The 60948-nt window shown below is 63.3% G+C and overlaps 1 protein-coding gene across 1 annotated transcript; it reads right to left on the bottom strand.

Moving 5' to 3' along the window:
- Window positions 1–718: 718 nt before the first annotated feature.
- ZNF469 (zinc finger protein 469) lies at window positions 719–46796 on the bottom strand. The gene is made up of 3 exons (XM_057492971.1): window positions 46575–46796; window positions 15921–15981; window positions 719–13454 (listed from the first exon to the last, which is right to left on the bottom strand). The coding sequence occupies exon 3, from the start codon at window positions 13326–13328 to the stop codon at window positions 1869–1871; it is 11460 nt and encodes a 3819-aa protein (XP_057348954.1). The 5' UTR covers window positions 13329–13454; window positions 15921–15981; window positions 46575–46796; the 3' UTR covers window positions 719–1868.
- Window positions 46797–60948: the final 14152 nt, after the last annotated feature.

Below are 60948 nucleotides of genomic sequence, written 5' to 3'. Positions count from 1 at the left end.
CATGGGCGGGGGTGGGCTGAGATCTAGCAAGGGCGTGTCTGGCCTGAGGAAGGTGAGGGGGCGGGCAGGGGAGTGTGCAGGTGGGCAGGGGCCCTGTGGGCTTGGGCAGGAGTCATGGAGCCCAGTTGTGGCTTCACAGGTGGGCCCCCCCGTGGAAAGGGCATGGTGACGAGGCTTCTACTCCTCCTCAGCGCTGATTGTTGGGCACCTGCTTTGAGCTGCCTCCCTTGTTCCCAGGCCCCGCAGGTGCTTGTCCTGGACTCTGGGGTCTTTGAGGGTGTCTTTGGGACGTGGTAGGCTCAGGGGTCTGAGTGTCCCCTAGGTTGACCCCCCCATGCTGCCTTTGCTGCCTTCCTGGGTCCCCTAAACTGAGCTGTGCTAATTATCTACCGACACATTGATCTCCTGCCCTGCCCCCAAGGGCCCCTAGCCCAGTGCCGGGAAGCTCGGAAACCACCGTGGCATTGTCTGCGCCCATGTTCACGAGCCCGGTGGGGCTGGTGGGACTGCTTTGCTGCTTATGGGCCGCTTTTCAGGGCCAGGGAGCCCCAGTGACAGGACAGAGGTGGCAGGTAAGCCAGTGCTTTATGAGCTAGGTCCTGGGCTATGGTGGGGCAGGCAGAGCGGTGCTGGCGGGGGGACAGAGGCCACACCTGAGGTTTTCTGTGGAAACAGTGGGATGTTATTGCCAGATGAGCACACTGTGGTTTGTACAATGTCAGAGTTCCCCATGTTTTATTCATCAGCACTAAAGAGGCAATCTGAATGGCACCCACGCCTTCCAGAATGGCGATTTGGGCCCCATTTGGTCTCTTCTGAAAAATCAAAATAAAAACCTTTGGCTTACACATTGCACCCAAGGTAAAAAAGCAAGAAACAGAACGAAACAACCACGAACCTCAGAGAAACCAAAGGAGACCTCCCACCCTCCTCCCCCTTCGAAAACATGGACAGGCCCAGACCCCTGGGCCATCAGGACGAGAGGCCTCCCTGACCAGGCGGCAGTGCCACACCTGAGTGTGCCATGGGGCTGCTCCACGGTGGCTGGGGACCCAGTGAGAGCCCTAGGCCGGCTGCTGGTGCCCATGGGCCTCCCGACCCCATCTGCCCACCCAGTCTCCTAGGTAAATCAAACCAGGGCAGCCTGTATTCACATTACAACATGAAAATAGCACCAGAAACTTCAGAGTGTAATTGCGGATACTTGCAGCTGAGGGCTCCGTGTAGGAGGAAGGCTCCAGAAAGGTTAACTGCAGAGGTGTGTGTGTGGGGGAGACTGGGTCCCCAGGGGTCAAGGTGCACTGCAGACTGGTGTTTCTGTCAGTGGCACGGAAAGTGGCCCTGTGGTCAGAGAAGGGGGGCCAGGCATCTCCCAAACAGCTGCCCCTGATTTGGCGTCTAAGGTCATTTTGGGGTTCCAGCAACAGCAGCGACAACACAGAGAGGGAGCCCACTGCCGTCCATCCAGCAGCTGCCTCACCTTACTTTCCTGCCAATGACGTGGAGGGCGACCCTGTGCAAACCTTCAGATGAGGGGCTCTGTGCCAATGGGGCACATGGGCGGCGGTCGTGCTGAGCTGTTCTCTCCTAAGTTCTCAGTACAGACGAAACACCCACCTGCCCTCAAAAGGGCTGCGGTTGGCTTTCCCCTCCCCCTCCCCTTCCAGCTAGAAGGGGATGGCGTCCCCTCCAGGCCCTGCTCAGGGCACTAGGCTCAGCTCCAGCACCAAAGTCTGAGCATTGGCATAAGTCAGGTGGCCACAAGGCACATACTCCTGGAGGGCTGAGCCCTGCCAGTGTGGACAGGAGCCCCCGGTTTCTGGGTCATCCTCCAGCCCTGCTCCCAGATACTTGCCTGCTCCTATAAATTACTCAGGGGGATCTTTCTTTAAAGGGATCTTGAAGCTGGTCAGTCTCTGCCCGAAGAGCTGGCTGAGGAGGTCACTCTGGGACGCGGCAGTGCGGCAGGTGCGTGGGTTGGCAGGCTCAGCACCGTGGACAGCTCTGCCCCTCTTGGGGGGTTTGTGGGGGTGTCTTGCCTGGGGTACGGCTTTGCCCAGCCCCTCCCTACTGTGTTTGAAGTCCCCGTGGGTGTGGCTGGGCTCCGCCCTCTGCTGCTCCGAGGGCTGGGGTGGCAATGGGCTGGTCTGTCTACTGGGCCTGGGCCTGGCTGGGGGCACGCGGCTGGGAGTCGCCTGCTTTCGGGGGAGCCGGGGGGGCTTCTCAGGGACCAGGTGGGCTCTCCCCAAGCTCCTCACACTTTCGCTCCTGGTCGGCCCTGGGGCTCGGCCCTTTTTCTTCTTCTGACCCACCTCTCCATCATCCTGGGGGCCTAGGCTTCCCCGGGGCCCCTGGCCACCAGCGTTCCTTGGCCCCTTGGGGTGGCCCTTGGCTGGGGCAGAGCCCCGGCCTGGGCAGGTGGGCTTGGCTGGGGTGGTGGCTGTCTCGCTTTGCAGCTGCCCACCAGCCGGCCCAGGGTGGCTGCCACCTGCTGTCTTGGTGCTGTGCGGGGGGCCTCCACTGCCACGGGAGCTGGGGCCTGGCTTGGCTCTGGGGGTGGTGGGCTTCGGCCTGTCCTCGATGCCGTGGGCTAGCTCTCTAGCGGTGGGGTTGGCCACAGCCTTCTTTGGTTGCACAGGGAACTTGGGTGCTTTGCTGGGGGTGGACAAGGCTGACCTGTCCTTTGATGAACTCTGGCACCCCCCTGGCTTGGTAGCACTGCCCTTGTGGGAGGGGCCCCCCTTGCCCGCCTCAGGTGCTACGTGGCACATGGGCGCCTGCTTCTCCTTCCGCAGCGGGGAGGGGGCTTCTGCGGGATGGCCAGGGGCACTCGGGGTTCTGCGTTTCCCTGAGAATGGGCCAGCGGCCCTCCTTTCCTCTTCATCCTGGTGTCTGGCCCCTGGCCGGGGCAGAGACCCCCCGAGTGGGAGAATCTGTTGGAGAAGAGGCCCAGGTCTGCCCGGGGAAGCCTCACCCCCGGAGCCCTCCAGGGTGTCCCTGTCCGGCTTCTGGACATCTCTCCCATCAGCCAAGGCTGCGGGGAAAGGAGACAGAGACAGGGGCAGGAGGTCCAGGAGGTCAGAGGGCGGACTCTCCCCCGAGACTGGGTGGCCCACAGGACCTACTGGCCTCTCTGGGGTCCTGGGAGCTGCCTCCGGGCAGGGCTGCAGCTGGGATGAGGGGGATCCTTGGCTGCCTGGGGCCGGGGGCCTGTTCATGTCGGGCCCTGCGGCACTGCTGGGCACGGCCACCCTGCGCCGCTTGCTGGGCATCGTGCCCTCTCGGGACAGCGCCTTCTGCCCGGGGGTGCCCGGCCTCCGCACGCCGCGGAACGCGAAGGGCTGCTGACCCCTCCTCAGGTGCTTGTCCATGTGCCGGTCGAACTGTGCCTTCTTGGCGAACGTGTAGTTGCAGGAGCTGCAGGCGAAGGACCGCCGGCTGGTGAGCGTGACGTCGGCGCAGAGCTCGCAGGCGTACAGCGGCGTGTGCTGCAGCTCCCGCTCCTCGCGCCTCCCGTGCGCCCCCGCCAGGTGCGCGCGCAGCTCCTGGTGCTCAGGGTACACCCGCGGGCACTGGGGGCACAGGTAGACGCGCTGAGGGCTGTGCACCGCCAGGTGGCGCTGCAGCTTGAAGGGCTTGGGGAACCGCTTCCCGCAGTGGTGGCAGTCGCGGGAGGGGTCCCTGCAGTCCCCGTGCACGCGCGCGGCTCGGAGCAGGGTCTCGCCGTCGACCTGGGGCCCGGGACCCGGGCCGGGGGGCGTCTCGGCAGAGCCGGAGAGAGGGGCAGAGCTGTCCGGCGGCGTGGGGCTGGCGCAGGCCGCAGGGCTGCCGTGGGGCAGCGCACCGTCGGGGCTCCGGGCACCATCTCGGTCTGAGCCCCTGGCCCGGGCCTTGGGCCTCGCCCTCTGGCTGGGGACTGCTCTGCCCGCCTCCGTCTCCTGCCCCGGCGCGTCTGTGGCGCCGGCGTTGGCCCTGCCCTCCGAGAGCTTGCCCCTGTGGGGCGTGGACGCCCACCCCGAGGGGCCGCCCAGGCAGTCTGTGCCCCTGCCGTCCGCCTCCCAGCACCCAGGCAGGCCCTCCAGGGGCCTCCGTGCCTGGCCCCTGCGGGCGAACCGCAGGGCGTGCTCTCGAAGGTGCTCGTTGTGCACCCACACGTCCGAGGCCTCCCTCAGGCACATGCCGCAGGCCCAGCGCCCCGTCTTGCTCTGCGCGTGCTTCTCCTGCAGGTGCTCCCGCAGCAGCTCCCGCGAGCCGAACCTGCGCTCCACGCACATGTAGCAGGTGGGGGGCGGCGAGGGGCTGTGGGCCAGCCTGTGCAGGTCCAGCTCGCCCGGGCCGCGGAAGCGCTGGAAGCACGCCCTGCACTTGTAGGGCCCCCCTCCGGCCTTGGCGTGCCTGGCCCGGCCTGTACCCCGGCCTGCCCTGGCCCTGTCCTCTGTCCTTCTGCTCTGGGGGCCCTGAGAGCCCCCTGTGACCCCGGGGTCGAAGAAGCTCGTGCCGGGGCCTCCCACAGGGTCTTCGCAGGGTCCCAGGAAGCACAGACCTTGAGGGTCAGGCTCGGTGCTGAGCATCTCGGGCTCTGCGGTGCGCCCGGGGAGGCTTTCATCATAGTGCTCTCGCTGCAGGTCGGGGGGCTCGGGGCTCACAGCCCCGAGGGAAGAGCTGCTGTCAGCGGTGGGGGCCTGCAGCTCCAGGCCTCGCCAAGCTGCCGGGACCATGTGCAGCTCGGGGATGTTCTCCGACTGGGGGTCTGAGGCTCGGGAGGGCACCTCCTTGGCACAGTCTAACCCCGGGTCGGGCTCTAGGGCCCACAGGCTGGGGCCAGGGGCCCAGAGGTCAATGCCAGGCACCTTGCTGCTGAGAAAGCCCTCCAGCAGGAAGGACTCGGGCAGATCTGTGGCCTGGTCCCCCCACGGGTCCTCGTGGGACAGGCAGAGCGAGCCCGAGTCGCTGAGGTCTGTGGGCAGGCGGATGGAGGCCAGCACAGCGCTGCCCCCAGCCTCCTCCAGGGGCTCCCACTGCGGTGGGCTCTTTGGCTTTTTACAGCGCTTCCCGTAGACACGGGGGTTCTTGACCCGGGTAAAGTGGTTGCCCAGCGGGAAGAGCCGGGAGAAAGAGGCCTCGTCGTCAAGCAAGCTCAGAGGGTCTCCGAGATCCGGGCTGGGGGCTCCGGGGGTGGCGTCCTCCTGCTCCTGGATCCCGGCCTGGGCTTCTGGGGTTCGCGGGGGTTCCTGGGGGAAGCCACTGACAGCACCGTCTGCTTCTGAAGCACAAGTCTCTGGAGGGCCTGGGGGGCCTGAGGGGGCCTGGGGCTCCTCCCAAACGCCCTGCCTTGACCCACTCTCAGCTGCTCTGCTGTCCTCCTCAGGCTTAGCCTGGGCTGCCTGCGATGCCTCTTTGCAGGCGCCCGCTGTCAAGGTCTCTGGGGGCCCCCAGCGCCCCCTGGCCAAGGCAGGCTTCTGCACTTCCGTCCCTTCCCCAGGGGGTGGCCCCCCATTCCTCCCCGGACAGGCCGTCCAATCCCTGGGTGACGTTGGTGCCATCATTGCCTCTGGGACCACGCCTGCTGTGCCCTCTGTCCCCTCCGGCCCCGGTGGGGCCACTCCAGGCAGCTGTGGGACATCTGTCTCCTGCTCTGCCTCTGGTGAGGGGCAGCGGCTCATCGGGGCTGGGTAATTGGCAATTGCAGTCGACAGATTCCAGCCACTTCTATCTGAAATCACATCGCAAGGCCCGCTCTCCTCCCAGAGCCCTCTGGCGCTCCGCTTTCTCTCTCTGTCTCTGTCATTTGATGTCCCCTCTGACTCCCTGGGGGAGTCCCAGGGGGCTCTGCCCCGCCTCTGGCCGCCTCTCTCTGCCTGTTGGGGTTGGGGCTTGCCCCTCTCTAGCAGGCCCTGTTTCCTGGACTCTGCAGGCCTCATGTCCACCCCTGGCTCGGCCAGGCCCAGAGGCTGTGGTTCCTGGCTGGGGGGATCTCCTGGTGTTGCCAGGATGCCAAAACCCTGCGTAAGCCCCGTGCATGTCTCAGAACCTGGGGTGTCCTCAGGAGCTGGGGAGCTGAGGACGGGAGGCAGCCCCACAGCATGGTGCGGGCCGATTAGCACAGACCTGGGTTTCTCCTTCTGAGGCGCCCTGCGGCTTTTCTTCCCGGGGAGCCGGCACACCTGGGCTTGGGGCTCCTGGGCCTGGGGAACGGGAGGGGCCGGTGCGCTGGGCTGGGAGGCAGCAGCCTTGTGCAGCCCGTGCTGCCCGGCTCTGTGGTGGCTCAGGCCTGGCCCTGAGTGGAAGGAAGCCGAGCACACCTCACAGGTCACGGGCTGCCTGCTAGCGGCTTGATCCTTCCAGTGGCCATTTTCTGTGGCCATAGGCTTCTTTTTAAAGCCATGAGGCTCCTGTTTGGGGTCCCGGGGACTGAGGGGGGCCCTCTGGGGTGTGTGGTGGAGAGCATTGCCAAGGCCTTGTGGAAAGCTGGGTCTGGAGCCACTGGTCGCACCGCTCAGAGACGTGGCTCTGTCCGGCCAGAGCTCCGAGGTGGGGCAGGCGGCCACTGGGGCCCTGATGCCAGCTTCGGACACTTCTGTGAGGCTGGGGTGCCTGGCCCCAGGTGTCCCCAGGTCTTCTTGACCTGGGAAGCTGGTCCCTGCCTCACCTTGCTGGCAGACATGGGGATCTGGCCCTGCAGCCCCCTGCAGTGTGGACGGGTCAGTGGGCACAGTGCTGACACCCTGGCCTGCCCTGTTGCCTGGGGGTTCTGAGGATGGGTGCTCGGATGTCCTCTTGGGGCAGGTGTTGGGTAGGGCTTCCTGGTAGTTGGGGCCTGGATCCCCTGCCTTGGGCCCTCTGACTGCCCCCATGCCCTCTGTGCCGGGGGTGCAGGGCAGGGCAGCGGCCTTGATGGTCACTCTTGCAGAGACGGCTCTCCCTGTGGGTGGAAGGCTGTCATGGGCAGGAGATACCCTTGGCCTCTCTTTTCTGGCATCCTCCAGGGCTCTTCGCACGTGGCCTCCAGGGTGGTCCCCGCTGTGGGTGGCAGTGAGGACACTGGGGAAGCTGAGCTGTCCCTTGGGAGGGTCTTCCAGGGGGCAGTGGTCCCTCAGGAGGGGGCGGCGGGCCAGGCTGTCCTCAAGGCCACAGGCGCTTGTCCTCAAAGATGGGGGTGCTGCTGGGTGTCTCCCAACCTCACCATCTGTGGGGGCTGGGGTGCCATGGTTCTTTTTTGGAGGTGTCTGGGCAGGAGAATGGGCTGGCAGAGGCCGTGGGCTGGTTGGGTCCCTACAGCGTGGAGGTGCTGGGAGCCGCGCCCTCAGCTCACCTGAAGGGGCTGTGGGATTATCTTCCCCCGGTAGGTGCTGGAGGCTGTGGGGAACTGGGCAAGTGGGAGAGGGGGCACGGCCAGCCAGCTCCCCGAGAGGAGGTTCTGGGCTCTCCCCAGTGAGCCGCAGATGCTTCTCAAGGCCTGGGCTGGTCACTGCCTCTGGGGTCCAGTCCTTAGGCCCATTCTGGGCTCGAGCTGCTGCCCAAGCCGGGACCAAAGATTCCACTTCAGAGGAGATAGGGCTTGGGGTGACGCGTGCTCCTTCCTGAGGGCTGGAGACCACCCTGCCTCCCTGGAGCAGTTCTGGCGGCTGGTCCTCCCCCCTGGCCAGCCTGGCCAGGGCAGTTCCAGGCTTGGCATGGACTGCGGTGAGGCCCCCTGGCACCCCTGGGCCCTCCCTATTATCAGGCTTCTCTGTCTGGCCCAGTGAGCCAGCGTGTCCATCTGCCTCTGGACCCAGCTGCCGAATGGTCTCGGCAGGGACAACTGCCATCTGCACAGCCCCCAGGCAGCCCCAGGCTCTGTTCCCACCTCTCACACCATTCCCTTCCAAGTCTGAGGGTTTGCTGTGCCGAGGGCTCTGGGTGTCACCTGGGGGCCCCTGTAAGCCCCGGGTATCTTCTTCCCTCTCAGCTGCTCTGGCCACCAGGAGCTGGAGCTGCTGTAGGGGGCTCGTGCCTGGGTCTGGGGGCCTCCTGCCAGGACTGGCGTGGGGCGTGCAGGCAGGACTTGAGGAGGCCCCTATGGGTGCAAACGCCTCACTGCCCTCAGGGTCAGCGCCCCCCGCCACAGGGTGGAGGAATCCTGCTCTCTCTGGCCCCCCTGCTCTGCTCACAGGGTGTCCCTTGGAGGTGTCGCTGTGACTGACACCAGAGGGTGGGGTGGCACCCCGGAATGCCAGGTCAGGTGCCAAGTGGGCAGCAGTGCTGCCCAGCACTTCCAGCTCAGGGGGATCTTGGCAGGGCCCGGGCTCCTTGGGGGACCCTGGGGAAAGCCCTCCTCTCCGAGGACAGGGAGGCTGCCGCATGCGGGCTGCGCGGGGATGTATTCTGGCAGCCACGTTATTTTTAGGAAGTACAGGCTCATGGTTTGGGCTGCACTTTGCCAAACTCCCTATGTCCCACGGGGGCTTGAGTGGCTCCCTGGGGCCGGGCACGCAGGCTTCCGGGCAGACCCCACAGTCTCCTTCTGCCTCGGGGGGCTCCGTTCCAGAGACTCTGGCTTTCTGCACTGGCTGGAAACTGAAGCTCGCCCCAGTGGGGTCAAAGGGGGCCCCAGGAACCATGTCTGCATGGGCACGGGGGAGAAGGGCTGCTTCCCCTTGGAGGGATGAGGACCAGTCCTGCCGGGGGGGCCCCGGGGCCCCGTCTGCGGTGACCTCGGCTTTGTCCGCCCCTTCCAGATGCAGACTTAGTTCCCTGAGACTGGTGAGGCTGGCTGTGGCGGACGCGTCCTTCTGGGGCGAGGCAGCCTGGGGGGCATGCGGTGGGACGGCCGTGCCCAAGTGCATCCTGCCCGTGTGCCCAGCTCTGCACAGCAACCCCGAGGCCTCGTGTGCACTTTTGCTTTGCAGCTGACTTTCTAATTCGGTGACCAGTCTTTTGATCTCTAATTCATCCTCAGACAGGTTGCTCATGAAAGGGATGCTACCTTCACTGACCTTGCCAGGCAAAGAGGGGGTGCTGGAGGTCGCAGTGCCTCCACTGGGGCACGTCTCAGTGAATGCCTTTTCCCCCGAGGGGTCAGGGAAATGGCCCATATGGCGGGGAAGTATCGAGGACACTTCCTCCAGGAGGGACCAACCCTTCTCAGGCAGAAACGAAGGGAATAGTGGGTCCGACCCAGGCTTCCTTGGGGGAGGGTCAGCATGCACACACGATGAATGTGTGTCCCCGCCTGCAGATGGGCTGTGGTAGATGGGCAGGTTGAACCTGTCCATGGGCAGCCCCGAGAAGAGGGGTGTGGTCTCTAAGGTCAGTGGTGATTCGGCTCTTCCCGGGTCCGAGTCGATTGTGCAGGGCAGGTTCCTGGGCAGTTTTGGCTCCGGGGAACTGGCATCCACACCGTCCTGGCAAAGGTGTGCACTGCTGGCTGGCAGAGTGTCGGGAACGAAGGGCTTAGAGCACGGGTCTTTGTGTAGACAGCCAACCAGGTCTTTGGGTACAAGAAACACTTCACTGGGGGAGTGTCTGTAGGGTTGGGATCCCCTCTTGGCAGCTGAAACCCCCAAGGAGTGTCCATTAAAAAGAACAGGATCACAACCAAGATCAGGAGGCTTCAGAAACAGGACGTTGGGTTTGGGCCTGGCAGCATCAGCTGCATCAGCGACGGGCACCGGCGGCTTTCCCAGCGGGGGCGCAGGGGTCTCCTCTTTGTCCTGGGAGGTGGGGGGCTCCATGTACTGGGGGGCTCCCAGGTGACTGTCTGCGCACGGTGCTGGTGAGCCCCTGCGAGGCGGCACGGCGTCCTCTCTTCCGGGCTGCGGCTGCTCCGGGCTGGGAGGGCAGGGGCTTCCTTCCGCACGGGTGGCTGGAGAAGGGCTGGAATCCTCTCTGAGTAGTTCTGTGGTGCCAGGCGGGGGCTCCTCAGCAGTTTCAGGGTTCCTGGTCTCTGGGAGGAAGTCCAATGCTGGATGGTTATCTGGGGTCCTGGTGCTGGTGGGAACCGGCAGGAGGCGCTCGGGTCTCCTCTCCCTGGGGCGTGGGCACGGCCTGCCCAGCTCCTCTGGGTCTGGGGAGCCCCTGTCCTCTGCCGCTCTCTGCCTCCCGGCCTTCCTTGGTTTCTGTGGCCTTTGGTCCTCCCTGGGCCCCGGGGTCAGAGCCGCTTCCCTGCCCTTGGTGCTGCGTGGCCTCCGGCAGCCGAGGCGGGGCTGCCCTCTGCAGCGGGAGCCCCGGGGCTGCGCGCCACCCTCGTCCTCGGACTCGGAGGCGCAGTCCTGGGGCTGGGTGTCTGCGGCGCTGGGTCCCTGGCCCTGGAGGCGCTTGTTCTTCTGCTGCACGATCTTGTGGATAAGCTCCTTGCTCCAGGTGCCCCGGGCCCGCCGCCGGCGGGAGTCCTTCCTGGGGCACAGCCGGAGGCGCTTGGCGCTCCTGGTCTCCACTGGGAGGGCCCTTCCGTGGGGATCTGCTGGGCTCTCGGGCACCTGGGTTCTGAGGTCCCGGGGGCGGGACAGGGGTGCCTCAGCCCCGCCTGCTTTCCTCCTGGGCCTTAGGCGGGCAGCTCTGGCGCCCCTGCCCGGCCTCTTGACGGCGTTGGCTGCATCCAGCTCTTTCTGCAGCACCTTAAACCGCTTCCCTCTCCTCTGCTGGCTGGCCAGGCCAGCCCCGTCCGGCCCCACAGACGCTGGGCCCAGGGAGCGGGTTTTGGGCCTGCCGTGGGTGGGGTCGTGGCCATCCCCAGGGCGGGGGGCCTGGGGCCTCGGTGGGGCTGCCACGGGTGGGAGTGGGGGGTGGGCTTTGTTCTCTGGCGTTGTCCCCGCCCTGGTTTTGGGGGGCTGCCCGTTGCTGGGACCTCTGGGGCCGGAAGGCTCCTCGTCGACGAAGACGTCAATGAAGCTGCTGTCGATCTCAGGGCTGTCTGACTGGTACCCCAGGCCGTTGAGCGCCTCCGTGATGAGGCTGTCCAGCTTGGCGTCGTCCTCCAGGTCCGGGTCGGAGGCGGGCAGTGGGAAGGGGGTGGTGGCCAGGCTGGGCAGGACGCTTGCCCTCAAGGGGTCGTCTCCGCCCTCAGTGGGGACATCCCCGCCCAGCAGGAAGGGGTTCCCCTTGGCGAGGCTGAGCAGGCGCGGGTCCCCACTGGCCGGTGCTGCGGGGGTGGCTGGCGCGGGGTGGGCAGCTGGGGACACGGGGAGCCCCGGGGGCTGCTGAGTGCCGTCCCTGGCCCCAGCCAGGAGCAGGCCGCAGAACTGCCTGTGCTGCAGGAAAGCGGCCAGGCTGCTGTAGTTGCGGTCACACTGCCTGCAGGTGAGCAGCACATCCAGCTGGTCCAGGCTGGCGCTGCTCAGGGGGAAGTGGTGCGCAGAGTAGGGGGGTGGCTCCTGGGGGAAGCCCTCCAGCCCCCCGCTGCCCAGCTCAGGGCCTGTGCTGGGGAACGGGGCCTCCCCGAGGCCGGGGAAGGCGCCCTCGGCCCCCAGCTCACCTGCAGGAAAAGGGAAGGCCTTGGCCGGCTCTTGTTGGCAGCGGATGGGGACGGCGTGCGAGGGCTCGGGGGATGGGAAGGGGCTGCCGCTCTCCTGTGGGGGCGGGGGCGCGTGGAAGAAGATGGGGGTCCCCAGTGGGCAAGGGAGCTGGCTCTCCTCCGAGCTGGGGTTGGCCGGGCTGCTGGACAGCGGCGACAGTGACGAGCAGGAGCTGCTGCCCGCAGTGTTGGTTACGGGTGAGGGCAGCGGGGACTCACTGGGCGAGGCCCCCACCACCCTGGGTGGGGGCAGGCCAGGGGTGCCCCGGGGTGAGACCTGGGGCTGGGCCACCCCAAAGAACAGGGACTGGGCTCCAGGGTCCTTCAGTCCGTTGTAGGGGAACAGTCCGGGGGAGCCACCGCCGGGCTGGCCTGGGCTCTTTCTCAGGACTGCCAGCTTCTCCCCATGCCCAGGAGTCTTGCCAGCAGCACCCAGGCCTCCCTGGCTGACCCCCTGCCACTCCGGGGCCCCAGGGGGGAGAGGCGGCTGGCTCAGCATCTCCATTCGGTGGGGACTGGGCCCCGCGGCAGGGAGTGCCTGGGGCCAGGGGAGTGGGGGACTGTGGGGGAGGCCACGCCGCTGGCCTGGGCTGGGCTGGCCCTCAAAGAACGCACTCCTGGTAGCGGCTGGGGGGACCAGGGGAGGCGTGGGGTAAGGGGCTGCAGCTGGGTCCCACAGCTGGGGCAGTCTGGCAGGCAGGGGCCCTGGGGTGGCCAGCTCTGTGTCCAGAGACCCTGGGCTGGTGCCCACCCCACTGGCTCCAGGGCTTCCGTATGCCTGCTGGGGTAAGTGCCTCTGAGGCAGAGAGTTGGGGGGCCCCCTGGGGCTCCCCAGCCCATCATGGGCCGAAGGGGGCCTCTCAGGGAAGGGGCTGGGGGCTGAGGGGGCAGCACCAGGGGGATGGGGAGCATGGGTGAGGTCAGTGGGGGGGTTGGGGCCACCGGGCCGGCCTGGGTAGCAGGGTTGGGGCAGAGCAGCAGGCTGGGTGGGCGCGGGATAGCCTGTGTCCGCGCCCACCACCTCCTCTGGCCAAGCTCCGCGAGGCCGGGGGAAGGCGAACGCCAGCGCGCGCTCTGCATACTTGGGCCCGGCAGCGTCCTCAGGGAACGCTTTCAGGCCAGCACCGTGCAGAGCTGAGAAGGGGTACTGAAAGGAGGCCCCCCCGGGGCTGCCGCCTTCAGGGAAGGGCTCCGGCTCGGTGGGGAGGACCCCAAAACTAGCACCTGGGAAGCTGTTCTCAGCAGTGGGAGGCCAGAATTCCGAGTAGGAGGCTGGCCGGCAGGGGCTGGCCCCGCTGCTCTGCGGAGCTCTGCGGGACGGGGGCCTGGGGGTGGTGCTCGGTGAGGTATAGTTGGTGGAGGTGAAGCTGGAGGGGGTCTCCTGGAAGCACCTTTGGCAGCTGAGCTCTTCTGGGGTAGCTGGGGCCTCCACCTCTGGAGGCCCAGGGGCCTTGTGCTGTGGGCCCTCAGGGTTCTTGTCCAGGGTGGGTCTGGTCCTTGAGCCGGCGATGCCCAGACCAAAGAGCTGCTGGGGTGGGCTGCCATCCGCCCTGCCGGCCCTCCGCATGTGGGCCTGTGCGAGGCTCCTCCGTGCTGGGGCCGGGGGGCTGCCGCGGGGATGCGTTCTCAGGGGAGGAGCCTTGGGCTGCCGTGGCTGGGGCTCAGGGGGCTCCACGGCCTGCGCCCGGCTGCCTGTGGTCTTGGCGGTCCTGCTGGCTGGGGCACTGTCCTCGCGGAGAGGCTGGGAGGGGCCCCCTGTGCCGCTGGCTACTTGGCAGGGTGGCAGGTCCCTGGTCATGGCTGGGGGTGGGGCTCTGTGGCGCTGCTCCCCGGGCATGGCCCCTCTGTCTGGGTGCTAGAAGGGTGCAGTGGTCCAAGCAGGGTTGCAGGGAGTGGGCTGGGTGGCCATCCTCACTCCGTGGGGGGCCCTGGAGAAGCGTGTCCTCATGGTCCCGAGTGGAGCCTGCAGGGAGAGGACAGGAGTGAGAATGCCCCGTGGGGCTTGGTGGCTGCTGTGGTGGCCGTGGCAGGATGGGGGCTGAAGAGGGGCTCATCTCAGGTGCTTCCTGGCTGGAGGGGGACAGGGAATGTTGTTTGGGGGCGTCTTTGGAGCAGCCCTGCTGGCATGGGCTGGGCTGTGAATGGGAAGGCTCTGTGTGGCACACAGGCTCCCACGCCTGCAGAGCCCTGTGGCAGGGATGACAGCAGCTGGGGGCCACCTGTGTGTCCTGAGGTACAACCCAGGCAGGACTGGGGAGAGTCCCGGAGGGACAGGGGCCACCTTTGCCTGATGGAGCTGCAGGAATAAGGTGGGACTGGGTGCACCCGAGCCAGGCCTGAGGCTCACACCTGGTCCAGGGGCCTTGCACCCTCTCCTGCTGTCTGCACACAGCCTGGGGTCTGACCTGGCACCCTGTGGCACCCATGGCTGAGGGAAGGTAGGACCACATGCCCTGGACATAGGCATGATATGGTGCCTCCCTCACTGGGGTGTCCATCCTGAGGCTCAACAATCTATGCAACCTCACAAGGTACCAGGCACACAGGGGACACTCTCGGAATGCCAAGTGCCCCCTAGGCCTCAGTTTCCCCATCAGCTCATGGGGCTGCTGAGCTGTTTCTCCCGGGGCATTGCTTGAAGCCAGGTAAGCGTTGGGGTCTGTCAGCCCCTCCAGGCTGCAGGGCCACCTGCGTCATTCTGTGTGGGTTTTTAAGGAGGAGCAGAAGCTTCCGACCCCACGGTGCCACCTGCCTTTGGAGGCACCTGCAGTCCCCAGGCCTGCTCGTCACTCTGAACATCAGCAGCCCTGAGCTCTGCCCAGAAAGCTCCCTGTTGGGGCTCAAGGCAGGCAGATGGCGCTTCACTCAAGATTCCCTGTCTCCCACGGGGGATCGTCCCAGCCAGTCCCACTGCTGGCAGACGTGGCCCCGTGGCTCGATATGGCCACGAGATAATGAACAGCAAGGACTGAGGCCATTTTTGAGCAGAGGCTTTTAGAGTTCAGACCCAGGAATCCATCTTGCTGCCTTTGCAGGGCCGAGATCACAAGCTGAGGCCAGGTTGCTTGGCCACCTTGTGGCCCCGAAGGAGGCTTCCTGGAGGAGGTCGCATTGGTTCTGGACATGTGGGTGGCCAGGTGTGGGGCAGTAGGGCGGAGAGGGATGCACGAAGGAGTGGGGATCACAAGCACAGGCAGGCATGAGGCTGCTGGGGGCCTTAGGAGGCTTGTGCCCAGGGAGGGACTTGTCAGGAGTGGGTCTGTTCACGAGGGATGAGGCCTTTGCAGGGTGAGCAAGTGGGGACCCCAAGTGAGTGGGCAGCTGGGCTGCAGCCAGCGGCTTGGGTGAGGGGACTCCGCCTCTCCATGCACTCTGACCCAGGCCAGGGCATCTCCTGGGGCGCCTCCTCTTGCTGCTGGCTCCAGGGATACCCCACGGCAGAGCCTGCCACCAAATCGCAGGGCTGTGATCCAGTGGGAGTCGGGCCAGGAGGCAGCTCTGAACCCCTTGGGGGCTGGTGTCTGCCCTCCCTAGGCCTGTGAGGCAGCCCCTCCCGAACTTCCCTGACAGCCTAGGGGGCAGGACCCGGGCTGAGCCAGGCCCAGGCCTCCAATGGCAGAAGGCAGCAAGGCCGAGGGGTCAGGTGTGCAGGTGGGCCGAGGGCCCCCTGACCTGGCAGGGCCTCTGTCACCAGGCCCTGGGACGCTGGTGCAGAGGAGGGGGAGGGCCTGGGGCCTGGGCCTCCTCACAACTTCTGGAGCTTCCCAGGGGGTGGTGGGTAAGGCCAGAGCAGCCGTCAGGCGCCGTGGAGGTCCCACAGGTCTAGTGTCACAGCTCTCCGGGAGGGGTGGGAAGGCCGCTGGCCCTGGTTCCGGTCCCCTGACCTGCACGGGCACGTCACACAGCCTCTCGCAGTCTGGGTCTCCCCACCTGTGACCTGGGGAGGATCCTGGGACATTCTCAAACGGGCGTGGCAAGGGGGAATAGGCGCTAGCAGAGAGGTGGTGGGAACCGGTGTTTTCCCTGTTAACAGTGTACTGTTCGGTCCGCAGGAAGGGGAACAGTTTCGGGCTCTGGGAAGGGGCTGTGGGAAGGCAGGGTGGCTGGGGAACGGGCGGGACGCTGACTGCTGACGTGAGGAGCTGTGCTGTGGGCCTCTCAAGAAAGGCGCTGACTGACAGAGGGCCTGGTGTGCTGGGCCGCGGAGCACGGTGGGTGACAAGCTGCCATCCCACGCCGCCCCACCCGCCGGCTCAGGGCTGCGGTTCAGAGCCGCGTGTTGTCCCCGATGGCCAGTGGGAAGACTGTCCCTGGGGGGAGACAGCAGGCAGCCCCAGTTGCCGCCTGAGCTGGAGGGTGGAAGGAGACGGCCCGGGGTGCGGCGGGCGAGGGCCCCTCCGGCCAGGGGCAGGTGGCGGTCTTCACATACCTGTGTTGTCGGGCCCCCAGCTGGTCGCCCCACGGCTTCCTGAGGAATGAGGATGTCTTGGCTGCAAAGAAAACGGAAAGCATATGGGCATCGATGTTGGCTGGGGCTGAGAGCCCCAGAGGTACCCTGTGGACGGAGTGGCTCCCGGTCTGGGCCCCCTCAACGCCACACAGAGCTGGCAGGGCCCCAGGGTGCCAGGGAGCTGCCACGGGGCTGCAGGGAGATGCATGAGCCTGAGAGGACCAGTGGGCAGCCCATCCTGCCGGTCAGCTAGCTGCCTTCTCCACAGGCTTGCTTCTACAGCTCTTTCTGTTAAGTTCTTATGTGTGCATAGATTACACACTCACAGGGTTCCCAAATTCAAGGCAAGGGTCAAGGTCCACAGCAGGAGGTCCCCCACCCTGGCCCCGCGACCCCTCTCCCCCCGTTCTGCTGGGTGAGGACTCGGGAAGCATCTTGTGTTTCCTTCCGTAGTTTCTTGATGCAGTTGAATAAATACTCCCATTTCACACTCTCTTCCATAGAAGACGGTCTACACACCACTGCTCGGGCCTTGCGTTTTGCCTCTGACACTGTATCTTGGAGGTACCTCCACAAAGAGATGCCCGTCTATCTACCCATCTCTTCACCCCCACGAAGCTACGGAATATTCTGCAGGATGAACAGCCAGCTACTCGTGTGTCAGACTTCTCCCGTGGCCTTTATGGAGGGTGCAGTGACAGACAGCCTGCAGGGTGACCCTGGGAAGATGTGGGGTCAAAGGGCAAATGCATTTGTGAGTTGGAGAGGCTGTCAAGTCAAGCCCTGTGGTGGTTGTAAAATTCAGCCAAAAATTCTTCGATCTTCCTCCCTCCAACTCCTTGCCCTTGAATGTGGGCAGGACCGGGTGACCGTCCACTGCTGACAGAACAGGCTGGAACGAGGGTGTTCGCCTTAGACCTCAGGTTGTGGAAAGCACTGGGGTGTCTGCCTCTCGGTGGCTCCTTCAGGGCCACCAGTGCCATGCCGAGGACACTCCTGCAGACCTGTGGAGGGGCCATGAGGGGAGCCGCCTTGGAAACAGACCCTCCAGCCCCGGCTGAGCCTTCTGACGAGACGGCAGCTCCTGCTGACACCCCAGGGCAAGCTCCCGACAGGCCCTGAGCCAGACCCACCCAGCTGAACCACAGCCAAGGTGCAGTGACGATGGTTTGCTCTTTTAAGCTGCCGTTTGTCACACAGCAGCAGGCAGCTCATCTCTGAGAACGACCCTCTGGGGTCGTGCCTCTTGCACCCCTTCCCCAGGGGCAGGCAGGTGAGGCCTGGGGAGGGAGGGGCCTGGCAGGAGGCCACCGAAGACCCCGTCCTCCCCTCCCTCTACACACTCCTGTGGTCAGGGGTCTCTACGTCCATGCTGGGCACTGGGCATGCAGCGGTGAGCAACTTCCCTATGAACACTGCCTCATGGAGCTTTCTGGAAAAACCAACAGAAAGCCATGGATGTGGAAAACCAGGCTAGAGGGGTCGTGACTGGATCCAGTCACAGCATGGTGAAGCACACAGGGCTAAGAAACAGGTCTGCTGGGGTCGCTTCCCTGCACTGGACAGAGGGGCTCTGCACCATGGCCCCCACCTCCGTGGGGCCCCTGGGGTGCCCTGCCTGCATGCTGAGCCTGTGAGCGGAGCTCAGTCACCCCATCGCACTCCTTGGCCCAGGACAGGCTGGGTGTTCTATCTGCAGCACTCTAGGGCCTGAGGACCCGGGCTCGGCTGGGCGGGTGGGGGCAGCCTGTGCCTGGGCTTTGGGTTCCTGCCCCTGCCCAGGCTCTTGGCCAAGCCCCTCAGTGTCTCAGTAGGCCTGGGGCTCCTTTGAAGTTGGGAGACCCAATCCCTGAGACCCCGGGCTGCCCCAGGGAGCCCCCAGGGGCGCAGGCGTCTCCTTTTCCCTCGGAAACACTACCTGGCCCCTTGTGCAGGCCCGGCTCTCTAGGTAACTCAAAACTGTGGCGCTGCTCTGGGGTGTGGGACAGCAGGTCCTGGTGAGAGGGTGTCCAGCCGAAGGCTCGGGCCTGCCCACCAATGCCCCCACCCAGGACCCCAGGCCCTACACAGCATCTGGCCTCCGTGCCCTACCTCCTCTCCTCCTGCCCTGCTTCTGCCGTGGCCTCTCCATCCTCCCACAGCTGGGCTCTCCTCTCCCAGCCCCACAGGGGTCCCGTGCTGTCCATTCCCTGCCAGTCCCCCCCGGGGTTCTAAACTGGGGTGCCTCCTTCCCTTCCCCATCTTCCTGGTCCCCGCCTGCTTCCAGGGAGGTCGAGCAGCGGGTGTCAGCCAGGCCTGAGCTTGAGTCCCGGCTCCAGACTCCCTGGCTGCGGGCCCCGGGCCGGCCACAGCCGCTCTGTACGGTGGGGACGGACGATCGAAGTCCTGACCTCAAAGGGTTTTGGTCGAAGATGCAGGGATGACACACCTGGATCACCCACACACCAGTGGGCACCTGGCAGCCCGCCTCTTCTGAGAAGCCCTCCTGGTTGTGCACGTATGTCCCCATCCTGGTGGCGCAAGCTTCGCCCACAGGATGGGCTGCGTACTGACCTCCCCCTGTGCCCCGAGTCTCCTGGCCTCAGTCTCCCCAGCCGGCTCCTCAGGCCAGTCCTGGCTCCAGCTTCCATGGCCAGGGACATCTCGGCTCATGGCCCTGGTGGGCACTGAAGCTTCGCTCGGCCCTGCGGCCTCCCCGGCCTCTGCTGCCAGCCTGCCCAGACAGGGAGCGGGTCTCTCACCCAGGTTGGCAGCAGAGGTGTGATGGGTCAGGAGGCAACACTCTGCTGTCGGTGGTGAACGGGGCAAAGGGGGTAAGTGGGATCTGCTGAGGGAGGTGGGCAGGCAGGGCCTCCTACCTGAGGGGGTGACCCTCAGCCGCGCACGGCCAGCCTCAGGCAGGGTGTGTCACGGTGTCAGGGCCTCCAAGCTGGGAGGCCCACCAAGGCTGGGCTGGTGAGCACGTGGCGCTGGCGAGGGGACAGGCCAGTTTGTGCTTTATGGTGGTTAGTGGGAAGCCACGGAGGGCCAGGCATGCTGAGAACAGGCATGGCGGGCAGCCCCAGGCCCTACTCTCTGTCCTGCCCGCCCAACAGGTGGCAAGACATGTGTGCTTGCTGGGCAGGAGCCTCTGGGCTCAGCCTGACCTGTGTGCTGACTGGAAACTGAGGCTCGTAGGGGACTCGGGCCGGTCCAGGCTCACGCGGCAGGGAGGGCAAGCAGAGCCCGGAAGGGCCTGCCTCCCCTACCAGGTGCTGTCCTGGGCCTCTGGGAGGCACCAGCCGGTCTGGGCACCGCCGGCCTCCCGACGGGTGTGGTGGCCAAGGCAGGTGTCCTGCGTCCTGGCCGGCTGGGCAGGGGACTCAGCCGCAGGCCGTCCTGAGGAGCGGCTGACACCCACTCCCGGGGGCACCCCTCTCCCTGCTGCCCCTGTCTCGGCCCTTCCCGTGGCTGGGCCCCAGAGCCGGGGGTGCGGAGCGGAGGGGAGCAGCCCGGAACAGCGCCCTTCCTGCCAGCAGCCCTGGCCCCGTGGGGCCGCAGTGCTGGCTCGTTCTGACATTCATGTTACAGGCATTCCCTTCCTTTTCCTTCAAACGCCGCCGCTTGGCCTAAAAACTATCTGTTACCTGAGTGCCCAGATAAACCTTTGCAGGTGAAATTATATCTGAGATATGGTCCGAGGGTGCGTTTAAGAATACGGCGCAAATTATCAGCTGCATTTATCTTAATTACTTTGGGGAAAGCGGAGGCAGGCGTTGGAAGGGGCCGCTTATCGGGGTGCATATTTGAGATCCTTTAACAGGAAGGAGATAAGAGGAGCTTGTGGGGAGAAAATGTCGTCTTCGAGAATGACAGGGAGGTACGGGCGGGGAGGCGGGACTCGCTTAAAGGCAGGGGGCCCCACCGACAGCGCAGAGGCTGTCCCCCCGGCTCGTCGGACCCAGCCCTGTCCAGGTCCCCCCACCAGCCCGGCAGCTCACCCAGACTGTGCGCCTTTCCCGTGACCATGGCCGCAGAAGCACGGCCTTCCACTGGGTGTGACGGGAGCCCTGGCATTCCCAGCAGGGAGAGGGTCTGGTGGGGACTTACAGCGCCGTGCCAGGGCAGGATGGCTGGCGGGGCAGGTGCCGGAGGAGACAGGAGCTGGTTGTCCACGTCTAGCTCTGCCAAGCCTCAGCCCCTGGACGGTGCAGCCGTGGCGGGCACACCCCGATGGCCCGTGGGGCCGTGGAACACGCCCGCTGGTCTCACTGACTGCCTGGCACTAGTTCTCCATCCTGGGCGCCACCCCGCCAGGGCCCATCCTGAGGCCTGGGCTGACACACTCTCTGGGACCCGGGACCCTGGCAGTCCGGGTGGGGCAGGTCCCCGCTCCCTAAGGGGCCTTGGGGCCTTCACCTGCAGGATGGGGGGACCCCAAGTCCCACAGAGGCTGGGCAGGGATGGGCCCAGGTGTGGCTGGAGGCCTGACAGAGGGAGGCTGGGGGCGCAGGGGTCAGGGTGTCCTGGGCCTTCACCCCCACACTCCTCACTAGGTGCCCACGTGGCCAAGAGGCCTCTATGCCGCTCTGCCTGGCCCTCCTGCCAGCCGCCCCTGCCTCCTGCCACCCCCACTGGCACCTGCTCACCCTCTGCCACCCTGCACATTGCTGCACACCAGGTGCCTGCCTGTGTTGGGCCCCAGTACCACCTGTTCCCTTCCCAGGATGTGCCTTTCTCTTTGCTCTGGTCTGGCTCCAAGGCTGCCTCCTCCAGGAAGCCCTCCTAACACGGAGCTAGCACAGCTCCTGCCCCTCTGAGCCCCGCTTGTCAGCCTCCTGTGGGACGGCCTGCCCCGCACCACTGCTTCCTGCTCGCTGCCGCACCTCCACCCCCAGGGAAGGAGAAGGCGGGGCCCGCTGTCCTGCCCGGCATCTGGCACAGGCTGCTCACCCGGCCGGGGGCCTCAAGGAGCCCTGCGGTCCTCAGCTTGTGTGCCCCGCCCACCCGAACACATCAGGGACAGGAAGAGCCGCCAGAACCCGGCCCAGCCCTCCAGGCACTGCCCTTTCTGGGGGCTCCAGGGCTGCGGGCCCTCGGGGTGGTGTGCAGGGCAGGGGCCAGCGCCCCCTCTCAGCACACACCTGCACGTGCACATGCACACACAGGCACCCGCACGTGTGCGCACCTGCACGTGCCTGTTCACACACGCACATCCCCACAGCAGGGGCTGCCTGGGGGAGGTTGGGAGTCACCAACCGTGACTGTTCACGATAAAAATCAGTTATTTTCCGTCACTTTAGCCCCCAGGACATGAGCACACTCCATCACAGCAATGCTGCCCCCCTGCCCTGCCACCCTTGGGTGAGTGGGTGGTCTCTAGACCTTTGCTGCCCGGGGTGGGCCGAAGACCAGCACATGGCAGCAGAGTCCGGGGCCCACACAGACCCTCGGGTCCAGATCCTGGTGGCCCTGACATGTAACAGAGCGCCAAGCGCAGGTGGGGTCTTGGTCAGAGGCAGGGGCGGGCACTGCTGCACCTGCAGCCCCGGGGCCTTGGGGCGAGCCGCCCCGGGCATCCCCACACCGTCTAGCCAGCTGGGGGGAGCAGCGTCAGACCCATGTCACAGCTGGGGAGGCTGCAGCTGCCAGATTCCCACCAGGCGCTCGGGAAGGGCTTGGAAACCTTCTGACTTCTGGAAACGGAGTCCATCTTGCCCCGAGCTCGGCATCCACATGAGAAACAGGGACCAATGTGGCCCGCACACAGGCCACCTGAGGCCTGCTTCCTGCACTGGGCAGGGACGCGGGGTTTTAGTGTCTCCTGAGAGACGAGGCTAATGAGCTTCCTCGGAGGCCGGCGGCTGCACGGAGTCCCCTGGGCAGGTTCAGAATCCCACCAGCCTCCTCCTCCAAGTGCCTGTAATCCCACTTCCTGAGGCCCACAGGATTAGCGAAGTGCAGCTGACGGGGGAGGGTCCTGGGTGCTCAGGGTTCTGAGTTGCGGGAACAAGCCACCACGCCAGGGGCCTGCGGGAGGAAGCCGGCGGGGGAATCGGGCACTTATTGAGCACCAAGTGCACGCAAGGCCGGGCATTCCCAGGCAGTCAGCCCAGTGAGGCCCCTGTAGCGTGCTGGGCTCAGGGCCTCACTCCTAGGAAGTGGGCACTCAGCCCATTTGCAGATGCAGAAATTGAGGCTGTGGCTCAAGATCACACGGGGTGGCGGACTGGGACTTGCACGGAGCTCTGGCTACTGTGAGATGGCGGAGCCCATCTACAGCCCCGTGTAGGAAGCCCTCCCTCGGCAGCAGCCCCCTGGGGAGGTAGAGGGCTCCTGCGTGGTCTCAGGCCTGGGGTCTCAGTGCCCTTGGCTATAAAATGGGTACACACTTCCCTGCTGCACGCGGCCCAGGGAGAACGCCTGAGGAAACGTGGGGCTCCTGGCACAGCCCCTCCCAGAATGGCCGCTTCCCTACTCTCGGGGGCTGCTGAGGCCGTCTCGCTGAGGCTCGGGGAGGGCGTGGGGGCTCCCTGGTGGTGGGTGGGCCATCAAGGCTCTTGTCTGCGGGCTGGAGTGGTTGGCCCTGCCCGCCTCTGGCCCTGAGGCTGGCGGCTGATGACCAGGTGTCCCCGACAGCACTCTCGGGCACCTTTGGGCTCTGCTGTCCTCTCACTGCTCCGAGGGGGAAGTGACCCTTCCAAGGCTGCACAGCTGGAGGGGCTTCAGGGTGGGACCCTCTTGGCTGGCACCTTCCCGCTAGAGTCTGCGACGTTGCAGGGGCCTGCCGGCCGTGCTGTCCTCTCACTGTGTGGCCTCGGCCTGTCTCTGGGCAGCGGGAATCTGGGGGCCTGGCCGAGCCCTCCTGGGGCCCTGCCCTGTCTGGCTGGCCCATCCCTTGAGCAGCATTCCTGAGGGAGCCCTTTCCTGTGGGTGGGTGACCTGGGCTCTGGAGGGGCTGAGCAGGGTGGTGGGTGGGACTCTGATGCAGAGGTTGGCTCCAAAGAGCCCCACATCCCGAGCCAGGGTTGGCCGTGTCTGAGGGCAGGCTGCCACAGCGCGGGTGGGCAGAGGCAGCCTGGGGCCCGGGCTGTCCACACACCGCGGGTCACGGACCTCTTCCTGCAGCCCGCTCTATCGCATGTGTCTTGTTCCCAATCCTCGAAGCACTTAGGTCTGACCCGCCACAGGGCCTTTGCCCCTGCAAGTCCCCAGGCCCCCTGTGCAGCAGGGCTCAGGGTTAGGCCACAGCAGCTGCGGAGAGGGCCCCTTCCCCTCCACCCCTGGGGCCTGCCCGGGCCCTGTGCCCCTCCAGCACTGCTGTGTGGACCCCAGGAGCAGCATCTTCTGTGGTTCCTGAACCCTAGGCCCTGGCTGCAGCTGGCGCCGTCACTGTCATCCCCTTTACAAGGGAGAGGGCCCAGGCCCAGGCCATCCCCTGCTTCTGTAGGATGCTCCACGCCTGTGCCCACCTCTCTTCCCCTGTGCCGTCCACCCGCTCTGGCAGGACAGGAAACTGGGGCCAGTGGGGCGGAGCAGGGCCCCGGGCAGACCGGACCACATCACGGGTGCCCGCCCGCCTGGACGGAGCAGGGCTCTGTCCCCTCGTGAAAAGTCAGCGGATACCATCGTGCTGGAAAACGCAAGGGCTGCCAGTTCTCCAGGTGGCGGCAGACAGCCCTTCCGGAACGCCGCCGGTCTGGGCCTTCGCGGCACCAGCTGCTGACTGGCTCAGCTCCAACCGCAGCCCAGTGCGTCAGGAACCGACCCTCCCGGTGGAGGAACGGCAGGCCCGGGGAGGGGGGTCTGTGCTGCTCAGAGACGGGCTGCCTCCTGCCCTGCCCCCTCCACTGCCCGAGTGTCACCTGCCCGGTGCCCACACACCACAGTGACCAGCTAACCCTGAGCACGGAGCTTTTGAGCATTTCCTGCCCCAGTGTGACCCTGGTGCTGGGACGGTGGCCGGGGAAGGCTGGGATCGGCGTGGGTCTCTTCAAGGACAAGTGGGGGCCGCATTGCTGGCTGCAGCCCCACCCCGTCCTTCCCTGGGATGCGGGTTCACGGCAGCCCGCCCACCCGAGGGCAGCTGGTCCGAGCCTCTGACCGGCCGCCAGGAGCCCCGGCGCAGCAGAGCAGCAGTCTCTCCGATTTTCCAGGAAAAGCCAGAAGTCCAGGTTTAAAAGTGAACTCTCCCCATTTTTAAACTTTGGCTATATATTCACATAAAACAAAATAACTCCTGTGTGGGCCGAAGCCGCGGGGTGGATCGAGCCTGTGGCTGCCTCCGTGGGGGCGCGTTTCCGGCTGACGTATTCACCACCCAAGGACCCCTGCCCGCCGGCTCGTTTCCGCATTCACGGGGCACATTTCCACCAGGCTCCCAGGGCGGCACCAAGTGGGGTGGACCCAGATCCCACCCCGCAGGGCCGACCTCCCCACGGGCACGATTTAGGGTGGTCAGGATGTGAACGCAGCTCTCCTGACCCTGTGGGGCAGAGGCCCGCCGTGCCCAGGGAAGCTCTCTTCCCCCTTGGAGCGGGGAACTCTCACAGGGAAAGCACCGTGTGGGCTCCCCGTGCAGCAGGGCTCAGAGTCAGGCCACAGCCCCAGGTCACACACGGGCTGCGGGGAGGGCCCTAAGAAGGCCCACTCAGGGGAGGCCGAGTCCCAGGCTGGGGGCAGAGAAGGCCGAGCAGCGGGGCAGCTGTGCACACAGGAGGGGCTGAGCTGATGGTGGGGGGAGCTGAGGCGGGGGCCCGGCAGCCTCCTGATGGAGGGTAGGGCATGCCAGGCCCCCTGCCTGGGCACTCCCTGGCCTGAGGCTGGACTGGGTCCAGCAGGAGACAGAGCAAGACTACAGGGGAGGCAGGGGGCCCGGATGCACCTGCCATGGCGTGTACCTTCCCGCAATGTGCAGCCTCTCCCCCGCCCCGAACACCAACCACGAGCATGTGGGACCTTGCCCCTTTCCTGACCCACGGCCAGCAGCCCTCCCTCCCCAGGGGGCCAGCAGGGGCTGGCTGGTGGAGGGGCCTGGCTAGGTGCCCCTGACATTGGAGGGGAGGATGGGTCTGAGACCCTGGAAGACACTGCGGCCCACCCAGCTATGGGGCTGGAAGGAGACCTTCAGGTGGGGGGCTTTGCACTCTACAGATAAGGGACCTGAGCTCACGGAGGTTGAGACCCTTGCCCACAGCACACAGCTGACAGGCCGCAGTGCCTGGAAGACCTGGGTGGACCTCTGTCCTGCTGTCCCTCTATTCACCCCCACCCCCACCCTGCTGGGCCAGGCGCCAACATCTCCCTCTGAGGGGGCCGTGACACCCTGTCTCTGGACTCCTGGGTGGCTCCCTGACCCTCATGCTCTCCAGGGGACCTTTCTAAACACAAACGAGGCCCCTTCCCCTAATGTACATGCTCCGTGCCTTCCATGGCATTGGACCCAAGTTCCGCCTGGCCCCCGAGGCCCGTCGGGGTCCTGCCCCCAGACTCACTCTTGCCCCAGGCCCCTTGCCCTTGCTGCCCCCTACCTGGGACGCGCCTCCTTGGCCTCCCCAGTCTGGGGCTTCTGGGCGCCTGGCTGCAACACCGCCCCCTAGGACAGCCTCCTGGAGTGGTGGCCTCCGGGCCTCTGTTCTGCCGTGTGGAGCCTCCACTCTCTGCCCTGTCTTTGCTGGCGGATGGTGCCGTGGCCGGACTGTGTCCTCACGCAAAGGCGCGCCTGAGCCCTGCCCCCAGAACTGCGCACAGGCCATATTCAGAAATAGCATCTTTGCAGACCGTCCTCACGTTATGATGAGGTCACCCTCGGTTTGGGTGGGTCCTAAATCCGACGAGAGTGTCCTTAAAAGAGACAGTCGAGCCAGGGGCACGTGAGGACAGAGCCAGGGATGGGGGAACACGGTCACGAGCCCCTGGAGCCCCAGGAGCTGGAAGGGGCAGGAAGGACCCACCCCTGGGCTCTGCGGGGTGCGCAGCCCTGCCCGCTCCTCTGTGACTGGGCCGCTTGTCCCCACTTTGGGGCCCAGATCCCTGGAGTCGTGCCTGCCCCTTCCCTCTGCCCGAGGCCGACCCCAGCAGTTCCTGTTGGCGCCGCCTGCAGCCCTCCCAGAATCCGACCACCCGCGCCTGCACCTCAGTGTCTCTGCCCCTGAGCACACTGGACGCCTGCGCTCACGTCCTGCCAGCTCCCCAAGACCCCATGCTCTCCACCCTCGGCCTGCCAGTGCTCACACGGACCCCCGGCCCTCCCTCTGCCTGGAGCCCTGCCCCCCACAGGGCGCTGCTCTCTGTTGGGGGGCTGCACAGGTGTCTGCCTGCTTCCCCTGCTTTAACTTTCAGCATGAAATGCATCAAACAGCTAAAGCACACGTTTGTACACTTATAGGCATATATATTCATGCAGAGCATCCATATATGTGCCCACAGTGTGTGAGAGGTGCACTGCCGCCTTGAAGAGCCATATGTACCCCTGTCCCACTTGGTGGGGTCCCCCTGCTTCTCCGGCAGCTTCTCGCTTTCTTCCAGGTGAGAACAGATGCCCTTCCCGTGCCCCGGCCTCTGCCCCCTGCCCTGTCTGCCAGCGGCACTGAGGATATTCCGCGCCTCGCTCCATGGAGGCTCCGAGTCCCCATTCTGCCAGCAAGAAACCTGAGTCATAGTGAGGCTGGGAATTTCCTCTCCCAGCACGCTGGCCTGAGCCCAGGCACCTGGGGGAAGCCTGCACGGGCAGGAGCCCCCAGCGCCAGCCACACTCGGGGGTCGCTGGTTATGTGGCCCCTGCTGTGGCCCTTGGAGTCCCATCCCTCTCCCTTCTCCTCTCAGCAGCCACTGCAGAGGGCCTGCTCAGCCCTGTGGGCACAGCCCGAACACCACCAGTGTCCACCCCGGACAGGCCCTGGCTCCCCAGGCCTCAGAGGGTGGCCGTGGCTGAGACCCTGCAGAAAGCCCTCCCCGGGGTTCTGCATGATTTCCTGCATCAGTGGAGAAGAGGTAGGGAGAAAGGAGGAGCACAGGGTGTTTTGCCAGGGACTGAAAGAGGCATGTGACCCTATTTTTCTTTGATGGTGAATGGGGACCTGGGCACGGGGTGTGGCCTGTGAGGTGGAGGTTAGGGTCTGTGGGGATGGGGTTGGGAGAGGCAGGGCCAGCCAAGGAAGCCCTGTGAACCAACCACAGGGGCCTGAAAGACAGACAGAGGAGAGAGAAGATTCTGGAAGGGTAAAAGGAGAGACGATTCAGTGCTGTGTATACTGCAGGTGCTCAGTAAGTGTTTGCCGGGTGGACTTACGGGTGGCTGGCAGAGCAGAGCCATCCTGACCCCTGGGAGTTTGCCAACCCTGATGTCTTTTCAGGCCATCCCCTCATGCTGGCTCCACGGCATCAGCTCCCTTAATCCACAACCCTCAACCTGAATTCCCTTCTCCCAGCTTTGTTTCTTTACAACTTGCATTCCTGCTCCAGAAAGGGTGATAGAAGGCTAAGGGAAAATGATGCCTACACTGCAGGGTGGATTAGATGACACTGAGAGCCAAAAACCTCATAGGAGGTCCAAACTGAGCTCTGAGCCTTCTGGCCACCAGGGCAAAAAGGGAGCAGTGCACACTGAGCTTGTCTCTCCCATTACCTGGCCAAAGGGGAGCACACATGGTTAGACAGCTTTCTTGGCACTCTTCTAACCAGTCCCTGCCTCACAGCATTGTGGTACAGCTGAAAGAGATGCCAGGTGTCAAATGCCTGGTGCACAGTGAGTGTCCAGCTGTGAATTCCCTCCTGTGTTCCAGGTGCAGAAGCTGAGGCTCAGAGAGGGGCACAGCATGTCAGGTCATTGCCTGGTGAGGAGCAGCAGGTGGCCAGGTACCAAGATTGGTGCCCAGGGCTCACCCTCCACTTTCCACACTGTGAGGGCCCCAGCTCACAATGCTGCCTGTGTCTGACCTCATGTCTAACCAAGGTCTTGGGGCTGCCATGAGCCTGTCATAACTGTGCCATGAGGCATGGCCCCAGCCTATGCCCCTCCCCAAACCAGGTAGGGCACCTCGAGGGCTGTGGGCACTAGGTTCTGCTACACAGCTTCTTGCCACCCCAGACCACCAGAGCTTTTCATCCCACTAGAAGGGACCACTAGAGACCCAGATCACTGGAGGCTCTTGAGTGGGGAGGGCCTCAGGTAGAGAAGGCTGGGCAGTACACACCTTTTTGCAGCAGGTGACCTCTAGGGGTCTTGACCTTAGTCTGGGAGGACTCTGACCTGGGCATGACACTGACCCAGGGGTGACCCTGACCTGGGGATAACCCTGACCTGGCGGTGACCTGACCCAGGGATGACCCTGACCAGTGTGACCCTGACCGGGGATGACCCTGACCCAGGGTGACCCTGATCTGGGGATGACCCTGACCTGGGTGACCCTGCCCTGGCACAAAGCCTGCCAGATGCCATAGGCTGTGTGTCCTGCTGCTCTGGGCTGAAGGCACCGGCCCCGCCATCTGGGAGATGCTCGCCCTGGGCTCCATTCCGCAGGCAGAAGAGCAAAGGGAGGCGGCAGGCTTGTCCCCGGGCCTGGCCTGGCATGTCCCTGGGGTCCCCTCTCTGGGTTTCCCTGGGGGAGTGGAAGCGAGCCCACCCTACACACTAGGCAGCCAGACCCTGCCGTTGGCCTGGGGGCTCCGTGGCCTCCTGGCGTGACCACTGTCATTGGGGGCACAGGGCCGTGGGGAGCACTGCCATGAGCCGGGGCCACAGGTGCTGCCGTAGCCCCGGCGGGAGGGGGCAGAGCACCGGGGCCCAAGTGCAGGCACTGCGGTTTCCTTGCTGTGTGACCTCAGGCAACCGAGGTCACCTCTCTGAGCCTTGCTGCCCTTCTGTGAGGAGGTCTGGGGACTCCCTGCCCCCAGGGCCACAGGCCACTCAGCCAGCAAGGTAAAGGCCTAGCTCAGGGTGACCCTCAGCGAGAGGGAGCGACTTTCATGACTATTTCTCTGTCAACCCCGGCTCTACCCCTGCCCCAAGGGCACACAGACAGGCCTAGAAAAAGGTAGGAATTCAGATGTTAGAAAGTGACGTAAAGATGTCTCTCTGGGACACCATTTCCCCATGAGAAAAGTACCACCTGCCCCTGCCCCCCTGCCCCCCTGCCCCCCTGGGGGTCTGCGGCTGGCAGGGGCCGCCAGCTGGTTCTCGGGGTCTGGGGTCTTGGAGAAGCAGCTGGGGACCTCCTCCCAGTCTGGGGCCGCCACCCCACAACTGTCCAGCAGACGGTTCCTGTTACAAGGTTCCGGCCCCAGGAGCTCTGGGCGGGTAGGAGTTCAGGCAGCGTGTGTGTGTGGATTTGCATGTGCGGACACACGCAGGCACACTAGCACACACATGGGTGTGGCTACCTGCACCTGGGGTTTCCTCTGCTTTATTGGCTCTGCTCTTGGCCCAACTTGCAGGAAAGTGGGCTCTGAAGCCCAGGGGCCGTCGGGGGCCCTGGCAGCCCAAGGACCGTGATGCCTGAGGGCTGCAGGGCCTGAGGAACCTCTGCCTCCAGGTTTCTTTTAAAGCTGGGTCCACAGGTGTGGCTCAGGGATTCTGGGAACCTTCTCAAAATGTACCTAGAATTTTAGGTGCCAACTTGAAATACAGCCCTGTGGGCAAAAATGACTTAATCTCTGTCTGTGCCTCAGTTTCCCCTTGCATACAGTGGGGACGATAGTAGCACCCACTGCACAGGGATGACATGAAGACTAAATGAGATGACAGGCCTGGCCCTGGGGAATCTTCAGTATAAACAACTACGGACAACGATACAAAATGGCGTGTTACAGGACGCTGCACACAGCAGCAGTGGGTAGGGCACTAACTGCTACCCCCGCCCTTCCCAGCCTGTCCTTCCCTTGCATAACATGCAGCAGAGGGACCGCCACCCTCTGGCGGAGCTGGGACCACACCCCTGGCCGTGTAGCCTGGAGCCCCACTCCCGGCAGACCTGCACACTGGGGTCTCCGGACGCAGCTGCCACACACACGGACGGGCTCCGAGTGGACACGGAGCTAGGCGGCAATGCAGCTTGGGCCGGACACTTCCGCCGGGGACACGTGCCTGCCTGAGCCCTGCATGCTCCACGCCAGCGCTGGGCTGTGGGCTCAGCTGGGGTCCCACTGGGGTGGGGCGCAGTGGACGCAGAGCTGACCTGCAGGGAGGGCCTGATAGATGCCCTGCCCGCAGCGTCACCTCCTCCTGCTCCAGTGTGTTAACACTGATTTCTAAATAAGAAAAAGTTTAGGAAATAAAAGCCATGGACAGGTCACTGGGTCACCTTCGCAGAGGCCTGGAGCTCCGTGGGGGTAAGGGAGCGGCGTCCGTGGAGACACCCAGCACCTATTCCCAGGAACACGCGGAGCACACGCTCAGATCCGTCTTTCTAAAAAGCCAGCGGCGTCATGCACACACAGAGAGGCTCTGACGTCCACAGAGGGACGACTGGGAGCTCGGGCCTCTCGCTTTTTAAAGGACGGTGTCACGCTTCTGACAGAGCAGGGAGCACGATGGGTGCCCACGGTGCCACCTGAGAACCTGAAGACCTCACGCTCCTGTGCCATGTGGGCCTGGAGGGGGCTGCCTCTGGGGGTGGCAGCGGGGCTGGCGGCACTGCAGGGCACCCTTTGAGAGGCGGGTAAACTGAGGCTCAGGGAGGGCAAGCCCACTCGGGGGCCAGAGCGAATGACAAGGAGCGCAGCCCAGGCCCCCAGGCCCCACCCCAGTGCCCCCCGCATTTCTGCCCCAGCTGGTTCCCGAGCTCTGGGCCCCACGTAGGTGGGCAGCTTCCCACGGCCGGGCCAGGCCGGGCTGTCCGGCCTGCTGGATGCCGGCCCACCGTCGTGGTGGAGTGAGCCGGCTCCGGCCGCCGTCCCCCGGGCCCTGTGGGAAGCTGTCCCTGGCTCCCGCCACCTTCTGGCGTTTCCCGTCTCAGCTGGTTCTAATTAGTTTCCTTCAAAGTCCCCGAAAGCCATTCAGCCACGTTAGCGCTCACCAGCTGCCAAGATGCTCCAGTGTGTGTGCTGGGGGCTGGCGGGCCGGGGAAGCAGAAGCCATCTTGAGTGGCTAAGCCGCAGGGGCTTTTTGTGGGGGCTGCAGGCCTGGAGGGCATTTCTGGCCTGGGCTGGGGGCAGCCAGGTGGGCAGCGTTTGGCTACTAGGCCGACCAGGAAGGACACAGGGGCGCCACTGGGCCTCTGGGAGGGGCTGGACTGCCTGGAGACCGCATTTCCCAGGGGCCTGCTGGGCACTTGTGCCCTCTGCGCTGCTCCCACTTACGGGTGCCAGTCTGCTCATGTCAGCCTAGCTGGGGACCCTATTTCTCCCCCTGGACCACCCCTACAGCTGCAAACGCTCCTTCTGTGTGAACATCTGTTTCTTGCCTGCCCAGTGCCGACCCTCCTGTTCCTGGCTTAGAGCCCTGGGTCTCCTCTGGGGGACCAGGCTCCTCTCCTCCCTACCCAGGTGGTTCCAGTGGCGCTGACCATCCCCGTTTCTGTTAGACTGGACCTTGATGCCTTCCTTGATGCGGGTATGCCTGAAGCACGCCCTGTGGGCCCAGTTACCTGAGCCTCCTTTCTGCTTAACTGATTTGGAGTTGAGTTTGTTCTCCTGTGGCTGAAAAGCATTCTGACCAGTACACCCTCACACGGGGGCTTGTAGATGACCCCGCTGGGTGTTAGTTCTGCCCTGGGTAGGCTGCTGGCTGTCCCGAGGGGCCTGACGTGCCCTGTGATCTGCTTATCACCTCCTCACATGGCCGCCCAGATGCAACTCTGTCCCAGGGGTTTGTGCTCCCCTCTGCTCCCCACCCTGCCAGCTCAGAAGGGATGGACCACCCCGTGAGCACATGCCCTCACACACTGGCATGTACTGTGTATCTGCTGTGGGTCGTGAAGCAACCATCTTGCTCCAGAAATGTTCAAACTGTTCTCTGGGTGTCCCTTTGAGACTTGGCACAGAAGATGTCCACACCCCGGGCACCCCAGCCTCTTGTGGCTGTGGCATGACACCATCCCTGCCCTCCCCGCCAAGACGGCCCAGTGGAATGTGACTGGAAGGGGGTATAGCAGGGAGGACCTCGACTCCTTTGCGGTGCGCCCTCACTGCCGATCAAGCTTGCTGCCCAGCTGGAGGGCGACCGCTTTTCTTGATGTCTTTACAGGTGAAGTTCTCTGGCACCCGAGATTGCTTTAAAAGCCCCTTCAAAGAGTAAGTGTGCGGGCAGGGCCACCAAGCTCCCCAGAGTGGCTTGACCCAAGGGTCAACAAGTCAGTGTAAACAAATGAAAGACCTGGGGTGACTGCTGAACCAGATGGGGTGTCGGACAGCAGGGGCCACTCAGGGCCACCAGGAGGCGTGGTCACCCTGCTGGACAGGGGCAGACGGAAGGCGTGTCCGCACAGGGTGTGAGCCGCGGCCTCAGGACTTGGGACCTGGGCTCTCCTGACTCCTGGACTCTGCCTGCCCTGCTGTCTGGACCTTGTGAAGTCGAAAGCGTCCTGACCCATACGTCTCTCCCACACATCTGGCCTCTGGTATGTGTGGCTGGGTGTTGGCACTTACAGTTTTATCTTCCCAGGGTGGGCTGGCCTTTTTATGGGCCCTTTCTGTTCTGAGTGGGCGGTCAGATGAGAGAATCTGCAGACCCCAGGGCGAGTCTAACTGGCCGTGTGACCCTGTGCTGGCCCCCGGCCACCCTGCCCAGCTTGCTTCACCACCAGGAAAATAAATGGGGTTGGCCTGGACGGAGAGGCCCCAGGACCTGGAGGGACGATGCGCAGAGGAGGACTGGGACACAGCCCCCCTACATGGCGGCCCCCGGCAGAGCTGGCCCACCGCAAGGGCTCGGAAAAGCAGGCGGTGGTGGAGGCCCGGGGTGCGGCATGGACCCAGGGGACACGGAGGCAAAACATCTTTCTCCACGTGGCCCTTCAAACACGACGTGGCGTCCTCTCCCCAGGGCAGTGTCCCCAGAGTGTCCCCCCCTCACCACCTCTCCTCACACTGAGCTCATCAGCCTGCCACACACACAGTGCCACTCATGGCGCTCGGAGTGTTCTACCCTCCTGTTCACCTGGGCTAGTCGGCCTCTTGTGTTGGATGGGAGGGTCCTGTAGGACAGAGCCTCGTTTGGCCAGCTCACCATTGTGTCTGCTGCTTGGCACAATGCCTGGCAAACGTGGCCATCCATCCATCCACCGCTTATCATCCTTCCATTCATCTGCCTACCCACCATCCATCCATCCATCCCTGTACCCAACCAGCTGCCATCATCCATCCCTCCATCTACCCATAGAACCATCCACACACCCATCCGTCCATCATCATCCGTCTGACCATCCATCCATCTGACTGACCATCCAACCATCCGTCCATCCATCCATCCATTCAACCATCCACCACCCTTCCTTCTACCCATCTATCTATCTATTGTCAGGACTGGAATTTGGATCTTGGAGTCCCAAATGCTGTACTTTAGCCCCCTGCTCACTGCAGGGCTGATGGTGTTGCACCATCTTGGAATACGTGACTGTCCCACCATGTGAGCCCTCACCCTGAGAGAGGACCAGACATACTGGGGCTGGAGCTCAGAGGTGCTGCTGTCTCTGACAGCTCTGTCCCAAGGCTGGGAGAAGGGACAGGCCCCGCCTCCTCTGGCTCCCTCCTGGTCAGCTCCCGGGTCATGCTGGGAAAGGGACCATCTGCAGCTCTTTAGATCTGGGTCCCCTTTTCTGCTTAAGCCTATGGAGGGTCCTGGGGCCTCATGGGAACACAGCCCATCCTTCCCCTAGAGTGGACTCTCCTCCATCCTCCGGAGCGAGACGCCGGCCTGCTGTTGCTGGACCCCTTCCGGCCGCCATCGTGGCCCTGGCCGCCTTCCCTAGGCCCTCTCAGCCCTGGCTGCAGTAACCCGCTGTACTGGGTCCTTGCAGGGACTCCTGACCCACACGAGAGCAGCGCCAACTGCCTGCTTACAGGCAGGTGGAGTGACCTGCCCTGAGGTGCTGAGATTTGCAGGCGGCGTGGGGGTGCGGCCCAGCTCACACTCAGTGTGTGAGCAGGGACCCTGTGCTGTCACCACCAGTTTGCCCACAGCCTCGCCAGCCGTGAACCCTCCCTTTGCTGCTGCTCTGTTTTCACAGCTGGGAGGAGGGCTGAGCTGGAGAGACGGGGGCCCTGGCCCCGAGGAGGCCCTGGGCCTGAAGGTTCCAGAAAGCAGGCCTAAGCGAAGTGCTTCCAAGAACCACAGCGGCCTTGGGACTGCGCTCCTTCCTGGCCTGCCTGGGAGGAAATGCTTCTGGGAGCACAGAAGCTGCCCTGAGAGGCCTGCACATGGGTGCCCTGTCAGCAGGTGGGCCTCAGTTTCCCCACCTGGGAAATGGAGCCGTCGTCCCTGTTGGCAGATTTGCAGCAGACCAGGAGGAAGCCAGGAGCCGGCCAGAGCTCACGCAGCAGATTTGGGGCAGGGTTCCTAGGTTGCTGAGGTTCGAAGGTCATGCCATGAGCTGGGGCAGAATCAGGACTCAGGTATGCTGACTGCAGAGGTCAGGCCCCCCGCCGACACCCCCATCCCCTGGTGCCACGAGGGCTGACGGCTCCCCAGTGATGGCCGTGCTGACCCCGAGCAGTACCGTGACCTTCGTCCCCTGTCCCCCGAACCTGCCGGCTCAGCTGATTCTCACTCTAACCTGAGGGGCAGGCCGGGTGATGTCAGCCCCACTTCCTCAGTGGGGAAGCTATGCCCAGAGGGGCCCGGAGACTCGCCAGGGGCCCACTACGCTTATGCCACGCGAGGCCTCCGCCACCTGGGCGCCCTGCCCTAGGGGTCCAAGCGCTGCGGCGGGCCTGTGGGTGCAGCCTGACCCTCCTCGCGGGACGGCCCAGGCCCGCCCGGGGCAGAGCCTAGGAGAGAGGGCTGCTGGCTGGGAGCTCCCACACCCCTCCGTCTGGCCTCGGGTCTCCGCCCTAACTGCCACTGCCCACCAGCCCTGTGAGCGAAGCCGGCGGGGACCAGCCCCGAGCGGCCTGCGCACGGCCAGCGGAGGCACGGCCGCCAACCTGCAGGGTCGTGAGAACTGATAAATCCTTGTCTGAAACTCCAGGGCTTGTGGCTCCTGTTTAACAGGGTGGACGGCCTCGGTGTTCCGTGCCGCTCGGCTGCGGCCTTCTTGTCTGTTACGTGGGGACAAGAACCCAGCGTGACGGGCAAATGAGAGCGCAGGTTGTCACAACTGCTGTGGCCTGCCTTGTCCCTGAACCTGCTGTGACCGCTCTCCTCTGGGAAGAAACTTGGATTTGACGGGACCGGTTGCAAAGCTTATCCTAGACGCATGGCATGGGGCTGATGCAAACGGTCTGAATCCAAATGCCCCTGTCCTCAGGGTGCGGCCACCCACCCTCCTCACCGCTGCGTCTTTGCATCCGTGTCCTGAGCACAGGGACCAGCAGGAAGAAGTGCGGGGCAGAGAGGATGCACCTGGGAAGAGCCAGACACCAGGGCGGGAACTCCGCTGCTGGGAGGCGGGGATCAGAGGCCCCAGGCGGGGGGAGGCATTGCTTCCAACGCCCCGTCTCTGCCGACAGCGCCTCCTGAGGCTGCTTTGTGTTCTGGAACTTGGCTTTATCTGGTGGGCCTCGCCGTGCTAGGTGATAGGAGTGGCACCGTCCCCCTCATGCGACTCTGGCCAGGGCCAGTGGCCCCTGGCCCCTGTGACCTGTGCCCGAGGGTCTGGGTGCCCCAACACTCAGGGGCCTGCCCCCCAAACGGGAAGCTGGAGACCAGGTTCCAATCCTGACTGCAGCTCCGCAGTCCCGGGCCCCCGCGTGTCTGGGAAGGAAGAGGTCGGAGGCTGTCTCACGCTGGGGGTTCCACCTTTTATAGCCACTGAGACCTTGGCTCCAATGTCCAAAAGAAATTTCCAGAAGAGGATATCGTCTGTCAGTCATTCAGTCAGTCTACCTTTCTATCCATCCATCTACCACCTACGCATCTCACATACAAATACATAATATCTATGTAAATATTTGATTCATATTTACATGTTGGGGCAGAGACCACTAACACACAGGACGCACAGCCCCGGCCTCCCAACCCGAGAACCCTGAACTTTGCGGCCCCATCTCCCTCCTCTTCACTCTCCTTCCCCAACAGCTAGGAGGGGGGCCAGTAGACCCGCGTGACAGAGGGACAGAGAATGGGAGAGGGGAGGAAGGGCGCCGGGCTGTGAGTCCTGGGAGGGCAGAGCCCCGAGACGAGGCGAGCTGGGGGCCCACGGGCAGCGGCGCCTGAAGCCCATCGTCCACGAGCTCTTTAGCCCCAGCAAGCAATAGATCCCTTCTGTGTCGTGTGCACTGTGTTTCTGAACTTGCACTCAAGAGACCCAATGTACAAGGACATGTAAAATACAGCTTGGTGGCTGAGCTCAGAGTGGAGAAGAGGGGAGGGACACGGCAGGGACGTACGGTGGGAGCTGGGATGGGGGAAAGGGTGGTGGGTGTGCACGACCTGCCTGGTGTGCGCCCCTCCCGGCCCTGAACATGAGTGCCCAGCGGGGGCCCCGGCCTGGGGAGAGTCACTTGGGACAGCTCAGGGCCATGGCCTCCAGGGACAGGCGTCTACAGGGGAGGCAAGGGACAGTCCAAACACAGTGAGGGCTCTGAATCGACCGGCACCACACGGAGGGACTGGCGCACGACCTCTTGGCACCAGAGAAGAGGGTTGCAGGGCAAGCAAGCACAGGGGGAGGAAACGGGCTTTTGATTTGCATACCAGGTTCCAGTCCAGGTTCCTCCTGGTGGGCGTGTGACCTCAGAGCCTCTGGTGGGAATTATACTATTATATACCATCTACACGGGGTACTGTGGCTAACACCCAGAATCTGGGCAAAGTCCTGGCATGTGGTACCCGGGAATGGCACACGGCCCTGATAACCCACATGTGTAATTTACCTAATATTATATTTATATATATATGTGTGTGTGTATATAAAATATATATATATATACACACACACATATAACTATATACTTAAAATATATATGACAGTATATTCAACACATAGTATTTTAGGTGTATGAATATGATACTGTATTTATGTAGAAAACATACATACAATAACACATGTATGTGTGTATTTCATATACCTACACCTGCCCATCCCTGGAGCTTCCTGACTAGCTGTCTGGGGTCTTAAGAGAAACTTCCTTCTTCCACAATTTCCTGAGGCCCTGCCTACAGAGTTCACCCCAGGGCAGAAAGGTCCCAGGGCTGGTTCACTCCTGGGGAACCACCTGAGCCAGTCTGAGGGTACCTGGGCCAAGGTGTGGCAGCAAAGCCCAGATCCCAGGGTGGAAAGACCGATGCAGGCAAAGCCGTCATGGGGACAAAGCGTAGTAAAGTTGTCCAGCAGAGCTGGGAGGGGGTTCAGAGCGGGTTGAGAGGATCGGGTGCCCTGGGATGGGTGCAGGTGCCTGCAGGGACCAGAGGGCAGAGACGACAGGAGACCACGGTGCTGGGATTTGCTGGTCCCTGGGTTCCCACGGGCACCGTGTTTCCTGTTCACTCATCACTGCATGCCCGCACATCTCCTGGCCTCCAAGGCCATGAAGTGACCAGTTACAGCTGGGCCCCAGGACCTCACAGCCAGCCGAGGAGACTCGAGGGGGCACCGCACAGGAGCTGAGTCGGGAGCAAGTGCTGCCCGTGCACGCTGCAGGCGCATCCTGGCACCCCCCGGGCGGCCCTGAGTGCCAGCAGGGCTGCATGCTCTGTGTGTGACCGTGCTGCAGCCTTCAAGACTAAGTCCCAACGAATGTGGAATGTCTCACTGATGATTTTGACGGACACAGACTACAGTTGAAATGAAAAGTAGTTTGGTTATGCTGGATTAAGTAAAGCATTTCATGAAACTCATGTCGCCTGCATCTTTTCTTCATGCAGCCCCTGGAAAATCCAAAATGATCCTGTGGCTACATCCCAGTTCTCCGTACAGCGCTGGGGCAGATGGGAGCCCTCCTGGCCGAGGCCCATTGCTGCTGCACCCTGGGGGCCCTGATGATTCCCGAAGGCGTGTGCCCAGTACCGGGCTGCCAGGAGGCTGGTGAAGCAGTGTGCACCCTGCTGTCTGCCGGAGCGATGCCAGCCACTGCACACCAGTCCTGTCCCTGGCTTGTAAAGCACTTTCAGACTCATCACCTGTCACTCAGGTCCTCACCCTTGTCCAGTGAGGCAGCGCGTGGGATGCCCGGGCACAGGTGGGGAGACTGAGGCTGGAGGAAGTGAAATACCACGGTGATACCCTACAGTGGCTGGGCCGATCCTCACTTGTGCCTGACGTGTCGGGGTCTCCTGTCCCTGAGGGTCTCAGCTCAGAGCGGCCTGGGTCAAGTGCGGCTTTTACTCGTAATTTCTGGGTGACACAGCACAGGCAGGCCTTGGGTGGGAGCCCACACACCCTGGCACACAGCACCCAGTGGCAGGCAGGCTCTTTTCGGAGTCTCTGAGACTTTAATTACTCCCCGGGCACCAGCCTGGCATAAACACAGCCTAGTTATCCAAGAAAAGCATGCTGCTGGTACAGGGAGACTTTCCCAGGGCTAAATGCAGCCTGGGCGCTGGGCAGGCCGGTGAGCGTGCTCAGATAACAATCGTATTCCGCAGGCCCTGAGCTGACCCTGGACTGGGCACACTCCCACTCACCAGGGGTGGGTGCTGTGGCCAGGCGAGGAGGCTGCCGGCTGTCTTTCTTCTGCTGGGAGGGCACTCCAGGGCGGGGAGCAGGAATGCATGGCCGCCGGTCCGCGTTTGGAATGTATTTATGGGTGGGGCACATTGCCAGCTGAGTGGTGCCCTCTAGGTCAGCTTCCTGCCAGGTCCTGTGGCTAGATGTTTACTGAGATTGCAGAGGGCCCATCCCACCTACGCACACCCGATCCATTCCACATCCACGCACCGAGGCCGCTCTGTGCCGGGCTGGGCTCCGGGAGCTCAGAGAGGATTTGACAGCCTTGAGCCTCATCAGGTCCCAGCACTCTAGGGACTGACACGTACAAGGCGGACTTGGAAAGGGGCAATGGAGGGGAGAGGACTCATGCTGCCTCAGGAAGGTAGCTTCTCAGAGGAAAGGCAGGGCAATGTTGGAGGTGGGTTTTGAAGGATGAATAGGAGTTTTCTAAACATTCCCAAGGAGGAAAAGATAGCCTGTGCAATGGCATGGCAGTAAGCAAGGAAGTGGCACTCTTGGGGACAGCTGCCGTCCAGTGTGCCTAGGGCATGGCATCCAGGGATGAGAAGGTGAAAGCTTAAGAGGGCCCCAAACTCCATGTAGGTAACGTTGCCAGGGGAACTTACTAAGATGCAGATCCCAGGCTCCCCACCCCAGCAGTTCTGATTCAGCAGACCTGGGTGGGCAAGGGGACTGCAGCCTAACCACCACTGAGGAGTGTGTCTCGGGCCACAGATCCCATTTGGAGAAACCGAGATCCAAATGGAGGAAGAGCAGTCTGGAGAGGCTTCCTGGAGGAAGTGGGGGAGGTCGAGGAGGGCTCGGGTGGAGGAGGGGCGCCATGCAAGCAGTGGTGAGGGGGTGGCGACAGGGATTCCACAGCTGACGTGCACTCAGTGCCAATGCCCACGGGCACACGTGGCCACTGAGTGCTTGCACATGGATGGTTGGAACTGAGACCTGCACCAGAGTGTTAAGGACATGTCGGACCTCAAGAGCCTAGACTGCCACCAAATTTGTACTGATTGCCTGTTGGGATGATGGCATTTTGAATATATTGAATTAAATGAAATTTTCACCTGTTTCTTTTTGTTTTTAAATGTGGTTACCAGGACACTTAAAATTACCTTTTTACCTTGCCACTGTGGCATGTATTACCTTGTATAATACACAGGTACCATCACAGACACAGTGACATTCTCACATGCACACATTCACACTCACATGCACACACACATGAACACAAGGCACACACATGCGTGCATTCATACACACATGTGCACACATGCACACATAGGCAGGCATTCTCACACGCGCTCACACACTCCCCTGCTCTGATGGCCTCACACTGCAAACAACCTGGCCTGCCCCTCGACCTTCCCCAGGCCCTTGGGCTCCTGACAACTCTCCGCCTGTTTCTTTAGCTGTAAATCAGCCGCAGCAGCCCCGCCTCCTGGGCGAGGGACTCACAGCCATTCAGCCACCTGCCAAGGGCTCACATTCCCATCCTGGGTGGTTGAGAGGGGAGCGGTGGCTGTGTCAGTGGATTGGGACACCACGGTCCCCAGCAGACCCAGCTGAGGTCCCCGTGGGGGCATCATCTGCCCCTCAGCTGCTCTTCCATGGGCCCCTGAGGCCCGTGGGACAAAGAGGGCTGCAGACTCGCGCTGCAGGAGGACCCAGGGTGGGGAGTTGGAGTCCCTGCTCTGACTCTCAGAGATGCCTGGTGCAGGCGGGCTGTTTCACCTTGCTTCTGCTCCCAGAAGAAAGGGCCTGGCCAGGCCTGTGCCACCTCTTGGCCTCGCTGATCTTGCTGGACACCCGTCCTTCAGTCACCTGTCCGAGCCTCTGCCCCTCCTCCAGTCACTATGCGGGAAGCCGCCTGTCCCAGGTCGCCTCCAGGCAGATGGTGAGAGGGGCGGGCCCCCGGGGGAGCCCTCCACAGAGATTGCTAGACCCATGCTCCAAGCAGAGAGCCCATTGTCAGGCACTGTGGGGGCCCGAGGAGGACACTCCCCTCCAGCTCTGAGCATAGGTTGCTGCCGAGGGAAGCCCACCTGCCCAGTGGAGCTGAGCCCGGCACCTCCCTCCAGTGCGACTGCGTCTGAGGGAGACGGGTCCTGGCAGGAGTCAGCCTGGAGTGCCCAGGGTGCAGCTGCCCCGGCTGGATGGGGGAGAAGGTGCGGCCCTGGTGGGATCTGCAGAAGGGCAGCCAGCCTGGCCTGGGCCCCCACCCCCCACAGCTTCCTGCAGGGTGGGCTTTGGGCCAGGGTCATAAACTCCTGGGGGTAAGGCCGGTGGATTCTGCTAGATGTTGGGTGTCAGTTCCCACTGAGCATTCCAGAACTGCGGAATAACCACAGGAAATGCTCGGGGACCCGCTGGGCCTGCTGTGGGACGGATCCGAGCTAATGCTCCATCCATTGCCTGGCCTTGGTGAGCGGATGTTAGACTCTCCTGGGGTTGGTGTCAGGCTGGAGCTATGGCCCTGAATGAGGTGCCCACCCCTTCTGCGGGGGCGCCATTCCTTGGGGGAAGGCTGCGCGGTGTGCGTTTTTGACACTATATAGGGTCCCTCCTCAAGGGGACTGGGCCCTGCATTCAAGGGTCTTGTGAGAAGACAGTGGGTAAGGCGGCGAGTGAGGGCGGCCCTGTGCACGGGGTGCTCGCGGAAGCCGCAGGGAGGGGCGGGGCCAGAGGACAGGGCCTCCCGCGGGACAGGGCTGCCCCTTGAAGACGGGGCCTTGGGGGCGTGGCTGTCACTGCCTACTGTGCGCTTAGAGCTCCGGCGCCTGGTCCGACTGCCGACGGTGTGACCCGGAGCCAGCGCCTCCACCTCCCTGTCCTGGTTCCCACCCGCTCCCATGCAGGTGGGGCTGGGAAATGGGGCAGCTGCCATGGGGAATGGGGAGCATGACCACGTGACCCCGCACCTCCGCTCCCAGACATCGTTCCTAAGGAGCACCTGAACAGGTGGACACCCGGAGGCGGCAGGAGAGCTGGGGCTGCTGAGGCTGGGGGAGCCGGATGGGCAGTGAGGGCCAAGGGCCTGGGGTCTCTTGTTGGGGGATGAAAACGTTCTAGAACTACATGGTGGCGGTTGTAGAACTCTGTGAATGCACCAGGAGCCACTGAACTATAAACTTTACAAAGGTGAATGGCCGCTGTATGGGCTCAGTTAAAACCCCAAAGGTCTGTCAGGCTGGTGGAGGACACCATGTGCCTTCCCATCAGCACCGCAGCCTCCAGCACCAGGACTTGGCCCCAGTTCCCTCCCCGGGCAGCCGTGGTCTTGGCAGCACCACAGTACCACCCCCTAGCCCTTCTCCTTGCCAGGAACCCAGAGAAGCCCCGTTCCTCAGCGTCCCCAGAGGGCAGTGCCTGGCCTGCCATATGCAGGGCCCGGAGGGGCAGGCCCTGTTTACGCATGGCCACCTTGGCCCAGCAGCCCCAGGAGGAATGCAGAAAATGCAACGGTCACATTCTGCAGGCGGCGGCCTGTGCAGGCCGCCAGGAAGCCGAAATGGCTGCTCATGAATGTGGATTCTGTTTGGCCGCCAGCGAAGCAGCCTGGAGTCAGGACAGAGGCTGTTAGCAGGCAGCCCGGGATGGAATGTCCCCGTCCGGAGGGGCTGAGGAGGGAGGGCAGGCTGCCCTCACCACCCACTCCCCCTGCCCATTCGCACGCTCAGCCTCACTTCCTCACTGGCGCCTGTCCCTGGGGTCCAGGTGGGGTTGCCGGGCCCAGGGCAGGCAGCTGCATACCGCACTCCGAAGGCAGGCTTCACCTGGCTCTCTGTCCCACAAATCAGTCCCCCCAGGGGCCACCACCTTGCTCTGGCCTTGAAGCCATACAGCTGGGTGCTTTCTGGCCCAGGACAAAGGGGGTCTCCAATCCCATGTACTTTCCAGTCAAGGGGCTCGCCCACCCTCACCTGGGAGGGCTAGGGCTGTGGGTGTGGGGAAGGCAGGTGGGCAGAGGGCCTGGGACAGCCATTTCAGGGTGTGGCAGGTGAGCCCCCAGCAGCCCACCAGCGGGCCCACCTTCTAGCCTCTGCGTTCCGGCTCCCTGCAAGGTCACAAATGGGGCTTATATTTGGAACTCGCCTCCCCAAATCCAGCGCTATTTAAACAAGGATGTAATGCTCAGGGACCACTTCAACCCCAACAGGAGTTGGGATGACTAATGAGCAGGAAACCTATAGTTTGACTGAGGTCACAGCCCCCGCGGGCCCCTGCTGGGAGGGGGCGGGGACTGCAGGCTTTGAGGAGCATCTGGAGAGGAACTCAGTGCCGACCACAGCCAGGCCCCAGGCTCCCAGCACCTCTGGGGCGCATCCCTGCCTGGTGCCCCCACCCTGCTTTCTACTACTACCCAAATTTGGCTTGGTGCACCCGGGCTGGGAGGAAACTACAGTGGCGTCACCCCAGGACGATGCTGAGATCCTTGACAGCACAGGCTTAGGGAGCCAGGAACTCCGCGTCAGAATGACAGCTGCCTCGGCTCTCTGGCCTCTGGAGCGTGCACACATGGTGGGACTGCACGCGGAGTCCTCAGGAGCCAGGACAGCGGTCCACGCACAGCACGTGTGTTTAAAGTGGGGCCACCATCCGTGCTTCCGGTTCCTTTGGGTATGCAGAACAAGGTGGCCCCTGGGTAGACACAGCCCCAGGGTGTACCGGGGCCTGCTGAGCAGAGTATAGGCGGCACAGGCCCCCTTTTCTTCTACCCAGAGCAAACCAGAGGGTCCTTAGCTGACTTCACAGTGGGATTGAAGTACAAGATTGCAACCAGTCTCCGAGGCCAGCATCTGCCACCCCAGCCTGGCTACCAATGACAGTGCTGAGGATGAACCAGAGGGGAAGAGGCCGCTGCACATAGCTCGCCCCCACCCCCACCCTGCACCCTGCCCAGGTCTTTCCCAGAATGCACTGAGCCAGTCTGCCCCGGGAAGGACACCGGCAGTCGAGTCCTGAAAGTCCCCCAGCCAGCGTGTGCCACGTGCAGCTGTACCTGCCTCGGTGGAGGTGGGCTCTGGACAGGGTGGTGCTTCTTCAGCGGGGGACAGCCTAGCAGAGGAGATGGGAACCCCACAGAAGATGAAAGCTGGGTGTGGAGGGGCTGAGGGCAGAGCAGAGCATTCTCACAGGGAGGGTGGGATCATGTGTGGTGGTGACGAGGAGGCTGGCTGGTGAAGGTGGGAGACAGGACGCCAGGTGTCCGGGGCAGGAGGTGGCAAGGGGGAGCTGGCGTCCTAAGAACGGGCCACGAGGCTTGTCATGGGAGAGGAGAACGGGGTCAGACTTGGCCGTCGGGAGCAGGGCTTCTCCACTCTGTCTGTGGTGGGCAGCGGGTCAGTCACACTGCCACCCCAGTCTGTTCCCCACTGCACACGTCAGGAGTGAACCAAAGCACAGAGGCTGCCTGGGGGATGCTACTCGCTGGGGGGACCGGAGAAGGTGGTGTCCAGCAAGACCTGGATTTCCTGACCATCCCTACAACTGCCCTCCATCCTGGGCTGGCAGCTGGCACTGGCACCCTCCACCCTCCAAGTCCTTCCCATCTTCCAAAGCCTTCTGATAGACCCCACAGGGTCACCCCAAGCCCGTGGGTAGGAAGCACCATAGCTGGCACCTGCCTCGCACTCACAGCGTGCCAGGTCAGTGCTATGGGCACTCTGTACCTCCTTTGCCTGCCCCATGAGGCCTCCCCACTTTCCTGGTGGGAAACGGGGCTCAGAGCCATGGGGGACTTGCCACACAGCCCCTGAGCAGCTGCCTCTGAAGCCCGCCCCTAATGGTCAGCCCCTCATTTTAGGAGCAGATGGGTGACTGAATTCCTAGTAAGAGTCAAGACCAGGAGGGTGGGGTGGGCCTGCCTGGGAGTCTGTGGATTCAGGAGGAGCCCCCAGTGTGACCCGAGGTCGGTGGGGGCTCTGGAATAAAGGCGGTGGGAGCAGGCCTCTGCTTCCAGACCACCCTCGTGTTCAGCAAATGTGAAGATGGGGCAGAGATCCACCGACTTCCTCCAGGGAGGAGGGCAGGATGGTGCCTGACCCGAGATGTCAAGTCAGAAAAAGTGCAGGGCCTGAAAAGATTCGGCTTAAATGGGGCGTAATCTATAAATATTCTCCAAAGGCAGCCGTGTATAAGGGTCAACCTGGCATGTTGTGTGCCATCCCCGGATGACAGGGCCTGAGTCAGCAGAAACCACAGGTAGAGGGCTTTTGTTCACCCTAGGACCCAGGATCGGGTGGCTGTGAAAGGGAGTGAGTTCCCTGTTGCTGGGGGTATTCAAGCAGTCAGTAACCTGGAGACATGCTCTGGTGGGGACAGAAGCACTGATGACAGAGTTGAAGTTCATGACCTCTAAGTGCTCTTTAACCCCCCCAAATCCTGGGACTTGCTGGCTTCCACACTGCCAGCCTGGGGTCCAGACACAACGGCCACAATACCCTTCACTGTGCTTCTGGGGCCAAGATGCCGTAGCAGAGGCCACAGACTCCCCTCAGGGTGGCCTGGCCTTCCTTTTAGCCTCAAACACGCTCTCCCTCGCCCCACCTCCGGGACCCGCCTGCCACCTTCTCAGAGGCTGCCCAGCCGCCCCTCCTGAAGCTGAAGTCCCGCCCCACTTCCACCAGCTCCCTGTCTGATACCAGCCTGGCCCTTTACCTAGGAAGGCAAGGGGTCTTTGCTGAGTTGGGGGCTCCTAGGCCAGAGCCAGACACAGACGGGGCTCTGTGCACATGTGCCCAGGGACTCTGCCCAGGGGCAGGGTGCTGGTGGCGGGGACTGGGTCCCTCTGAGGAACGGGGAGGCGGGCAGCCCCTGCCGCTCACTAGCTGGGTGGCGCCGGGGCTACCTGGCCCGAGCGCCGGTCAGCCTCCCCGTCTAGAGCGTGACGTGCGGGCCGAGCGCAGGCACACGTGGCACAGTCCCTGCACAGCCCCGAGCGTGGGCTTCCCGCGGGTCCCAGCGGGTCAACAGCGTCAGCCGCTTCAGGGGGCAGGAGCGCCCGGGCAGCAAACGCCCCGCATGTCCCTCCTGCGCCTTTGTCGCCGGGGCGGAGGGTGCGGAGGCAGAGCCTGGGGTCGGGGTGGCCGCCGGTAGTCCCCGCGAGCCCGGTCGGCCTTCCCTTCCGGCCGCCGCCGCGCGGCGCCGCGTCCCCACGGGTCTCGCCCGCCCGACTCCCTCGGTGCGCCGACCGGCCGGGGGCGCGGGTCCCGCTGGGGGCCGCGTGGCTGCCCCGGCAGGAGCGCGGCAGGCGGAGACCCCGGGCGGGCCCGAAAGACCCCACCCCGCCCCGCGCGCTGCCCCCGCCGCCGCCGCCCCGCGCAGCGCCGAGCACCCGGGGCCGCACGCCCGGGGGCGCCCCGGAGGAGGCGGCGGCTGGGCTCGGGGACCACCGCCCCGATTCGCAATGAATGAGCGGGCCCGCGGCCGCGCGCCCCCCCCACCCCCGGCCCGGCCCGGCCCAGCTCTCCGAGGCCCGGGCCCCGCGCCGCGCTCGCCGCAGTCCGGCCGGCGGCCCCCGCTTCCTGGACCCCCGCGCGGCGGCGCCGGGGGGCGCGCAGCTCCGGCTTCGGCGCTGCCCCGTGCGGAGCGCCCCGCGGGGCCGCCCGAGCTCTGCCGGCGGCGCTGGGCGGGTTGAGGCCGGGCCCCCGGCGCGCCCTGGCGTTTGCAGCGCCGCCGTCCCGGGCGGGGCGAGCGCGGTCGGGGGAGCCGGGCCGGGGCCGGGGCCGCGGCGCAGCGAGGTCGGGGAGGTTCCCTCCGGGCGCGCCACCGAGGGCGCCGGGGCCGCGGCGGGCGCGGGCAGCAGGGCGAGCCCGCGGTCTGAGCCCCCAGTCCCCCCGGAGCCGCCGCGCGGGGGCCCCTTCCCGGGGCCGCGGGGCGCGGCGCGCACACTCACCTCCCGCTCCGGGGGCCCGCTCCGCCCGCCGCGCTGGCGCCCTCCGAGGAGCTCCCGGGTCGGCGCGGAGGCGCGGTCCTCATCCCCGACCGCAGGCCCGCCCGGGCCGCGCAGACGGGCCGCCCGCCGGGCACCGAGCCGCCCCGCCGCCGCGCGCAGCGCTCTGCCCCTCCGGGCGGGGTGCGGAAGGCGGAGAGCAGCCCCCACCCGCTTCCCAGGTCGGCCGCGCGCGGGGCCAGCCCTCTCCAAACCAGCCCGCGGCAGGCCGGGTGCTCGAGGGTCCTCCGCCCAGCCGTGGGCAGCCCGCGGGTCGTCCCGAGGCAGCGGCCAGCTTCGGTCACCAGCTCCGCGGGCTCCTTCCCCCAGCTCTTTTGAGCACAGGTCCTGGGGGGTTGTTTCAGGGATTGCCTGCAGCGATGGGGTCCCTGATGGGAAAAGCCCCCGGCCCCCGAGCCCCCGCCCGAACCCCCTTGCCAGCCCGCCCTGGCTGCTCAGCCGCAAGCCTGCATCTAGTGTGACTTTCAGAACTGCGGGCTGGGTGTCCACGTGTATCTCCCAGCCTCCTCCAGCCCCGAACCCGAGGCCTCCCGCTCTGCCGCACACCAGCCCTCACTAGGTACTGACAGGCCGAACGCCCTGCCTTGTGCTTCTGGCTGGGAGACGGCACCCGGCCGTAGATGTCCTTTGGCAACTCCCTGGGGGACTTCAGTCTGCAGTCCCCTGCGTCAGCACCTGCAAAGCCCCCGGGGGGAGGTGCTCAAGTCGGGAAGGTGGGAGTCGACATTCCCTAACACCTCCCTACCCTGGCCCTGGGCCCCCTCATTTGGCCTCGGGCCTGTCGCAGGCTGGCCTGGTGAATTCTGCAGGAGACCTTGGGGAGCCCCTAGGGCCGGGAGGGCCCTTACAGGTCATCTGTTCAATAATTTCATTTGCGGATGAGAACGCTGAGGCCCAGAGAAGGCAAGGGACTGGCCCAAGGTCACACAGCCTAGTGCGTGTGACACCGGCTGTCCTGGGACAGGCTGGAGTGAGAGGCTGGTCCCTGGTGTGGACATGCAGGTCTTCAAGGTCAGGAGACGGCCCTCATGGGAGGCTTCCTCTGAGGGATGCAGCCCCCTCTCCTACTTTAGACAAACCTGAGGTGTGGCCTTGGGGAGATTCTAAGTGAAATTGTAGAGGGCTTCGTCGCTGTAGACAGGCGTCCTTTCAGGAGGCATCCTTTGAACGGTGACAAGTTCAAGTTTCCCACCCTCTCAGGAACACCTTTGTTATGTAAAGCAAGGTATGGGCAACTCATGGGGCCTTTGGCCCAGAGCCCAGGCCTTGGCTTGGAAATGGGTGCGTGGGCCTGGGTCACGGCCTGTGGCATCAAGGACCCGCCGGTCGGTCTGCGGAGCTCCGAGCTCTCCCCTCACTTCACGGTGAGCTGAAATACACTGCGGATCACAGCCGATTTTCCTGTGGCTGTTCATTGGAGCGTCTGAAGGAGCTCCCAGAAACTCCTGCCAGCTGACTTGAAAGTGAATCGAACAAGGGGCCAGGGGCTAGGAGGCCCCCGCTGCCTGGCTCGGCTTGGCACTGAGGGCCCAGCCCCAGCTCCCTTCTGGGGCCCTCAGGGTCCTCGATCTCCCTCTCGGGGACCGCGCTGTGGGAAGGGGCTAAGAGCCGCTCCATCCCCCAGTAAACTGGCATTTCAATCGAGTTGTTTCTTAAGGTTTCTAGTGCTGGGGTCCCCTGGCTCAAGGTTCTCAGAACACATTTCTTCCCCCACCCTTCCCTGGGTCTATTCTGGGTTTATACTTGTTTCTAGGAAAGGCCGGTTTCAGAGCCTGTGTGTGTGCGTGCACATGTGTGCGCCACCCGTGGTGTACCTGAGCGCCCCTTGGGTGTGAGAAGCAGCGGGAACCCTCACATAGTACCCGTGCCAACGGCCACAGCCCTCGATGCTGATCAGCCCCTGGCTGCAGGTGCTGCAGGAACGAGCAGGTCCAACGGCCCCAGAGCGGGCTGCTACCCTGCCCATTGCCCAAGGCCGCAGGGCATGCGTCCCCTGCCCCAGGGCCCCTGCCCCAGGGCTGGCCCTCAAGGTGAGGGACCTGATGGCCCCTGAGCTCCTGCCCCAATTCTCCAGGCCCACCTGCTTCCTGCAACCCAGCTAGGGGTGACTGCGTCCCCCAGGGGGGCATCTGGTAATGTCTGGGGCATTCTTGGCTGTCACAACTGGGGGTCTGCTGTGGCACCCAGAGGCGGAGACCAGCGAAGCTGCTCAGCCTCCTATAAAGTACAGGACAGCCCCGTGGCAAAGAATTACATGGTCCCTGATGTCAGCAGCGCCTGGGGAAAGAACCCCTGTGTGAGTGGTCTCCTGGGGGTGGCTGGTGGGCTGGGCCTCTGAATCCCAGGGCCCCTGGCCTGGTCTGGGCAATGCCTTCTCCGCCTCCTCACAGCTCCTGAAGCTGGATGGTGCCCAGCTGGGTTAACCCTCCACTCTCCACGCGGGGCCAGCCCTGCAGGGGCGCTGACTCAACTTGTCCAAAGGCACAGACATCGAGCCCAGCTCCCCGTTCCCAGACAAGCCCCTGCCCCATCTGCAGTCTGAGGCCCACTGCGGGCCGCCCCCAAGCCTCAGAGGCCCCCCCGGGCCTCCTGCGCGTGCCGGGAGAGCCAGTCAGCGCTCCTGAGTCATCCCTCTGACTTTTGCCTGATGTCAAAATGAAACCGCTCACCCACAGCCAGCACAGGGGTGGGGGCAGTGAGGAGCCGGCAGATTCCAGGGCTGTAGTGTCACATGGTTGCTACAGCTCGGCACTGACGGTGGCCTGGCATGGGACACCCACCGGCTCAGATGGCCTGGCACCTCGAAAGCGATGTCCTGCCCCTGCGTGGCGTGTGGTTGTGCCAGAGGGGCGTCCTGAGGCCCAGATCAGCATCCCTGGGAAACGGGACCTCTGACCTTGGACCAGGTCCATCTTGGCCGCAGTGTGGCATGTGGGAAGCTCAGACCCTCCTGGAGTTTTCCCAGTGAATTTCCCTTGGTGGGCTCCTTCGGGCTACTCTGCCACTTTGCAGGTGGGGAAACCGAGGCTGGAGGAGGCAGGGAGCCTGTCCTAAGGACACGGGAGTGAGTGGCAGGCCCACAGCGGGGGGCTGGCTGCCTGCTCATTTGCCTGCTGCCAGCCTCCTCATGGAGGCCAGGGTGAGGGCACGTGGTGTGGGGCTGCAGGACCCCTGGGCCTGGGGCGCACACTCCCAGCCTCACAGACACGCTTCCTGCGTGGCCCCTGGGCCTCTAGGGTCCTGGCCAGTGGACGGGGCTGTGTGGATTCGGTGGCTCTTCTGCCTACCTCATTAAGATTCACGAGATTCAGTGCACGTCAGGGCAGGTGACAGCAGAGATGGAAGCACACAGGGCTTGAGACCTCTTTGCAGGGAACAGGAGGCTTGGCCCACCCTGAGCTGATGATCTGTGCTCCGCTGCCTGACTGCTGGGAGGTGGGCTCCAGGGACCCACAGTGCGAACCCAGTGTTGGAGGAATTCCCCAGTTAGCACCTGAACCAGGAGAGCCTGCCTCCGCTCTCCTCTCCCTGCCAGCTGTGTGTCCTTGGGCAAGTCAGCAGCCTCTCTGAGGATCTGCCCGCTGGTTTGAGAGTTGGCACTAGTGATGCCTACAGCTCAGAGAGGGCTAGACAGGAGAGAGGGCAGTGCTGCCCCCCAAGGTGTGGCCCGCCTGCCCCGTCAGTGGCTGGGGGTTTCTGGGGGTCTCAGAGCAGCTGGACACCAGGGTGTTTGATGATGCCAAAACCTGTCCCCAAGGCCGGCCCTCTTCAGCTCTGGTACTTCCTGTGCCCCTCTGGGTCTGGCCCAGGGCCTAGGGTACCCCAAAAAGGCAAACAGGCTGTAAAGTACAAAAAGGGTCGTACAGAAAGGGAAGGAACAAGTCTTTATCCACAAGGCACACCCGCATGTACTGTGGGCTGCAGTGCGGCCCCAGAGAGCCCCCCATACAGCCTGCGTCCACAGGGATCTGCTGGGGGTGGGGCGGGGCTGGAGGGAGCCGGAGGGCCCAGCCCAGACCGACGGTGGCTCGTGACTCAGCGCCTGGAGCACGAGCCTTTTGTCCTGTCTGCCCGTCTCCCAAACTGCCCATCTGTGAGCAAAAACAGGGAGAAGGAAGGGTGCCCTTCTGGAAAATGGTCTCACACACAGACCCAGGTATGCTCCGCATCTCGCGTTGTGGACACCTACACGCTGTCGGGCACCCGGCCAGCGCACGCCACAGGGCCAGCGGCCCGGCAGAGGGTCCAGCATGCAGGGCTTCCCGAGGCAGACCCTCCCTGGCACTGGCGGCCTGCTTCATCCTCTCCTCCCAGCACAAGCTCCTCTGCCTCCAGGAAGCCCTCCCTCCTCTGCTCTGACTCGGGACTCCCCTGTTTCCTGAGCTTCTCCCAGCAGGGCCATCGGGCAGCCTGCACCTCAGTTTCTCCATCTGCTGTGGTGACGCAGGCTCATTCCTGAACGTGCAGGAGTCTGTGGGCCACCGTCAGCCTCCCGGCGCCCAGTGGAATGTCCTGGACTCTGCCTCTCGTGGGCCTTCAATATGGGAATCCTTCTAATGAAAAGAAAACAGAGGTGGCAGAGACAGGCCTGGCCGTGGTAACCCATGCCAGCGGCCTGGCGCGTGAATGGGCCCTTTCATGGCGTGGCCACGAGCGAGGGCCTGGGCTGGACATAGCCCTGCTCGGGGCAGGCCCGGGGCAGCGGGGAGAGGGCAGCAGCCTTCGGCCTCGTGGCCTTGGGGCCCAGCCTCCTCCTGCTCCGTGTCCCGGACGCCCCCTGACACCAGGCCCAGCTGCGGGAAGGGAGCCAGCGTCCTCCGTCCAAATGCCACCGTCCTTATTTTTTTCCCTATAATTATGTCTCCGAGGGATAACTACAAATTTACATTTTGCTCAGCTTGGTCATTTATTCGGAGCCTGTGAAGGAGGCCCTGGCTGTAAAAGGCGCATTGATGTGTGTTTTCGTGTTGCTCGGGGTGACCGGCTAAGGCGTGTGGACACAACCAGCCCTTTTAGCCAGGGCAGCTCTGTGCACAGGGGCGCCCTCACCACCTGGGCTGTGTGAACGCCTCTTCCCCACTCACCATGAATGACTTCAGTGTACAGAGGTTTTCTTTTTCCATACCTGGCCACCAAAACTTCCAACATTCTTCTAGAAAAAAATGTGGCAAGTTTCCCTGGGATCGTTTTCTTTCCGAGAGGCTTATCCACACTGTCCAGTCCAAACACAAGCCAGCTCGTCTCCGTCTGCGACACTGTGGAGACTCTGCTTCTGCCTTTGGCACCTGCTGCTGTGCCCACAACAGCTCCCCTCTGCCTTCCTGGGGGACACAGGCCAGCCACTGGCCGTTCTCCAAGCTTTGAAGAGACATCCGCAGGCCAACTGCACAGCTCTGCATTGGCTGTCTGAGTGTCCACTTGCAGAGTTGGGGGGGGGTTGCACGGGGCCCCACCGTGTTGGGTAAAGAGCTGGCAGGTCTGGGTCTAGAACCAAGCCGGTGATCCAGTCCGACTCTGGATGTCGGCGGACATTCAGGCAGCCCCGGGACTGGGCGCAGGCTGCCCACGATGTCCCCACCCATCCCTGGCAGGCACGGCTGGAAAGCTGCCTCTGCTCCTGGGTACAGGGACGTCTCCTCCAGGGAAACACTGATGCCAGGATGGAGGTGGCCTGACCTCAACTCTGTGTGTGTGTGTGCACACATGTATATCTGTATGTGTGCATCTATGCATGTCATTTGTACACATACATGTGAGAAGGGGCAAGTGTGCCAGCATGTCTATGTGAGCTTGTGGAGGTATGTGTATGCATGTGTCAGAGGATGTGTGTGTGGGCATGTATATGTGTGTATACATATGTGACAGCATATGTATAAGGGAGTGTATGCATGTATAGACGTCCATGAACAGATGTCAGCATGTGTGTATATGAGTATGTGCGAGTGCATGAGTGCGAGAGATCACACCTGCTCTGGCTCCCAGGGCCAGAGGGCAGGAGCTCTGTCCCACGTGTGTGCAATGGGCTGCCACACAGGAGCTCAGACACAAGCTGCATGAACAGAGAACAGAGCTCAGAGGCAGAGGGAGGGAAGCCTGTGGCAGGTGACCAGGGCGAAACGGGATGCCACCGACGACACTCATGGCGATGGTGTGAGCAGCGACGGCCCCACAGTCCCTGTGGGACCCTGCTAGGCTGGTCTGCTTGGCTCTGGGGACACGCCACAGCTGGTAGCGGTCAGCAGGCTTGTTTGAGAGACAGTGCAGCCGAGTTCTGGGCTCACAGTCCAGCTCGGCCCTTACTAGCGACCTTGGGAAGTGGGCAGCCCTCCCTGCACCTCAGTTTCCCATTCTGTGCCCAGAGGGCTGCTGGGTTATTGACAGCTGGCATCAGGCACTCAGAACCTTGGTAACTCTTTATTACTACTGGTGTCTTTCCCAGTGACTTATTTTCCCCTTCACATGTCCCACAGTCCCCACAGAGCTCGCGGCTCGCGGCTCATTCCACAGCAGCCCTGAGAGCGGCACGCACTGCCCGCCCTGTGGGGGTCATGGTGGGCCTGCTCCGACATGCCTCCCGGCTGGGCCCGGCCAACCCCTCCCCGCCCCTCCCCACCCCCAGCAGGGGCTCAGCATGTGCTGACATGTGCAGCCCAGAGTCCCAGGCTGCAGACCCTTGTCTGGACAGCCAGGAAAGGGCGCTCTGTCTCCTGCACACACGCGGCCCCTTCTGCTGTCCAGGCCTTGGTCCCCCAGCATCTTTGGGCCACTGGGGAGATGTACTCCCCAGTGGCTCTGGACACTGCCCTGGCTGCCTGCCTGCACACAGTGGCTTGGACGGTGGGTTCTGTGGGTGCCATGCTGGCCTGGGCACTTTGGGCCACTTGGGAGGTCTTCTCAGTGCTCTACAATAACCCCCCGGGACCACAGGCCCTACCCTGACTTTGGGGTGGGATGCAGGTGGGGGGCAAGGAGGTGTGGTGGGTCTGCAGCCCCGGGGCTGTGGCCTGACCCCACAGAGGCCCACGTCCCAGCTCCTCCTGGACGCCGACTCCAGCTTGACCTGCATTTCTCTGCCGCTCCCTGCTCCTGCCCCTGCCTGCAGTTGGCCCCCACCTCACCCCACAGCCCCATGCCCAGCCATCCTGGAGCCCAGCTGCCCATTCTCTGCCTCTCATCTACTTTTTCCGTGGCACCAGCCTGCAGAGAGGGCAGAACAGGGCGTCTGTAACTCCCTCCCGGATAGCCCCTTCCTCAGGGGGCCCCTGCAGGGGCCCTGGAGCCTCTGGAGAGAAAGCAAGCCAGGTGGGCAGCAGCTCTGCTCTGCTCTGCCTTACCTGGGGGGGATCCATGGCCTCCCCTCACTGCAGCTGTGCTGTCTGACATGGGGGCCAATGACCACAGGTGGCTGTTTACATTCCATGTAAATAAAACTGGAATCCCCAGGTGCAGTCACCCCACTGCAGGTGCCTCTACCTGCATGCAGGCTGGTGGAGGTGGAACGCGCACACAAACGCATCACCGATGTGTCCAGGACCACGCTGTTCCCAGAGATAGCGGATGGGGTGACTGACAGGCATGAGAGGCTGGAGCGTCGAATCCAAGCCGACAGCACACTGCCCCTCGTTGGGTTATTTTGCAAAGTTAACAAGAAAGCAGACACGCACCTGCAAAACCTCCAATTTACCTAAAGAACCTGGCCTGTCCTTCCTGGAGCAGGGTCCCGTGGAAAGGAAAATGAGCAGGGCCAGTGCTGGGTGTGCCCTGGCCCAGCACCGCAGACATTGCCAGGGGCCATGAGCTCACCCCTCACATTTCCCATCCTCAACCTGCCCCCAGGGCAGCCTTCCGCAGATGGGAGTGGGCGCCTGATACCTGTTCACACCTGGGCTGAGGCTGCCACCAGGCCAAGGGCCTCAGAAGAACTGTGGACTCTGCCAGGGAAAGTAGAGCCCTGGATCGTTGCTGCACACACAGTCCTGGCACGGGTGCACACGTGAGCTTTGTGTGAATGCTGCCAGCTCCCACGTTTGCAGGGCCCTGTGCTGTCTGGGCGTTTCACTGCCAGGTGTTTGCATGCACAAAGGGCACCGTGCCCCTGCTGGGCCTGTGAGCACAGCCCACACACTCCCAGGGCACAACACAGCTGCTCGGAACTCAGCAGCACCCCAATTCCAGCACAATCACACATCGTCGTTTGTCACAGGAAATCTAGCCGTGCAGGAATCGCACAGTGGGTTGGCGTCAGTGATGGAACAGTGTCCCATCCACTGCCGAGGTGTCCATGGGCACCTGGACTCCGTCATGTCATGCCCCTGCTCAGAGCCTCTCACGGCTTCCAAGTACCCGCAGGATTACATGGAAACCCGGATGGAGGCTGAAGGCCTTTTCCCGTTGGGCCCCAGGCTCTGTTCCTGGTCTCGGTGCCTGTCTCTCCTCCTGTCTTCCCCACCCCAACACAAGTCGCACCAAGCTGCCCCATACCCCCTAAATACCCCTCAGTGGCCCTCATCTTACTAACTGCATTTGGTATTTCTCCTTCCTGGAAAGTTCCCTCCTATCCTGCTCCCTTTTCAGCCTAGCAAACTCCTACTCATCCTTCATGACCCACTAGGAAATCACCTCCTCTATGAAGCCTTCTTGTAGACACTTAGACTGTGGCACATAGGTCACACATGCCTGTGCATCATAGGTCATACATGCCTGTGCATCAGTCCACCCTGCTGGACCTCAGGATGCCAGGGCTCGCTTACCGTTATGTGTCCTACACCTCAGATGCTGTGTGACTTCATGCGGCGCCCCACATGTCCGTGGCACCCCCTCACCACATGCCTGCCACCTGGCCTGGAAATCTCTCCTCTCTGACCCTTGAAGCCCCTTCTTTCTTTTAGACATGCTCACGATGCTCCCCCCTCCAGGGAGTGTTCCTTGCTTGATACTGGTGTGACCCTGTGAGGGGGGCCACTGCACAGGGCATCTGAGCACACCTGGGCCACAGGGACTCTTGGGGGTGGTCTGGTCCTGGCTTTGCACTTTGCAGAGGAAGAGACTGAAGCCCAGAGAGGGACAGACAGCTTGGGGCACAGCTGGGGCGGGACGAACTTTTCTGAAGGGGCTTCACATTCTGTGTTGAGACCAAGGAGCCAAGAAGGTACCCCCTGTGGCGGGCCATGCCCCCCACAGGGGGGGCACGGCCAGCTCACCTGCTGACACATCTGACCCCCACCCCCTCCCTGCTCTCCAGGTTTCCTGCTTCATTCTCCCTTATGCCAAACTTCCTGGCGCATTTCCAACGCCACAGCGAGACGCACCCCAATCTGCACACCAGAGGGCCTCTGCGTCTCCAGCAAGGTGTGACGGTGGCGGACGAGCTGGCACTGCCAGATGTGTGACTTGGGGCAAGTTGCATTTCCTGAGCCCCAGTTATCTCCTTTGAAGTTGGGGGTAACCTAGGAACTACATCAGGTGGTTGTCATGATGATTCAGTGAAATCAAGTTTGTAAAGTGCTTAAAAGAGTTCCTGCCCCATGTGTGCCACCAGCAGGCTGCCACCAGCATCATGATGTAGGGACAATGTGATGGTGGTGACAGTGATGGTGACAGTGGTGATGGTGCTGATGGTGGTGGTGATGGTGATGAATAACAACGGTGATGATGTTTTCAGTAATACCAAATTTCCTCCTTCCAAGGATGTTCCCATTTCCTGCCTTCTTTGCATGACGCAGAACTTCACAGAGGGTGGTAGCAGGTGCACAGTGTGTGTGAGGGGCGAGGGCTCCCGGCAGCAGGAAAGAGGGGACACCCCTGTCCTGCACGATGCTGGCCACCTCGCCTCCTCCGGGGCTCTGGTTTCCCCATCTATGGAACCGTGGGGGTGGACTGGGTGACACCTAACAGTCCTCCTGGGCTCAGGGTCTTCTTTCAGGTTTTCCATTACTTCACGTGGTTCTGCACGGACAGCCCTCCCTCCTTCTGACATTTATATTTTCTACCATTGTTTGCCCAAAGCCTGGCTGGTCATGTCTTCCCCCAGACCTCCAGCAACAAGGTGGCATTTGCCATGTGCAGATACACATATATGAAGATACTTCTGTGTGTGTGTGTGTGCGTGCACACCCAGCAGACCCCTGCCGTCCCAGGGTTCATCCACCAGCGCCTCCAAGAACCCCAAATTAAGTGGAGCAAATGCATTGTCTTCACATAGATTAAACAATCAAGCCCCAGGGTGGGTGCTGGGCAGCTGGCTGGGTTCACATGTAGTTCACCGAGAAGAGTACCAGACCCAGCACGCCATGCCTGCCCCACGTGTGGCTGTGGGCACGGGTCAGCCACGGCACAGCTTTCCGGCAGGCGTTCTGTCTCCGTGAAGCACGGCAGGAGACTGGGCCCCTCACACCACCGCTGCCCCCGCCTCGGTGTGGAGGCTTCCTCATCCGTCGTGTGAGAAAGATGGTCCTGCCTGGCCTCTCTCGTGAGGTGATGAGACTCGAACTTCTGAATGTGCGCCGAGCCCTTTGTGAACGGTCGGGCCGTGTAAGTGTGAGCCGATCGAACGTGCGTGTGGCTGTGCGTAGGTTCAGGACGAATCCGCACCCTGGTCCCGGACCTTCTTCTTGGGGCTGTTTGGGGTGGATGAGCACTAATGTTGCCGCAGCAAGAACTTCATAAATTTTTCCCCTTCTCCCCCTCCTCCTCATCATTATTAATTACTATTATTTATACAGAGCAAAGAGCATGCTTTTCTTAAATAAATACAAAGGGACTAGCGGTGTCTTCAGAAGGACGTCAGCAGCTGTTAGCACACTTCAGAGATGCCCTAAAGCTGGCTGCAGGCCGTGGGGGCCGCCACCCCACCAGCGCTGTTCTCTGAGCGTCGCCAAGGGGCCGGGAGCACCGTGTGTCTGTCCCCGAGGGAAGCTGGTCTCGCCCCAGCCTGTCTTCCTGCGGCTGGGGCCCAGGTGAGCTGGCCCCACCAAAGGGCTGTGTTGGCAGGCTGAGCAGGGGTCCGGGCGCCGGGGAAGCACAGGACCTTCCTCTGTCACAGGCCTGCAGGGCCAGGACATAGGGGGCATTATGCTGAGCCGGCTCCAGCCCCAGGAGGTGGCTTCCTTTTAGCAGGGGGCTAAATATTTGAACATATGCACACATGCGTGGCTGAGTGGCCCTAGGAGCGTGGGCTGGAAGCCGAGGGTGGAAGGGGGCTGTGCTAACACTCAAGCACGCAGTTTCTTGGCTGGGCCGGGTGGCTCTGGGGACAGGCGTCAGGCCCCTGGGACAGCAGACCAGCTGGCAGAGGGACGTGGGTCCAGCTGGGATGTGGGCCCATGGGAGCTGCGGTGAGGAGAGGGGCGGGTGCAGCAGCACCGCGGGTCTTGGCTTTAAGCCTCCTCAGCTGTGTGACCCTGGGCTGGCCCCTCCATCTCCAGGACAAAGGAATGCGCTGGGCTCGGGACCCGGGTGGCAACCACCGAGCGTCCTATGGACACGCTAGCCTGGGGAGACTGTGGGTGTGCTCTGAACTCCTCAGATGTAGCTCCTCCGTGGGGGGACCTCTGGGTGACCATCCCCACGTCTCAAGGAGGATACATGGGACAAGGCAGGGAAGGGCAGGTGCAAAGCCTGTGGCTCTGCAGACACTTGGGACACCCAACCTCTGCCTGGCACTCTCCCAGGTGCCGGGATGCAGTGAGAGGGGGCGGATGTCACCCCTGACCTCATGAGCCGTCCTCCCTGATGTCCACTCTCCTTCTGGAGCGTGGTGGAGGCCCCAGGGGGTCCCTGAGTCCTCAGCCTGAGGTCACCCGGTTGCTGCATGCTGGGCCTCCTGTCGGAGCCTGTAGACCCCACAGAGCCGGGCACAGAGAGGTGTCTGCCGTCTCTTTGGGCAGACTTCTCTCCTCATGCACAAAGAGACACTAAGAGCAAAGTGGGTTCAGTCATGTCCCCCGGAAGACACGTTCAAGCCCTAACCCATTACCTGTGGACGTGGCCTTACTGGGAAATGAGGTCTCTGCAGACGTCATCAGGCTAAGCTGAGGTCACGCTGGAGCAGGACGGCCCTGAGCCCAACGCCTGGTGTCCTTTTTAGAAGAGAATTCGGACACTGACTTGGAAAAAGGCCTTGTCATCCTGGGGGCAGAGATTTGGAGGCAAGGGATGCCTGGAGCCCCCAGGAGCTGGGAGAGGCGGGAAGGAGCCTGTGGGGGAGCGTGGCCCTGCCTCGCCGGGATTTTGGGTTTCTGGCTGCGGAACGGGAGAGGCTTCATTTCTGCTGTTTGACCTACTTGGTTTGTGGTAATTTGTTACGGTAGCCCTGGGGCACTGAGGTTCCCAGGGACGGAGAAGTGGACCAACGATACTGACAGGTGGCAGGAGCCGGAAGTACCAGTGGGCACGGCACACGGAGGGCCCGTCCCACGGGGAGCCGGGACGTCAAAGGGCCGTAACGTGAGAGCAAATCATCATGTCTGAAACATGTAGATCCCCGGGGCTGGCCAGGGCGGGGACGGGGAGCTGCACACACCCTGTTTTCTGGAACATCCATTTCATAGATTCCCCGGAAGGCAGAGCTGGGACACCCACTGCCCTGACGTCAAAGGCGGAAGCGCTTGGCATAAACCTAGCAGGAGAGCGTGGCTCAGCTTTGAGCGCAGTAGCCAGAAAGCACCGAGAAGTCACACTTTCACCGTCACGGGACATTGTTGTGACATGTAAAGTGTAAGAAGCTGGTTATAAGAGATATTTGTACTAATTCTTCATAAAAGGATTTAGGCTCCTGGGCCCTGTCGGGGAGGCAGTGGGTGTCTCTGGGCCATTGAATCAAGGGTGATTTTGCTGTAGTTTCCAAACTTTTTGTAAAGAACAAGCATTATTTTTGGATCAGGAGAACAATGCCAACCAAGGACAAGCCCAGAAGGCTACCACTGCCCCGCGGTGGGGTCCCCGGGATGGGGTGGGCCGGCGGCTGTGGTTTCTGAGGGCACGGGGTGGGGGACCAGGCTGCTGTGACTGCACCGAGGTCCCCAGAAGCCAGGGCTGAGAGTCAGGCGGCTGCTTCCGGGACCGACTGTGCCGTGGCCTCCCCTCGGCCCATCTCTGCGCAGCCCCGGGACGGCTGGCTTTGTCGTCTGACAGCCGTGCTGGGGGCCAGTGTCCCACAGAAGCGCTGGGAAAGCACCCGTGGGCTCGGGAGTGCCTGTGACTTAGAGCTGTGACGTCACGTCCCACTGCAGGAGGTGGGTGGGGCTTGGAGAGGCCAAGGGACATGTGTGGGTCACACAGCGGTGGCCGCCACTAAACCCTGCTGGGCCTGGCTTCAGTCCCCATGTCGTTCCCACGTGGCGTGCTGCCTCTCATGGTGGAGAAGTGGGGAGAGTGGGCGGCCCCCACTGGACCCCTGGGCTGGCTACAGGCTGAAGTGAGCCTACATGCCAAGACATGTGGAGCAGCCCAGGGCAGAAACAGCAGCCCTGGTCCAAAGGGATGGACCTGTGTGTCACCTGCATGCCAGGCTAGGACACAGTCCCCTGATGCGTAGGTGCAGGACGTGGCCTGGCAGTGGGCTCCAGTGTGATAGGCCAGGGAGGGACCCTCAAGGTGTGCTGACGTGTGGCCAGAGCCTGTGAGGGACGCACGCCACAGGCTGTATATGGGCTCTGGGATCCTCGCCACCAACCTGGGGCCTGCCGGGATGGGGTCCTCCTGGCAGAAGTGCCACCGAGGTTTGGGGCTGGGTGACCTGTCTGAGGATGCCCGGCAGGAGGTGGCCCTTGCTCTAGGAGGGAGCCTGAGTGGGGGGCTTATTCCCAGGCAGAGGGAGAGCTCCCCGGGGCTGGGCAGCTCACTCCTGCCCCGAAGCTGCAGAGGACACACACCGCTCACATCTGAGAAGGGCCTCAAGTTGCACGGCAAGCTGACAGCCTCTGAGAGGCCACACCCTCCCTGGGCCCCATTCTCTGCGCCATGTGTCCCCTGGGCTGCTCCCAGACAGTGACTGAGCTCTGTCCCCAGAGAAGGGGACCCCAGCTGGCATCAGGGGCCTGCGTGGAGCTGCCCTGCCTTCTGTCTGCTGCTGGGGGAGGCGCCACGTCTAGTCCCAGGCGAACCCCCTGAAGACGCCCTGCGCACATGGGGTCTCTTGCCTCCTCCTTTCTCCCTTCTTCTTGGTTCCATCAAGGCTGTGATTGGCTCTGGAGCCCGAACCTGAGGCTCAGCCATCTGTCCATAAAGGCCCAGGCCCTCTATGCCAAATCCCCTTCCTGGGGCAGAGGCAGGGTGAGCGGAGCGGGCTTGTTTGCTTTTGATATAAGTGCTGGATTGT

This window comes from Manis pentadactyla, chromosome 15 (genome assembly GCF_030020395.1).
Source record: "Manis pentadactyla isolate mManPen7 chromosome 15, mManPen7.hap1, whole genome shotgun sequence".
NCBI classification, from domain to species: domain Eukaryota; kingdom Metazoa; phylum Chordata; class Mammalia; order Pholidota; family Manidae; genus Manis; species Manis pentadactyla.
This window is presented reverse-complemented; position numbering and strand designations above follow the sequence as displayed.

Excerpts from the sequence above, each read along its gene's own strand:
- ZNF469 (XM_057492971.1), bottom strand. The coding sequence starts at position 13,328 with ATGCCCGGGGAGCAGCGCCACAGAGCCCCACCCCCAGCCATGACCAGG.